Raw genomic sequence first — 58630 nt, 5'->3', positions numbered from 1 at the left:
CTAAACTTTATTACTACCACCTTAGTAATGGCCCCTGGCTTACTGACAGCATCCATTACCAAGGCGGGGCTTAGCATTAGCCGATGCAGAAGCTAACACTAACCCCCATCATTACCCCGGTACCCAGGGTGGCTGGCAAAGGCCAGAAACAGTGACCCTTCACCACCCTGATAATGCTAGCCTACTGCTGCTATGTTGTATCTGGCCAGTTATGAAAAATGGGGGGGGGGGGCATGTTTGTTTTTTTTCCAATTTACTTTAAAAAAAAAAAAATGGTACGGGGTCCTCCACAATTTTCATAACCGGCCAGATACAACACGGCAGTCGCGGCCAAGTATTACCGGGATAAGAGCCACTATTTTTGGCCTTTCCCAGCCTAATAACATCAGCCTGCGGCCACCCCAGGGCCTGACCCTCGCTACAGATGGTCGCGTACTGGATTGTACCCAGCTCTGCCCAGTACCCCTGGTGGCGGTGGGTACTGGGGGTAATAGTGGGGGTAAGTGTTAGCCATCTAGCGTCGTGATGTCATGATGCGAGAAGACGTCAGGACTTCTGCTGCGCCTGGGAAGGAAGATGGGTAAGTATGTTTCGTCACTATAGTAACAGAGGCTCGTGTATTTGATTACATAGGCCACAGTTACCAAAGTAGCTTTTACAGATGCGGAAAGCCGCGACCCAAATGTGGCAGTTGCCGGGGATCTGGGCCAAAGATCCGGGGCTTGGGCCCCAAAGGCCCGGTGTTAGCAACGCCCCTGGTTCCACTTCTGTGACTCCCAAACGATCAACTACACTTTGTGAGGGACCATGAGTATTACACAGTGCCCATAGAAATCAATGGGCTGTCTTCGTAATGCCTGGACATCAAATAGAAGTGAGTCCCCTATTCAGTACTTTATTTTCTTAGTATTCCATAATTGGTTTAGAAAAGCAATGTTTAAAAACCCAGGCAACCCCTTTAAACGCACTATGCAGCTGTACCCAGGACCTTAATTAAAAGCGACATTATGGGCTTTCATATACAGGAAGTGCAAAACATCATATGGGAATACCAGCAGTATACAGTGTAGTACTAGGATCACCAGCAGGACATATGCCCTAGACCTCTTTATTTCATAACCATGTAATAGAACACTGCCAGTAGTGATTGACAATAATAATAATCAATGTCTGAACGCTTGTTTAATAGTCCAAGACAAAACAGGTCATTTCCAATTCAAGTATTTAGACATTATAGAAGGTGAATTACAAGCAAACAAAATACTTGCAACTGGAATCAATAGTGAAAACATTTGAATAGCAATAGAGTTGCTTCACTGCTTTATGACTCCATGATCCATTCAGTCTATCAAGTTTCCCAAAAATATAGTGGCTTCATTTTGTACTATATTTCTGACATATTTTGGAGCTGCACCACATCTCAGATTCTAACAAGAGTGTATGGCAACGATTGCAACCCAAGATCTCCAAAGTGCAGGGCAGAATTCATCCAATGATTACGGTTTCATTGTGGTCTTCTTTGTCACACCAGCAGAAAGGAAATGTCCCACAGCAGGGCTGTAACCAGGGTTTCCACAAATTATTGAGGAAAGAAAACTGCAGTGGCACCACGCTGATTGTTTCCTGATGTTCTGCCACCGCCGTCTTTATTCGGTTTAGTATGATCTTAAATTGTGGGTATACATGAGGGTCAAGGGGGCTGGATTCTGAAGGATCAGATGATAATTCAAATAGTAATGGAGGATCATGGTGAACAACATGGTCTCCTACACAAGCACAGATTAAAATATCATAACATCCCACTGCGCCTTCTGGGAAAAAGACTGGAGTCACATAGTGAGCTTTCCAAATAGCGCCACCTAGGAAAATAAAATTTAAATACAGCATTTCATTTTCCATTCATTTTGTACATAAAATTCGAAAGTGTGGCAAATAAGTGATATACAAAGCGTGATGTGAAATTGCATGTATTTTAGGGCATACTGAAGACTTTCAGATTTCCTGGGCAGATGAAGTGTTTTTAAAATCCAAATAATATTTATCGTAATGTACTTTGTTGCGGATTTCCACACAGAATATCCACAACAAATCTGCACTCCCAGGTAGCTGCATCCATACCACTTTAGTATGTAAAGTTGCCATGACTGTGGCCCGGGGGTGTGGAGCAGGCAGGTCAATTTACATAGAAGGTAGCGTTTACTCACGTTTTTGCACTTTTTTCTTTTGCCCAAAACCACTGCAGCCAGATGTTACTTTTAAAGTTTATATTAAATTGAGAGCTTTTTGGTTTGCAGCTTTTTTGGGGGTTTAGTGACATTTGTTTAAAACGCAGGTGTTTATATGGCACATGAGAAGCACATGTACAAGACTTCACAGAATTAAAAACTCCACCAAAATCGGTTGTAAAAAAAACAAAAAAAAAAAAAACCGCCATTAAATACGCATGGTGTTTTTTTTTACATGCATTCAAAAACGTTAAAATAAAAGAAAAAATTGTGAAAGCCTAATGCACATGATGCATGTTACTTGCAGATTTACTGAATGGATTTTCTTGTGGCAAATCTGCAGTGTGAGGCTGGGTTCACATGTGGCGGAATTTCACTTGAATTCCGCTGCGGACACTCCGCAGCGTTAATCCGCAGCACAGCCGTTTGTCCATTGACTTCCACTTTTATTTAGCAGTGTTCGTTTAGACGATGCGTAAAATTCCGCTGCGGAGCATAGGCTGCGGAGCGGAATTTGGTGTCCGCAGCATGCTCTGTCTGTTGCGAAGCAGTGGCGGACTGGTTGCGGACTCATGGTGGAATTTCTCCATTGACTTCAATGGAGATTCTAAATTCCGCAATGAAGTCCGCAGCTGTCATGCACATGTTATGTGTGCTGCGGATGCGTCTTGCTTTTTTGACATGACATTTCTTCATTATGGCTGGACCTATGTATTTCTAGGTCTACAGCCAGACTGAGGAAGTCAATGGAGCTCCCGGAATTACGGGAGCGTTGCTAGGAGACGTCAGTAAATAGTCACTGTCCAGGGTGCTGAAAGAGTTAAGCGATCGGCAGTAACTGTTTCAGCACCCTGGACAGTGACTACCAATCAATATACAGCAACCTGTAAAAAAAAAATAGAAGTTCATACTTACCGAGAACTCCCTGCTTCTGTCTCCAGTCCGGCTTCCCAGGATGACGTTTCAGTCTAAGTGACAGCTGCAGCCAATCACAGGCTGCAGCGGTCACATGGACTGCCGCGTCATCCAGGGAGGTTGGGCTGGATGCCGAAAGAGGGACGCGTCACCAAGACAACGGCCGGTAAGTATGAAATTCTTTTACTTTCACTAGGGAAAGTGCTGTCCCTTCTCTCTATCCTGCACTGATAGAGAGAAGGGAAGCACTTTTACCGCAGTAGCTAGTCCGCATCAATTTACTGCACATTTTGGGCAGATCCGCCGCAGAATCTGCAACGCAGATTCTGTGCGGCATTGATGCGGACAGTTGCGGAGGCAATCCGCCACATGTGGCCATGCCCTAACAGTGTCAAGTTAATGTTTACATGGAATCTCATCTATGCTTTGCTGAATTTTTCCATGCGTAAATTGACTTGCGGTAAAATCCGCAGCACGTCAATCTACCTTGCAGAATTGTATCTGACACATTTATAAAAAAATAAATAAAAATGCACCAAAATTTGCATCAAATGTAAAAATGCAAATAAAAGATGCATCAAAAAACGCACCATTCGTTGTGGATTTTACCCGCGTCTTTGTGGTCTTAGTGTTTTTTTCTGCACCAAATTACGCAACGTCTGCATATAGCCCAATAGTGAATGTTCAGGGAGGGGGTAACAAGTCTGGCTTGTTTTTCTAAGGGCATCTGTTAGATGCTGTAAGTTGAGGGTCATATTGTCCAACTATCTTTAATTTATACTGAATTACACTAGATACTGATGCACATAATCACTACTATTGCTAATTACACAACGCCAACATATTCAAAAATGCTGTTCAGAGAACGCCCTCATGTAACTCTGTCCTCAGTGGCGTTCAAACGATTAACTCTCAAGCGGACGTCACTAGCTTCATGGCACTTTTGTGGCATAAAGAAGTCAAATTATGGCACATGCTATATTTGCACAATAATGTGCGACCTTTTGCAGTTTTACATCTCAACACAAAAAGGGGCGAAGTTTAGAAAAGGGTGCGTGGCATGACACATTTGCGCTATAATGTACGCCAATTTTTGGCTTCAATTATAGTAAATCTACTCCTGTTAATAGTAGGCGCCCGCCTCTTAAAAAGTGTGGCGCACTTTATTCCAGCACAGTTCCGTTTGGCGCATGAAACATCAGCCCTAATAAATTTCCTCCAACGCGCATGGGCAGAACATACAATCTATACCGAGGTTAACCAGAACACTACTATAAAATTCTGTTTGGACCATGTTATGGCAGACATAGAACAAAGCACTTACTCTCTTTTTGATGCCAGCGGACTGCATGTAGAAGAGTGCCACAGTAATGGAATAGAAACTCATGTTCTGAGTGTGCTGTTTTTTTGGTAACTAGAGGCATCAGGTTCCTTCCATCAATTATTCTAATGTAACAGAAGAATTTAAAATAAGTAGCTATATAGTTTCTTGCATGCTTTACTCCTGAATAAGTTATCGAATCCACAAATTTCCACTTCCCTTCACAGTATTAAAGGCCATGTAAACGTTTGAAGGTGTTTTTTTTTAAAAATAAGTGTATTAGTGTGTGTTAGTAAACTTTGTAAATACATTTTATTCAAAATTATTTTTACTTTAAGATACAGCAGCTCTGTATTCTCTATACGGAGCAGCTGTATCTAGCGCTATTCACTGAATCAGTCAGTTCCGTGGACCTCACTGGTTCAGTTACAGCGGGTCCTACGTATGACAAAAAAAAAAAACAAAAAAAAAACACCCTCATACATTTACATAGCCTTTAAAGTGTAGCTAAACATTTGAAAGAATTCGGACATGTCATGTGACGTCAGAAATTGATTGGTGGGGGTCCGAGCACCCCACCAATCGCTAGAATGAAGCAGCTGAAGCGTTCGTGTGAGCACTCAGCCGCTTCGTGTGTGTTCTGCCTTTTTCCGGAAAGCCGATGTATCGGAGTACGAGCTCATAGACTTTCTATTGAGTCCATACACCGATACATTTATTTCCGGAAAGAACCGAACAGACACGAAGTGGCTGAGCACTCACACGAGCGCTTCAGCTGCTTCGTTCTAGCAATTGGTGGGGGTCTCAGTGCTCGAACCCCCACCAATCCAAACTTCTGACATGTCACTATGACATGTCAGAAGTTTGTCAAACGTTTAGCTACACTTTAAATCTGGCTGCCTCAAGCCACCACTAGGTGTCGCTTATTGCTTTCGAATTTATTCAGCTTCCATTAAATTCAATAATTAGTCTTCAGTATACTTCTAAACGCACTCCATCATGTAACTGGCAGAAAGCAGGAGATTTGGAGCTTTGCATCAGAAAACCAAGCTTGGGCCTCATTTGCAGATGGCCATTATGTGGCCAGAGTTTAGTTTCCGTATTATGAGACTAGAGAAAGTGATGGCATATTGCTAGGACATGCCATCACTTATTGATTAGAGGGGGTCCAGCTTTTTTTTTTTTTTTTTTTTTTTTTTTACTTCTTGCAACCTACTCTTACATTCTTATTACCATTAGAGTTATAACAGCAGTAAGAAAACAGGGAAAAGAACAAGACCTAACACAAACCTGTCTTTAGGCAATTCTCCACCACCTAAGTAGACCACGGTTGGATAGATATCCATTAAACTTGTGGGCTCACTAATTTCTATATCAGGAGGAATCACGCCGGGCCACCGGAATATGCCAGGCACTCGAATACCACCTTCCCAGCCAGCCATACCTTTCCCTCCTAGAATTTTACATAACAAAAACATATTGTAAATGCCCACGTTAAAAGGGGTTTTCCCATGAACAGTTATTACCTATCCACAGAATAGGTAAGGGTCTGATCGCTGGGGGTCCTGTGTCCACCGTTTGAATGTAGCGGCGGTCGGGCATGCACGCTGTGCTCCAATAAAAACTCTATGGGCATGACAAAGGTAGTCAAGTTCAATCTTAGTCAGTCCCATAGGGCTAAAAGGAGTGGCAGCATGCATGCCTGGCCACTGCTCCATTCAAACGGGGGACACTGGTGCCCAATTCCCGTGATTGGTGGGGCCCCCAGCGATCAGACACTATCCTGTGGATAGGCGATACGTGTTCATGAGAAAATCTCTTTAAAGGTATGAAGATTTGTATACAGTCATTATGAGTGATACTAAAGGGGGTTAGACAGGATTAGGAAAACCTGGCTGCTATCCCGTAAACAGCACCCTACTGGACCACAGGTTGTGGTTGGTATCGCAGCCCAGTCCCATTTACTTCAATGAAGCCGAGCATAGGATTAATCAAATTGTGTTCTGCGCCCCTTCGGCTCTGATTGTCTTTTTCCCAAGAAAATTACCTCCCATGAGAGGTGGGGTTTGTCGTGTACGGGCTAGAGACGTTCAATTAGCCCATACACTGATCTACTAAGCTCTTTGGGGAGAGCCGGTCAGAAGTGAAGGGGCACAATTAAGTGTTTCTGGCCCATTCACTTCAACCAGTGGGGGACTTAGCACCCAGACCACCACAAATTAAAACTTCTGAAATGTCATGGTGAGTTTTTCCATACAAATATTGCTTGCATTATACCACACTGAGAACTCACCTCGATAAATTCCATTCCATCCCCCAATTTGGAATTTGTCATCTCTAACCTCTAAATGTCCTCCATGGTCAGAGGCAAAATAGATCATTGTGTTGTTCTTTAATCCTGCATTATCAATAGCGTTTACTACTGATCCTGAAAATAAAATCAAAGGCAACAAATGACATAAATCTGCAACAGTATATAAAACCGTGTTCTACCCAACTCACTCATACTGCCACCTGGACAGCTAGAAATGAAAGCGAGGGTAAAAAAAAAAATTAAAAAAAAAAAATAAATTTTATTATTATTATAATAAATATTCGCGTTGCATTCACCACTGAGCAAAAATCTGTTCTATTCAAAATTTCATACAAGCAGAATATGGCAAGCCAGAGAACTCCACCAAGCAGGTCAGACTTCTCTTCTCTCACTTGCTAAATTCCATGAAAGAAAGACTTACAGTGGTGAGTGCCATGTTTTTTTCTGCTGTATATTTCACTGGAAATCAACAAAAAGATTTGTATGCAAATTTCACCCTATTGCAGAGTAAAATCCGCCGGAAAAATGTACAAATTTGACATGCTGCGGATTTGAAAATCTGCAGCATGCCCTGAGTTCTGCATGAACTTTTCCACTACATGTGGATGATGGTTTAGCCCCACATGCATTGTAATGTCAATTTCTGCTGTAAATCCCCAGCGTGTGAATTTAGCCACAGTGACTTGTGAAGATCTGTAAACAATGCACATAGCCTGCTATGGGCCGATACTGTACCTTCGATTTGCTACAGAGGAACACATTAAATTTGAGAAATCAGTAATACAGACCTGTAGGTTACGGTTAAGGCAGGGGCGGACATACCGCATGTGCAGCCGGTGCAGCTGCACAAGGGCCCCGCGTGGGAAGGGGGCCCGTTCCTCTGCTGGCCGACTCAGTTCTCAGCTGCGCGATGCTGAGGACTGAGACAGAGGCCCGTGGACCACTGGCGTAGCTATAGGGGTCGCAGCGGTCGCAATTGCGACCGGGCCCCGAAGCCAGGGGGGCCCACGGCCCCCCGCACCACATCAATAAAAAGTTACTATAGTAACTCGGGCCGCGGGCCCCTGTTACTATAGTAACATACTTTACTTACCTTCCTGGTTCCGGATCGCAGCGGAGGTCCTGACGTCAGGCGCTGTGCGCAGCACATGACGTCACAGCGCTATGCGCCGCGCACAGCATCGAGACGACAGAACTCCCGCCGCGGCCGAAGAGGAAGGTAAGATAGCCCTGACTGGCGGGGTCCGACTCCTGGGACCCGCCAATCAGCTGTTTTGAAGGGGCCGCAGCACTCGTACGAGAGCTGCTCCCCTTCATTCCTGTCACTTCATTCCGGTCACACTGTGAATCGGTTTCGGCGATTCACAGTGTGGGCGAGTAGTGAAATGAAGGGGAAGCAGCTCTCGTACGAGTGCTGCGGCCCCTTCAAAACAGCTGATTTGCGGGTCCCGGGCGACACATCAGCTATTGATGGCCTATCCTGAGGATAGGCCATCAATGTTTAGGGACTGCACAACCCCTAAGCCTACGATGTAGCAGGCTTAGGGGGCCCATGAGACAGGATCACAGATTGTGTGATGCTGTCTGCTGGGCCCTGTATCTAAGCCAATCACATGGTAGGCTTAGATACATGGCCCATGCGTGATCCTGTCTGCTGGGCCCTGTATCTAAGCCTACCACACTGTAGGTTTAGATACAGGGCCCCAGCACACAGTAATCTTATACTGTATAAGATTACTGTCTGCTGGACCCTGTATCTAAGCCTACCTTGTGGTAGGCTTAGATACAGGGTCCCACAGACAGTATCACACATGGGCCCTGTATCTAAGCCTTAGGGTATGTGCACAGACACTAATTACGTCCGTAAGTGACGGATGTATTTCGGCCGCAAGTACCGGACCGAACACACTGCAGGGAGCCGGGCTCCTAGCGTCGTACTTATGTACGACGCTAGGAGTCCCTGCCTCGCTGTGGGACAACTGTCCTGTACTGTAATCATGTTTTCAGTACCGGACAGTTGTCCGGCAGCGAGGCAGGGACTCCTAGCGTCGTACATAACTATGATGCTAGGAGCCCGGCTCCCTGCAGTGTGTTCGGTCCGGTACTTGCGGCCGAAATACGTCCGTCAATTCCGGACGTAATTAGTGTGTGTGCACATACCCTAACACATGTGTTACTAATCATTTTTTGTGTGTTTTCTTACAGGTTCGGTCGTTGGACTACGGCGGATTCCAGGACTACTTCGATGACAGCTTTTTTTTTTATTAATAAAATGGTTAATGAGGGTTGTGTTTTTTTTTTTTATTTCAATAAAATATTTTTTCTATGTCTTTGTGGTTTTTTTTAAACTATATTACTACCGCCTTAGTAATGGCCGCCGGCTGATTGACAGCATCCATTGCTAAGGCAGGGCTTAGTGTTAGCCGGTGCAGAGGCTAACACTAACCCCCTTTATTACCCCGGTACCCACCGCCACCAGGGGTGCTGGGAAGAGCCGGGTACGATCCAGTACCTGACCATCTGTAGTGATGGTCGGCCACTGGGGTGGCCGCAGGCTGGTATTATCAGGAGGGGAAAGGCCAGATACAGTGGCCCTTCCTACCCTGGTGATGCTAGGCTGCTGCTGCTTTATTGTATCTGGCTGGTTATGAAAATGGGGGGGACGCCACGTCATTTAAAAAATAATTGGAAAGAACGATGTCGGGTCCCCCCCAATTTTCATAACCAGCCAGATACAACACAGCAGCAGCAGGCAGCATTACAAGGGTGGGAAGGGCCACTGTTTTTGGCCTTCCCCAGCCTAATACTACCAGCCTGCGGCCACCCCGGTGCCTGCCCGTCACTACAGCTGGTCGGGTACTGGTTTGTACCCGGCTCTTCCCAGTACCCCTGGTGGCGGTGGGTACCGGGGTAATAATGGGGGTTAGTGTAGACTCTGCACCGGCTAACATTAAGCCTCGCCTTAGTAATGGAGGTTGTCAATCAGCCAGCGGCCATTACTAAGGCGGTGATAATAAAGTTTAAAAAGATACAAGCACATAGAAATTTTTTTTATTGAAATAAAAACACAACCCTCATTAACCATTTTATTGAGAATAAAAAAAACGCCGTCATTGAAGTCCTCGTATCCGAAGTCCAACAACCGAACCTGTAAAAAAAACACAAACACACAAAAATAATCAGTAACACATAAAGAAGCAAAATTATTATTCTTACCTTTCCTGGGTCCAGCGCTGGAGCCGCAATGTCAGCGAGCTGGGCCCTGTATCTAATCCTATCATGTGTGATACAGTCTGCTGAGCTGTGTATCTAATCCAATCATGTATGATACTGTGCTGGGCCCTATATCTAATCCGATCATGTGTGATACTGTCTGCTGAGCCACTGTATCTAATCCTATCATGTGTGATACTGTCTGCTGAGCCACTGTATCTAATCCTATAATGTGTGGTACTGTCTGCTGAGCCACTGTATCTAATCCTATCATGTGTGATACTGTCTGCTGAGCCACTGTATCTAATCCTATCATGTGTGGTACTGTCTGCTGAGCCACTGTATCTAATCCTATCATGTGTGGTACTGTCTGCTGAGCCACTGTATCTAATCCTATCATGTGTGATACTGTCTGCTGGGCCACTGTATCTAATCCTATCATGTGTGATACTGTCTGCTGAGCTGTGTATCTAATCCTATCATGTGTGATACTGCCTTCTGAGCCACTGTATCTAATCCTATCATGTGTGATACTGTCTGCTCAGCCACTGTATCTAATCCTATCCATAGTTTATAGGGTCGTAGTGCTATAGATATGCTATGCTGTCTCCTATACACACACTTTTTTTTGGGGCGGACACATATGTATTGGGGCTATTTCCCGGACATTTTAAGCCCTGAGGGTATGTTCACACGGCAGCGTCTGTTACGGCTGAAATTACTGTGCTGTTTTCAGGAGAAAACAGCACCGTAATTTCAGCCGTAATGGCATGTGCAGGCGTCTTTTGCTGCGTCCACTACGGAAGTAATTGAAGCTGGTTTTCCATGGAGTCCATGGAAAACGGCTCCATTTACATCTGAAGAAGTGACAGGCAGTTTTTTACGCGCCGCCTTTCGACAGCGGCGCGTAAAAAAAAATGACCATCGGCACAGAACATCGTAAGACCCATTCAAATGAATGGGCAGATGTTTTCCGACGCTTTTGAGCCGCATTTTCGGATGTAATTCAATGCTAAAACGCCCAAATTACGTCCGTAAATAGTGTGTGTGTGAACCCAGCCTTAGTGACGCCCCGGCTGCTAGTGCTGCATTGTTGGGTCACTTAGGAGACCCAGCGATGCAGCTGAAAGCGGACCGTCGGCCATGAGAAGTTTGCGGGGTGGGGGGGGGGGGGGCCCTGGCACATTATCTGCACAGGGGCCTTTTGCAGTCTGTGTCCGCCACTGGGTTAAGGCTCGGTGCACGTGGATTTTCCACGTGAATGAGCTCTTAATCTGCAAAGATCATAAGTCAACAAATTATACATTAACATAGTTATTAAAAACACATAAGGGTATGTGCACACACACTAATTACGACCGTAATTGACGGACGTATTTCGGCCGCAAGTCCCGGACCGAACACCGTGCAGGGAGCCGGGCTCCTAGCGTCATAGTTATGTACGACGCTAGGAGCCCCTGCCTCTCCGTGGAACTACTGTCCCGTACTGTAATCATGTTTTCAGTACGGGACAGTTGTCCTGCAGCGAGGCAGGGACTCCTAGTATCGTACATAAGTATGATGCTAGGAGCCCGGCTCCCTGCACTGTGTTCGGTCCGGTACTTGCGGCCGAAATACGTCCGTCAATTACGGACGTAATTAGTGTGTGTGCGCACGTACCCTGAGAGTAAGGGGGCCTGCACACGATGCAGCCAGGGCCCCAGTAATTGCTGCAAAGTTTCGTTGAGAGTTGAGGAGTGGCACAAGCAAACCACGTGCTTCCCAAATGCTTGTAGAGAAACTGAGGCAATTCCTGGTAAACCATATGCCGTTACCGCAGCGTGTATGGGCATCCTAAGAAGAACCTATCATTTCAAGTTAAAACACAATAATTATCCAATTTGGTTGGATTAGACTACAGCATTACTAACATGTGAAAAGAAACATTGTATCTATGACTTACCAACCATAAAGTCCATTTCTTCAACATTATCCCCATAGAGCCCATGCTTGCTTTTTCCACTAAATGCTTTTGTGGTTACCAATGGTGTGTGAACATGGAGGAATGAAACGATGAGCAGAAAAGGGGCATTCTTATTTCTAAAAAAAAAAAAATAAAAGGAAAATGCATTACATAACTACAACAATAATTAAAATGAAAGCATTAATCTTGATTTGTATGTGTGATGCGGACACTGCATCTATCATTAGCACTGTAAGGTTTTGTTTATGGGCAGTAGAGTTTGCGGATTCATTCCAGTCCTGCACTATCTCAGGACAACACCAAGTATCAAGGTAAGTAGATTCCTGTTCATATAGAAATCCAGCCAAAACTGATTTGCTGACGTGTCATACGTAAACGTCAGAGGATCACATTGTGGGAATTTGTGAGAAAAGACCAAAAGTGATTTCTGGAAGGAAGGGGGTTGCAACTTTCTAAAGAGTGCCCTTGATCCATTTCTTAGGCCCTGTTCATACAGAGTTTTTTTTTGCAGGTGGAAAAATGCCTCAAAATTCATGCTGGAATTTTGAGTCAGATTTTGACCTGCCTGCACTAATTGGGTATGTGCACACACACTAATTACGTCCGTAATTGACGGACGTATTTCGGCCGCAAGTAGTGGACCGAACTCAGTGCAGGGAGCCGGGCTCCTAGCATCATAGTTATGTACGATGCTAGGAGTCCCTGCCTCGCTGCAGGACAACTGTCACGTACTGTAATCATGTTTTCAGTACGAGACAGTAGTTCCACGGAGAGGCAGGGACTCCTAGCATCGTACATAAGTATGATGCTAGGAGCCCGGCTCCCTGCACGGTGTTCGGTCCGGTACTTGCGGCCGAAATACGTCCGTCAATTACGGACGTAATTAGTGTGTGTGCACATACCCTTTGCAGAGTTTTTCACTGTTTTTCGGCTGCGGCCATTGAGCGCCACGGGCAAAAAATGCAGCGGAAACCATGTTTTCTGCCTCTCATTGATGTCAATGGGAGGTCAGAGTCAAACCCCGAAGGGCATGTTTTTTTTTCCACGAGCGTGAAAAAAAAAAAAAAAAAAAAGCCTCCACCTCCCATTGAAATTAATGGGAGGTGTTTCTGCCTTTTTATGGCACGGTTTCCATGCCACAAAACTGTGTGAACAGGGACTTAGGTTCTAGTTACTTGAAATCTGACAACATTCTAAGGAAATTCCATTGACGTACATTGACATGCATGTAGAGATTTGAGTGCTGAAAAGGTTTCAGCAGGACTGAATGGGTTTGGTATGCTTTTTGTTTTGTGAGGTCGGTGTTCTGACATATCTACAAGTCAGAAGATCGCATTTGGATGGATTTCCCCTTCCTAGTGCTCAAACGATATTACTCTATAGAGCGCACACACTAGTGTTTGTTTTTTTAACTAGAAAATCTTGACACTATGTGATTATATATTATATCGGATAAATTTTGTTTGGAATAATATCAAGATGTCTGAGAACCAGGGATCTGCACATTAGGGAAAAGGAACTAAACACACTGGTCACAACCAATGTTGTCTTCTATCACAACATTCATGCGTGGCAACTATTTTATTACAGAATAAAAGTCAAGCTTGCATACCTATCAATAAACTGATGTGCCTCTCTAAGTATCTGAGATGCCGTTCTTTCCACCTTCATTGGTTGCTCAATGATTTCATGATTTCTCATAATTATGCAGCTCCAATATTGTATAAAACCATACTTCAAGTACCATGTGATAAAAAATAAGATGCCAAAAAGTGCACTGTAGAAAATGACATTCCTGTTAATGGCGAGCATGTTACTGTATCTAACAATCACTAACGTCATCACAGCAAGAGCTATAAGCTGAGTAATAAGTGTCAGTTGTGCTCGAAAAGCGTCATCGATTTCCAGCAATCCTTCGGATTGGCACTCGTGGAAGAGGGTAAACGGCATACCATAAAAATAATCAAAGCCATGGCTAAGAGGATGATGACAAAAATCATTAAGAGATTCACAATTCACCCCAAGGTGCCATTTGCCTGAATAAAGAAAAAGTACACTTTAGTAAAAGCAGGAACACAATAGACAAGGATAACCCGAGACTTGTTTCAAAGCCTTATGGGAATGTTTAGGGAGTCTATTGAGATGGAGGGGCTACTGTTCTATGCCAAAATACACAGCATTGCAAAGTTTCTTAAAAGGGTTATCCGGTGGAAAAAAAATAAAATAAATTGGTCTATCCTGCACAATTCCAAAACACATTCGAAGTGGCGGTGCACAGTTTTACAGCTTCCTCTCATTCGGGTAAGAAGTGAATGGGAGGACACTAATACTGTGCACCGCCACTACAAATGTGTCAGTGTTCATAAGTGCTGAGCTATGTAAGAAATGAAGGGGAAGAAGTACTCGCTGGAGCGGCGTGACCCCTTCAAACAGATGATCAGCAGGGGATGTCGAGTGTCGGACACCCACCGATCAGATATGGATGGCCTATTTTGAGGATAGGTCATCAATTTTATTCCACTGGATAACCTCTATTAGTGGAATATTTTATTTATATACATATTTAGAGGTTTCAGCTTCATTAATTAGAAAACCTAATGGCGGAATTGCGTTTTTCTTCAATTTCACCCTACAAAATTTGTTTGTAAAATTTCTCAATACATTACGTGGTACAATAAATGGTACCACTCAAAAATACAACTCGTCACGCAAAAACAAGCCCCCATATGGCTATGTTGATAGAAGTAAAAAAAAAAAAAAAAGTATGGCTTTTGAAGGGAGACTGGAAAAATTTAAAAAGAAAAAAAGTTACATTTAAAAATTAAATATGGCAGGGGGTTAAAAACTTTCCGGAGGTGGCCATAGAATAGACACATGCTTCTGTCCTATATGGTCAGTGAAGGGAGTACAGCAGAATATGAGTGCTTTATGGTAGTGGCAATGAATGTAAGACAATTGTCAAAGAAATATCAGTCTCCAGGAAAAGATAGAGAACAGCACCTTCCCACAGAGAGCAGGGAGTGGCAGAAGAGATGCATACAATGCCATGTGTGGCTAGTGTTGCTACCCTGCCTTACCTAGGCCTCCAGCAGTACAGTAGAACGGTCATTAACTTGCCCACCTTCAATTCAGTCTATATAGTAAAGCTGACAAGTGAGCTCCAGAAAACTGGAAATGTCATATTGTGTGGTTAGAGTCATGTCTTGGCAATAAATTTACAATATATAAGGATTATAATTTTTGGACCTCAAGCAGGATCCCAGGCTGTAATTCTTGGTGCCAAGACATCATAAAGAACTCGTTCACAAAATAAGCATACATTTGTGTTGACAGTCTCCAGTTTCATCATGGCTATTCAGAGAACATGCAGGTCTTCTAGTACTGTATATTCCTTTAGATGGCAGAGAAATGTGGACAAACAGAATGAGGGTTGAAACTGTATGGAAAAAGTAGGACAAACATAGTACCTAGAATTCCAGTAGAATAGCCTTGTTTCTGCAGTATGGAGGCAAATGTAGTCTCATTAGTTGGGAGTCCACCAGATGCTCCAAGCCACTTTATAGTACGAGCTCCACCACACGAATCCATACCTAACATAACATTATAACAATTCATATCTCATCACAACATAGCACTCTTCTGATATACAATGCACATAACTTACAGAAATGTGAAGTACAGGTGTTTTTTTTTTTAAAGCAGATATGCAAAAATAGAAAATAATAAAATAAAATATAGCTCAGTGCCTTAATAAAAGGTCAAGGATTTAGTGGACAAAAATGTAATGATTTTTTGGGGATACTTTACATAATTAAATATAAAGTTTGCCAAAGCCTCGGCTTTCTTTTAAGTTTGCCTTAAACATAGTGGACACCTGACTATCACACCCATATGATCTTGCTGGGCATCCGATTCTAAAACCATAGAAATTAATATAGAGTTGGGCCCCCTTTTTGTGTAGTCAGGCACTGATGTTGGATGAGAAGGTCTGGCTCGCAACCTGCATCCCCCTTATACCCAAAGGTATTTGATGGGGTTCAGGTCAGGGCTCTGTGCAGGCCACTAGAGTTCCTCCACCCCAAACTCGTCAAACCATGTCTTTATGGACCTTGCTTTGTGCACTGGGGCAGTCATGCTGGAACAGGCAAGGATCTTCCCCCAAACTGTTGCCACAAGGTAGAAAGCATACAATTGTCTAAAGTGTCTTAACGTAGCATTAAAGGAACAGTGTCACCAAAATTTTTTTTTTAATATCAGTTTTATGTTAGGGTTTTATTAAAAACGTTTGGATTCATTTGTGTGTTTGTGTGTTACTTTTTTCTATTTTTACACTTTCTTCCCTATGGGGGCTGCCATTTTTTTTCCATTTCTGTATGTGTCGATTAACGACACATACAGACATGGAATACGGCAGCTCCAGTCCCATAGGGACTGCGAACGGGGCCTGTTCCATCCACTTTGGTGTACGCCGTGTGTGTGGGAACGGCGCATGCGCCGCTCCCACACAGTCTGATTTGAAATGCGCGCCGTCCGGCGCCATTTTCCTGTGGACCGGAAGTCGCGGCCGGGCAGTAAGATTACTACTTCCGGTCGCGGCTTCCGGACTTGTGCACATGGAGCAGCGGCAGCAGACGGAGTGGACGGACCGGAGGGAGCGGCGGCGACTGGAGCAGGTAAGTGATTTCTATGTATGTGCATGTTTCAGTGTGTTTTACTAGTGTATGTAAACCTTCTACACTGTGTGTTAGCTCAAAAAATGGCGACACACAGTGTAGGAGGTTAGACCGTTCAAACCCCTCGTTTCTCCCGGCACTAGCCAGGATAAAGGAGGGGGGGATTCTGAGAGCTCACTAGAGCGAGGGATTTTTTCCCAATTTTGCAGCATAAAGCAATGTGGTTGCTTTACCACATGCAATGCTGCAATTTTGGGAATTGCTCCATCTAGTGACCAGTGCTGGGAAATATTATAAATTGAATCCAATTTATAATATTTCCTGACTCGTGGAAAAGATAAATAAAATTAGAACAATGTTTAATCACCTACACACTAATTGTTTAACTAAAAAAAAAAAAAACATGTTTTGCTGGCAACACATTCCCTTTAAAGTGACCCTTCACTAGAAATAAGGGGCAAAACACTGAAAGACAGCCCAGACTATTATCAGTTCTCCACTAAATGTTGCAGTAGGCAGTATGTATTCTGGTAGGCAGCGTTCTCCTAGCATCCACCAAACCCAGATTTGTTCATCAGACTACCAGATAGTGAAGTAGGATCCATCACCCCCAATCACAGGTTTCCATTGCTCCAGAGTCCAGCTGTGGCAAGCTTTAGGCTGGGTTCACACAAGCATGTTCCGTCCGTAACGGACGGAACGTATTTCGGCCGCAAGTCCCGGACCGAACACACTGCAGGGAGCCGGACTCCTAGCATCATAGTTATGTACGATGCTAGGAGTCCCTGCCTCTCTGTGGAACTACTGTCCCGTACTGAAAACATGATTACAGTACGGGACAGTTGTTCTGCAGCGAGGCAAGGGTTCTTAAAGGGAATGTGTTGCCAGAAAAACATGTTTGTTTTTTTTTAATTAAACATTTAGTGTGTAGGTGATTAAACATTGTTCAAATTTTTTTTATTTTTTTCACGAGTCAGGAAATATTATAAATTAATTCTAATTTATAATATTTCCCATTGCTGGTCACTAGATGGAGCTATTCCCAAAATTGCAGCATTGCATGTGGTAAAGCAACCACATTGCTTTATGCTGCAAAATTGGGTAAAAAGCCCTCGCTCTAGTGAGCTCTCAGCATCCCCCCCTCCTTTATCCTGGCTAGTGCCGGGATAAACGAGGGGTTTGAACGGTCTAACCTCCTACACTGTGTGTCGCCATTTTTTGAGCTAACACACAGTGTAGAAGGTTAACATACAATAGTAAACGTACACAAACACGAACATACATTGAAATCTCTTACCTGCTCCTGCCGCCGCGGCTCCCTCTGGCCCGTCCACTCCGTCTGCTGCCGCTGGTCCAAGTGAACAAGTCCGGAAGCCGCGACCGGAAGTAGTAATCTTACTGTCCGGCCGCGACTTCCGGTCCACAGGAAAATGGCGCCGGACGGCGCCAATTTCAAATTGGACTGTGTGGGAGCGGCGCATGCGCAGTTCCCACACAGACGGCGTACACAGAAGTGGATGGGACGGGAGCCGTTCGCAGTCCCTATGGGACTGTGGCTGCCGTATTCCATGTCTGTATGTGTCGTTAATCGACACATACAGAAATGGAACAAAAAATGGCAGCCCCCATAGGGAAGAAAAAGTGTAAAAATAAGAAAAAGTAAAACACAAAACACACAAATAAATATAAACGTTTTTAATAAAGCACTAACATCTTTAACATATGAAAAATAAATTTGTGATGACACTGTTCCTTTAAGTCAGCGGAGGGCGGCCATCAATGGCGGATTATAATGTGGGCGTTTCGGGCGGTCGCCCGGGGCCCGAGGCTGCCAGGGGGCCCATCGCGGCCCGAACCGCACACAAACTTAGAAAACTATGCAGCGCTGCCTGCTTCCGACTGAATCTGCATCCGCAGGACGCAGATTCAGTTGGGTTGAATGCTGGAGCCTCGCTCCAGCATTCACTCTGCCGTGAGCGGCTCGGTGCGGGCAGGCGCGATGTAGTGACGTCATCGCGCCTGTCTGCACGGAGTCACTCACAGCACAGTGCAGAGGAGGAGAAGCATCGCATCCCCCACGTGGGAACCGGGATAGGTAAGCAATTATGTTTTCTTTTTTTATTAGGTACGTACATATGGGGCATTATGCTGTGTCAGCTATGGGGCATTATGCTGTGTCAGCTATGGGGCATTATACTATGTCCTCTATGGGGCATTATACTGTGTCAGCTATGGGGCATTATACTGTGTCACATCTATGGGGCATTATACTGTGGGGGCAGCTATGGGTGGCAATATACTGTGGGGGCAGCTATGGGGGACATTATACTGAGCAATTACAAGAGCTGCAGGTCCAAGGGGGGAGACGCTGTGTAGCACAATATACAAGGGGGGATTGCTGTGTAGCACTATATACAAGAGGGGGAGGGCTATGTGACGCTATTTACAGAGGGGGGAGGACTGTGTAGCGCTATTTACAGGGGGCTGTGTGTGGTGCTATCTACAGTGTTTGGCACAATTATATTCAGGGGCGCAGGCTATGGTGCTATAATATTTAGGGGCACAGTGTTTGTACTATTTTATTCAGGGGCGCAGTGTTTGGTGCTATTATATTTAGGGGCACAGTATGTGGCACCATGATAATATTATCTTTGTTTATAGGTGTGGAAATGTTGGAAAAGTGAGGAGCCAAAGACATCTGAGTGGCAAATTCTGCAGAAATGGGTCATGGCCGGGAAAAGTCGTCATGAAGTCTGGACTGGATGGAGAAGAGGAAAAAAACTACGTCGTCACCTGTGAGTCACTAGATTTATAGAGAATCTGTCACCTCTCCTGACATGTTTATTATAGGAAATCCTTGTATTTCACAAAAAGTCTTTCTGCAGTCCAGGACTGATAGACAATTCCCCTTGTCAGGAGGATGTGTCCTAGCACAGTGTGATACTGTCAGTATGTAGGGACACAGCCCTGTGACAAGGGAAATCGTAACACTGTTAATGCTTGCCCCAAAAAGTAGTGTTAAAAATAGTTACGGTGCGGCAGGGCGGCGGTGAGGAAGGAGGGCCCAAGTTTGGGTAACAGCCCAGGGCCCATGGTCTTCTTAATCCGCCACTGGCGGCCATCTTCCTCTTCTGGCCGTTTGCTTGTCCACGGTGGTGAGTAAACTTACCTCGGGAACACGAACCGGCAAGAGTTAGAGGAACTTATCCGCTTTCGCCTGAATAGTGAGGGTTCGGTATGGCTGCAGTCTCTGTTAGACGAGACTGTGGCACCCGAACTTCCTGGAAGCAGTCAGCTCCCCGTGAGGCGTTCTGGGCGTCGCTCTAGGCCGCCAGTGCGGTTGTCCCCCTCCGGTACCCAGCGAGTTCGGGCAGAGGCCCCTAGTCGGGTGGCGCAGGCACAGTTAGGTCCCGCGCAGCAGCTATCGAAAGACCGGCAGGAGGACGTGATCCCCCCGTCTCCAGGCCCGGCTACTTCCACTGGACTGGGAAGGGCTCGGCCTAGGGCAGCAGCACGGCCGCCACTGGTGTGTACACAGGCTAATCCGGCAGCGACTCCTTCCAACAGGTCGTGGGATGGGAACTAGAAGCAGCACCAGAGGGTCAGTCCCGCAGCACATCCCACCTAGCGCTGCTACGGGAGGGTGGCATGAAAAGTCACCCCCCCCATTGGATGTGGCGGACAGCGATTCAGTAGGTGACAGTGAGGAGGACTTCTTTCACTGCGGGCAGGATCCGCCAGGAGTGACGCAACCGGCACCACTACCGCCGCCTCTTCCCACGATTACTGTGGATGCACTGGTCGTTCCTACTGCCGGGGGTCCTAGTCTTGCGGCTACGGACGTTATTGAGCGGGCGTCGTCAGTCAGCTCAAGGGGCACCAACAGGACTTGGCGATCCCGCTCACGGCGGTCTTCCAGACGCCGCTCCTCCAGGCGCAGCAGGCGGCGATCGAGACCTAGACGGACTCCTTCATCCTCAAGTTCTGGATCGTCGAGCTCTTGCACTGGGTCGTCCCATCAAGGCAGGCGCCGCAGCCATGACGGGCGTCGCCATAGCACACGGGCATCCGGTCGCCGAAGGTCCGCGAGCGCAAGGATGGGAGAGGTGCCAGTAGCATCCTCTGCACCTGCCCCTCCCCCGCCTTCAACGGCTCTGGTCCCAGCGCCAGCTTCTGGACGCAGTGAGTATGATTGCCTTCGGGCTTGGGTTCGGGGGCCACATCGGATGTTGAAATTGTGAATGTGTTGCGATCCCTGTTGGCGGGTGGGGCGAACGCCCTCCCCACCCCGGCACCGCTGGAGGTACCAAAAACGCTAGTGGAAGCGTCTACGTCTATGACCGGCCCTTCCTTACCCGCCTTCAGGGATACATATTTTTGCGAGATTCCCCCCCTTGGAGCCCATTTATCTGATGATACCCGGGGAAAAAATAGCGCGTAATGAGTACGTGGATATTTGGTCCCTGGTGTCTGTGGACTCGGCTACCGTCGACAGGGAACGTCGTTTTGAAAGAGGGGTCCCGACCAAGCCCAAAGTAGCGAGAACTTTTAATTGGGTACAGGCGTTTGCGGTGTTAGGATGCGTAGCTTCCCAGAATAACCCGGAAAAATCATTCCAGCTTTTCGTGTATTTAGATACGGTTTTTAGTGCGTATAAGTCTCATGGGGGTACGGCCTGGTGGCGTTATGATGAGGAGTTTCGCAGGCGCATGTCACAAAAACCGGAAGTGGGTTGGGACACTAAGGCAACGGATGTGTGGCTCAGACTTATGATGTCACAACGCCCCTTTCAGCCCGGGGCCCCTTCCCCACCAGCATTTGCAGCCGCGGGGGCTGGGACCCTCAACAGTAAGCGCAACGGGTCCTGCTGGCTTTTCAATGAGGGACACTGTAAATTTTACGCTTCCTGCAAATTTAAGCACGAATGCTCATCCTGCGGCGCCGCCCACCCAGCCGTGCAATCGGCGGAGCGCTCAAGGCCCACGTCCCAATAGTACGGGTAGGATCGAGGATCCCAATCCGCGTGTTAGAGATGTTGCCATGGCTAGACTGGTACCCCAAGATGGGGGAAGCCGCCCTGCTTAGGACGGGTTTTTCATTTGGTTTCTTTATTCCTTTCGTTTTCAACCCGGCGCCCCTTTTTTCGGGAAATTTAAAAATCGGCGTCCGAGTTCCCGGAGGTCGTCAGGGCCAAGGTGGACAAAGAGGTGGAGTTGGGCCGGATGGCTGGCCCCTTCTCGGTCTTACCATTCCCTAACTTACGGGTTTCCCCTTTAGGCGTAGTTCCCAAGAAGGATCCCGGCAAATTCCGTCTAATACACCACTTGTCATACCCCAAGGGGCGTTCGGTTAACGACGGTATAGATAAGGACCTAGCGGCTGTCTCCTATGTATCTTTTGATAGGGCAGTTGAATTCGTATGCCAGGCGGGCCAGGGTGCTCTCATGGCAAAATCCGACGTGGAATCCGCGTTCAGATTGCTGCCTGTCCACCCTGATTGTTATCACTTACTCGGCTGCCAGTTGCAAGGACAAGTGTTTTATGATATGTGCCTACCTATGGGATGCTCCATTTTCTGTTATTATTTCGAGGTTTTTAGTTCTTTCCTAGAGTGGGTTTTGAGAGACGTTACGGGTTGTAAGTACACTACACACTACTTAGACGATTTTCTTTTCGTATGCCCCGCCAGTTCGACACGTTGCCAATCGTTGCTTGATTCGTTTCGCAGTATATCGGGGCGATTCGGCGTTCCCCTTTCGGAGGAAAAGACTGGAGGGACCTACTACGGTTTTGTCTTTCCTGGGAATCGAGATTGATTCGGTGCAGATGGTGTTCCGTTTGCCAGCGGACAAGGGCTCAAAATTGAGGTCTCACCTGTCCGCGGCCATAGCGGCCAAAAAGTTGCAGCTATGGCAGGTTCAGTCATTATTGGGTTTGTTGGTGTTTGCAAGTAGGATCATGCCCATGGGCCGTATTTTCTCGCGTTGTTTGTCGTTAGCCACGGTTGGGGCTCGGTCCCCTACACACCATGTGCGCATTACTGCAGGGCTGAGGAGTGATTTACAGGTGTGGGTCAATTTCATAGCTCATTATAACGGGCGAACGTGCTGGCGTAGCCCCCCGGTATCCAGCCACGAGATTCAGTTGTTCACTGACGCCGCTGGTTGTGCTGGTTTTGGCGCCATTCTCGGTTCATCTGGGTGTGCTTCTCCCTGGCCTCCAGTGTGGCGTGATCGGGGCTGGTGCAGAAATTTGACGCTCCGCGAAATATTTCCTATCATAGTTGCGGTTGAGCTGTGGGGTGAGAGAATGGCTAATTCATCAGTGGTATTCTGGTCAGATAACGCTAGTGTTGTTCATGCTGTGAATCACTTAACCTCTTCTTCCCCCCCGGTGGTTGTGTTGCTCAGGCGTCTAGTTTTAAGATGCCTCCAACACAACATCAATTTCAGGTCCAGGCATATTCCCGGTATTTGTAATAAAGTTGCTGATGCTTTGTCGCGTTTTAATTGGCAGGCGTTCCGTTCACTTTGCCCACAGGCGGACTTGGCAGGGGCCAGCTGCCCGGACTCGTTGTGGAAGATGATGGACTTCAGTTGACCCCCCTTGTGAGAGCATCGCTCGCACCATCCACTTGGGCGGCATATGGTAAGGCGTGGAACGAGTGGCTGGAGGTGGTGGGTGAGCGCCCCTTGGGGCCGGACGCGGCTAATCTTAGCTCTTACGTGTTGTCATACTTTTCTAAATTATTACAGCAAGGGGTTTCGGGTGCGATAGCGCAGCGGCGACTCTCAGGTTTGGCCTTCTTTTTTTAAATTGCGCGCGTGGCCGGATGTTACCAAGTCCTTTTTCATAACACAGGCGTTAAAGGGATGGAAGAAGTCCGCGGTCAGGCGCGAGTCGAGGCGCCCGGTCTCTTACCCAATTCTAATAAAACTGTTACAGGAGTTGCCCGTCGTCTGTTCTTCTCCCTTTGAAGTTAAGTTGCTCACTGCGGCGTTTGCATTGGCCTTTTTCGGTGCCCTACGCATTTCCGAATTGGTAGCCATGGCGGCCACCCGCCCGGGGGGCCTGCTGGCTGACGACGTGGTGTTTGCTAGTGCCGGCGTCCGTTTCCGCATACGGAGGTCCAAGACAGATACGTTTGGGAAGGGTTGTTGGATTTCTCTGCGGCCGGTACCTGGGCCGGCTTGCCCAGTACAAGCCATTACACAATACGCGCGGGCCAGGTTGCCCGGGGCCCAGTTCCTAGCCCATGCAGATGGCAAACCTCTTACCAGGTTCCAGTTCACGGCGGTGTTCAGGTCCGCCTTATCCAGGGCTGGGTTTCCCCCCAAGGAGTTTGGTACTCACTCATTCCGGATAGGTGCTGCTACTACGGCCAGCGAATTGGGTTTGCCCGATGGGGAGGTTCGGTGCATAGGGCGCTGGCGTTCTGAGTGTTTTGCTGGTTATATTCGCCCGGATTTGATTTTACATTAATATTATGTTTATTGCAGGTCCTCGTCTGGTTATTTGGATTATCGGCCATTCCTGTCTTTTGGGCTGAACGGCGGGCTTCTATACGGCCAGGAGGTCTTTCGTTGGGGATCCTGGGATCTGATGTGCACTGGAGAGGAGTTCGTGGACTAAGATGGCTGGATGTCTTACCTGAAGTGGTAGCGATTAGTAGGCAGCGGGCGGCTCCTACTGTGTTGGTGATACATGTTGGAGGGAACGACCTGTGTTCGGTGCGGTTGGGCGAGCTGATAGCGTTGATTCAGTCCGATTTGGAAAGGTTTACGTCGTTCTTCTCCCAGTTGGTTTTAGTATGGTCTGAGGTGATTCCGCGGGCGGAATGGGCGGGAGCGCGTGATCTTAACGCTATTGAAAGGGGGAGGCGCCTGTTGAACACCAGGGTCTCGAGGTATGTCAGAGCTGGTGGGGGGGTGGTTATTCGGCATAGGCAGTTGGAAGGGGATAATAGGTGTTTACTGTTGCCGGATGGGGTGCACCTCACGGATATTGGGCTGGACATCTTTTTGTCCGGTCTCCAGGATGGCATGGAGGAGGCTTTGTTCAGGTTGACCGGGGGTCGTGGGGGAGGAGGGGTGTGCAGTTGAGAATGCGCATCCTCCTCGTGGCGGTATTTTGTTATAAAAGAAGTGACCTACATGCCCTGCCCTAGGCAGGCTGGCATACGGGTATGAAACGGATAATAAGTTATGTGGTAATTGGATAATAAATAAATAAAGCTGTGGCCGACCCTCGAGTCAACCCACGTTAAAAGGAAATTGGTGTCGGTCTAATTATTTAAGGGTTATAGGTAAACCCCCCCCCCCTGGCCTTTGCAGGATGGTGGCATGCGCACAGTCTGGAAGGCTGTAGCGAGTGATGCAACAGAGGATAGAAGACTTATGTGCAACGCACTTTGGCATTCAATGTCATTGCTCTGTGAGTTGTGAGGTCTACTGCTTCTTAGCTGATTGGTTATTCCTAGATACTCCCACTTCACAATAATAGCATTTACAGTTGACCGAGGCAGTGTACAATCCGTACTACTTGCACATCTGTGTGCTTCATTTTAAGGACCTGTTTGCAATGGGTGTGGCTGAAACGCCTGAACACGTGAGCAGCTCTGTCCAATCCGAGAACAGTGGGAGTGTCTGACTCAGTCTAAGAAGCACTGCAGCCATTTTGGGACAGCAGAGGGGACCCTAAAACTGCAGAGGGGCACAACTGGAGGGCACCAGGTAATTTTACTTCATATAACCAGTAAAATGTTGTCCTGGGACTGGAGGGTTGATTTAAGTTTATTTTAGTAGATGTACCTCATGTATAAAGTTAACCAGTACACTGAGTTTAAGGTGTTAGCTGTGACCAGAGGGTCTGTCGGCTCCTGGTTAGGACCCCTGTTGCCCAATATGTTACCAGTTGGAGTTCTGTTCCTATACAAACTGACAACGTCCAATCAGTTTTGACAGAGTGAGATTGGGTGGGGACGCACCCCTTAGACCAGGGGAATGGTTAACACCCAATTGTCAATTTATTCATACATTTCCAGAAGGAATAACAGAGGAATGGCACAACAGTTCTTAGAAAATGGGGAAAATAAATATTTGCTAAAGCAGACCTGTCAGAAGAGGTCATCTTTAACTGACAAATTCGGTTTCCCTACATCTGTACAATATTGGATATTGCAATGAAGGTTGCATCACTATTTGCTATTGAATTTGACCACATTTTAAACCCATGTATTTGAGATGAGATAATATTTACTTACCAGACCTAAGTGGATACCGTCCGGTCATAAAGGCAGCTCTGCTTGGTGAACATAATGGTGCCGCTGCAAGGTGTTGGGTTAATTTCACTCCATCATTTGCAAGTCTGTCAATATTCGGTGTCCTTATATATATTAGAAAAAAAAATAAAAATTATATTTTATCTAAATAAAAGAAATATATTTTCAGTTTTAATTTTTTGCTTTTGATAGGAGTGGTTTTACATGCAAAATAAATAAATCACCCCCACTGTAGCAATTGTTCCTGGTGTAAAACAAAAATATGAAATACATTTTGTTCTTCCTCTAATGTACGCAACCATAACCATCGTAAAACACGACTGTAAACAAGCCTAGAAAATAAATCATTGCAAAACTTTTACCATCATGTAATTTTTGGACCCAGAATTCTGTATGGATTAATTTTTTGTATATTTTTATACAAGTCACAGCTCCATTATACTTCTACAGTGCACAAAACCCCTGCATAGAGTTAAGAGAAAATTCTTGCTAACTGCAGCTGCCACTTTGTGGGGATCTTAGTAAAAGACAGTGGGGGCAGATTTACTATTCTTGTAGTGCCACAATTCTGGCCTAAGAGGAGTCTTTTTTTTTTAGCGCAAATCAGACAAATTATTAATTTGCACTAAAGAGGTTTGCATCTCACTAGACACTTTTCAAAAGTGTATAGAAAAGGGGGCATGGCTTAAAGTGTGCTGACTTGTGCCAAACTTTGTAAACTAAGCCAACCAAGAGGTATAAGGAAGAGAAAAGTGTCTAACATGTTGAGCAAGATGCGCCAAATTTATCATACAGTGTGCACCAGTGATGAATTTAGCGCATCATTTGACTGCCTGGTTTAAGTTTACGCTGTCCAAATAATAAATCTGCCCCAGTATGTTGTAAGCTCCCTCTAGTGGCAGCTGCAGGCAGACAGAATTTAGTCTCTTAATTCTATATCTGTACAGGAGATTTGAATGATGAAAACACTGTTACGAAGAACCAAAAATTTAATTTTGGACCTATTCAGAAAAAAACAAACAAACACGATGGTGTGTATTCATTACAAGTGACGTGAAGCCACTAGAATTATATCTACAAGACTTTCGCCTCAGTGGTATATGTCTCCAGATCAGGAAGCTTCATTATAAAGTATAACATTATTTTTTTTTACCATCTCTTTGAAAAAGGTCACAAAAATCACAATAGTGCTCAAATATTTTTAAAATGTTAGCATACCTTATTGTGACATTTCCATAGCATCCAATATCTCCAATGCCAAGATCATCAGCAAGCATTAGCACAAAGTTGGGTTTAGGATTTGATGCCATTATAAGTATGTCACCGGCTAAATGCAACAAAACCAGAAAAACCCTAAAGCAGATAAAATAGAATTAAAATAAAAGTATTGTGCATGGTACAATTCATAAAACGGCATAAAAAAATAGTTTAACAAACACCGAAAATCGGTCCTAGTACAATAAATGGTATTTACTATCTCAATATATGTCAATTGACAAAACCACAAAAAATATGGCACCATAATAAAACTCAGACCAAAGTCATATAAAAAAAAAAAAAATAATAATATCCAAGAATGGTTTGGACTGGGGAGCGGGGTATATAATATATTGCAACTGGACTCTTGAATAATGGCAAAACCGGAAAATACACTATACTACATACATCCTATTGTTTATGCGGCACTTGCTCCTGCAACAGATTTGTTGGTGTTTTGAGCATTAAAATACTTTTGAATCCCAATTTCTCCGGTTGCCATTATTGAAAAAAGCCCAGTTGCAATATATTATATAACCTGCTCCCCAGTCCAACCCATTCTTGGCTTCTAATTTCCATTGGAACTTTGGATCTATATGTTGCTGGTCCCACACAGTATTACTGTACTTACCAGAATCATGCTTCTAACCATCTATACATTATGCATATCATGACTTAGTTTATTACATTTTCATATTTGTAATTATTACTTGTTCTAGTTAATTTGTAGGACTAGCCTCTGGTAGGTCTATGAAGCATGTGCATAGTACTTATGATTTTTATGGTAAATTTTAGTATATATTAATAAATAATTATTCTTATATATATTGGTCTTAGTGCTGGTTATAGTCCCATATTTTTGTGGTGTTGTCACGTTACTACATTACCATTTTCACCTGCATAGTCTATAGGAATTGTACTGGTTAAACGATTTGTGCACCCACTAATAATTTTGGAATACACATAACAGATGTATTCCCAAAATCCGTTTCTGACACAATAGGTCCTAAAACATAGGTCATTGTAGGGCCTCTGTGGTCAACAGTTTCCAATGATTATTTTTTTTTTACCATGCACACAAGCTAAATCAATGTCTGGGGAGGGTCTTGGGCAAAATTAAAAGTCAATACATTATGTGTACTCCAAAAAGATACCAATAAAACTACAAGCCTTCCACGGCTACATCAAGGGAAAATTAAAAAAAATTAAATATGACTCTCGGAATGCAGAAACGCAAAAATGACTTTTCTATAAAACATGTTTTTATTGTACAAAAACATAAAAATAACCTATAGTTATTTGGTATCACCATATTAGTAAGAACCTGTAGAATAAAGTTTTTTAATTGCAGTTTTTATTTTTTGCATTCTCCCCAAAAATTATAAAAGCTAATAAATAAAATTGTTTATATCCCAAAATTGTGCCCTCGTACAGCTACAGAAAAATAAATAAAGTTATGGCTCGCAATGGGATGACAAAAAATAAAAAATAATTAGTTGGTCCTTAAGGTCCAAAATAGGCCAGTCCTTAAGAGCTCATTTAGACAAGCATGTTCCTTGTCCGTGGGTGTTGAAATAACTCGCAGCACACAGACACGCGTGAGTTTAAGCAGCGAGTGTGTTGCGTGAAACTCACTGCATGTCCTATATTGGTGAGTTTTTTTATGCACCTAGTTGGCCATTGAACTCTATGCGTGCCTGAAAACTCATGGGCGACATCTGTGTGCTGTCTGAATGCTCCTCTGAATGTAGACTAAGGCTCCATGCCCACGACTGTAGAATTCATCTGTAACTATGGAACACAATTACGGACCCATTCACTTCTATTGCCCACGGACACCTTCCTGTATATTTACAGGAAGGCGTCCGTGCCGTAGAAAGGCTCTGCAAAAGATAGAAAATGTCCTATTTTTTGCTTTTTACAGAACGTGCTCTCATACTTTGTAGTGGGAGCACGTCCCACAAATGCGGGTGGCAGACAGTGCACATAATCACGGACAGTGATTACAGGCATGGTCGTGTGCAGGGGGCCTAAGAAGTTAATGAGTAGTGAGAACCTATACATGGATGCGGTCTCCCAGGTAGTGCAATGTTAACAATAAGTGAAAAAGGAATGGGGTCCCCAGGACCTCATCTTGTGGGTGGTCAAGTGTGTGATGCCATTAAGCAGCACATCTAGGAACCTACATTTTATATTTGTTATGGGGCATCTCATACTTTATAACCACTCCTGCCATATCTTTACTTATTGCAAAGAGTGGTTCTAGAGTACCTTAAAAGCAATACATGATGTACATATGATGGCTTAAAGATAGTTACCTGTGCCTTCTTGTCAATCCCATTCTTCACCCTGAAATGAAGGCAGATTTGATAAGGTGCATCACAATTTATGTTAAACATTATTGCATTGTTATAAAAGGGGTCAAACTCAACAGTGCTGACACACAGGGATGGACATTCCATTAGTGCAACCTGTGCAGCTGCACAGGGGCCCAGTAGGTAAGAGCGCCCACTATCACCTTTCTGTAATAGTGCATGTAAATCCCTTTGATGATGAATTTAATGGCTTTATGATGAAATATTGAAGAACAAGGGGCCCATATACTGTTCTTACACAGGGGCCCTCAGCTGTCTTTGTCTACCACTGCTGATACCTTTACTATGTTACTTCGTGTGGTGTCTGTATGCAAGTTAAAGAGTATTATTTTAAAACGCCTAAAAATAAATGGCTCCATTTCGAAGAGTATAAAAAAAAAAAAAAAAAACAACAACATCAGTTTGTGTGTTTATACAATGGGGTTGCTTTATCAAAACTCTGCAGAAAATGTTAACGCTTAATGCATAAAATTATTATTATTGTGTAGTGTGTGCTATCATTTTTACCAACACAAAGACCACCTTTGTTTGTGGTTTACAGTGGTAAGGTTAGCATTAAGGCTAGAACTGCCGGTAGTCACGAGCCCGTGCTTCTATATCTTTGCTCATATACAGGGGTGGACTAATACCACTTCCACACGGCAGTACATTGGTCAGTATATGTAAGCCAAAACCAGGAGCGGAACCTACACTGAGAAAAGTGTAATGGAAAGATTTTCACCTCTTGCTGTGTTTAAGATCCACTCCTGGTTTTTGCTTACAAACGCTGATGCAAAATAATTCCCTAATACTGCTGTGTGAACGTGGCCTAAGCCTGAACATGCATTTGGATTGCTGTTTGCTGAAGTCTTTCTTGTCCTAAATGTCAATCTACCCCGACTCCCACATAAACACGCACGATTGGATTGGGCAAACATGCGTGTTTTATGCCCTAAGCTAGAGAGATCAGCAGCTGTAATGTAATAGTTTTACAAGGAACTAAAGATCAGACACCTAAAATGACAGATCCTTGTTTCCCTAACAGAAGTCAGGGTAAAGTCAGTGTGCCCTATACAGGGCCGGCCTTAGGATAGATGGCACCCCGTGCAAAATTCTTTCAGCACCCCACCCTCATCATATAAAAAAAAAAGTATAATGCCCCACAGTATAGTGTCCCCACAAAGTATAATGCCCCTTTAGTGCCCCCCATACAGTATAATAGGAATATAATATATTATAACTCCTTCAGGGACAATATTTTGTCCTCTAATTGTGCCCACACAGCATTTTGCCCCCTAAGTGATACACAGTATATTACGCTTAGTGACCCCCACAGTATAATGCCCCCCTCCCCTGGTTGCCACACACTCCCCCCCCCCCCCTTGTAGATATTGCCCCCCTGTAGATTGTGCCATAAGGCCTCCCTGTAGGCAGTGCCATAATCCCCCACCTCCTCCTTGTAGGCAGTGCCCTCCCCAAAAATAAATAAATATTGTACTCACCTAGGCCCCGTTCCCACGACGAACTGAGCTGCTCCGTGGGATCCTTGCATAGCCCAGTGTGATCCTGTAGCCTAGTACAGAGTTTTCCCAACCTTTTCAGACTCTATGCACCACTGGAAAAATAACATTTCCTCAGGGCACCTCTACCAAAAATTGTTTTGAGAAAGACAGAAAACGGCAAAAAACAAGCACTACACTCGTAGGGTATGTTCAAACAGCGTTTTTTGTAAGGCAAAAGAAAAATAATCTGCCACAAAATTCCTTCAGGAATTTTGAATTGACAGTTTGACCTTTTGCGTTTATTTTTTATTTATTTTTTTAAGGCCGTTGAAGCTAGTGCAAAAGACGCAGGCAAAAAAGCACTCCAAACAAGCGCCGCAGGTATTTCCCGCCTCCTATTAATTTCAATTGGAGCTCAGAGGTGGAATCCACTTGAAGACCATCAGCCCGCCATTCACAGATTCCCCCTGTAGGTAGCGCCACACAGCCACCTGGTAGGTAGCGCCACTGTAGCTCCCTGGTAGGTAGCGCCACTGTAGCTCCCTGAAGGAGCGGAATCCCCGTGGCCAGGGGATTCCGCTCCTAGAGCGCTCTGCTGGATGTCTTTGTCCATATATGGACAGTGACATCAGGGGCAACTCCTGAAGTGGAATCCCTGTCCACAGCGCTGCCGATGCTGTGACCGGGGTTTCCGCTCCAGGAGAAGCCCCTGTAGCCTGTGTCCATTTATGGACAGTGACGTCTAGGGCTTCTCCTAGAGTGGAATCCCCATTCACAGAGTCGGCAACGCTGTGGACGATTGTGACCGTGTATTCTGCTTAAGGAGTTGCCCCTTATTTCACTGTCCATATATGGATAGACACGTCAAGCGGAAGGCTCCAAGAGAGCAATCCCCGGCCACACGGGAACTCTGCTCCTTGAGGGAGCTACAGTGGCGCTAGTGGATAGCAGAGCAGGGAAATACCTCCTGCTCTGCTATAGTGGCACGGGTGCCCTCATGCCCGCTGTCACCGCTAGTAGCCGCTTTGGCTGCTACAGCGGAAGCAACGCCACTGAGTGAAGAAGCGCTGGGGCGGAAAGGCGGCTGCTGTGTCGCCGGGGCTTTTGAAACAAGCAGGGGGAAGGGAGCCAGCACAGAGCCCTCTTCCACCTGCTAAAGGGATGCACCCTGTGCAATGGCACAGGTCGCATACCTCTAAGAACGGCCCTGGCCCTATACGCATGAGAGGTCAGTGGTGCTTGTCAAAATTGACTAGGATTTGCCAATATTTTTCAAAATTGCATTTCAAGCCTAAGGTGCCCATACACAGAAGATGGCGAAACTCGCCGATTTTGGCACGATCGGCCAACAATTTAATTCGTAGGGGAGGGGCAACAGGACTCTCCCTTCACGCCAGAAAGAATTTCAACATGCCCAATCCTATGTTTTCACAGGAGGTGAGCCACTTCCAGATGTATCTGGTAGGGGCCCATTTCCCTCTCCCCATCGGAATAAACAGACGTACTCAGCCGAGCATGTATGTTTTTAGTGGAGTTGGGAGAAACAGGAGTGAGCTTGTAAGGTGAGAGAGGGTGGAACCCCCACATGAATGTCAAGGAAAGAGATGAAACGAAGAAGGAAGTTTAATGGCCAACTTTAACTTTGCAATTAAAAAACACATACAATTATTTTACTAGTGCTGATGCTACTCACTTCCACAATTATTATGTATATTTCTGTCTGGAAGGCACAAAAATTGGTTGCAAAAAAATACATACAATCTTCTCACTACACAGAGGCACAGTCTTGGTTACGATTCAGGCAGGATGGATGTCTTTTTTTTAGAACATTGTTTTTTTATTGATTTATCAAAGAAATCCACAGGTTCCAAATAGTACAAAATCTTTCTTACAAAAAGGTATTACAAATACAATCAAAAGATGAGGCAATCAATTGAGGAGTGACCTGGCTTGTTTTTTTTTTAGGTGACCAGCAGACAGTTATTTAATGTAGCCCAGGTGGCTGCATCTGTATACTACTGGCGTACTGCCCTTTTTGCTGGCTGCTTTGTATACAAGCCTCTATAGGCCTCCACATGGATCAACTCTCCCTTTAGATATGCACTACTGCTGGACACTGCGCTATTGATTTAGTAAAAAAAAAAGACAGGACCCTTACAGAACGGTGACAAACAGAATATATTAGCAGAGTATCCATCACTATTGAGATCAATGGTGATGTAAACGGAACCGATGGAACCCCTCAATAGAAACACAACGCTAATGTGAGCAGGCCCTAAGACAGTCCTCCAAGGCTCCCAAGATCCAGCTCCAAGTAGTTGGTCTAACTCACTCCTACCTCCAAAGCAGCTTCTTATGACTTCCCCTCCAGCAGAAACAATCCTCACAGACCACGGCTCAGGTCATGCCAACTTCCTCCCAACACTGAACTCAGACTGGTGGGCTAACCACTCTTTTATAGGGTTAGCACCCCCCCAGGCATGATGAAGCACGCACACTAGAGCATGCGTCTATTCTCACCCTACTACAGAGCAAGCCCAATGCAGCATCACAAATGTGTGTGTGAACAAGTCAAGCACCTGCCTTACATCAGACGATAATAAACTATGTACACAGCATTTTTGTTAGAAGATAGACACCCTTCTTTTCCAATGCGGCATTTCTCCTGCCTTCATTGTCAGACCACGGCTAGTTCACTATGGTACAAAACCCACCTCTAGGAGGAAATAAAATACAGTCACAGCAACAACAATACGAGACAGAGGGACCATAACGCTTAAGGGCGCAGTATACCATAAATAAAGCACATAAGGTTATGAGGCCAAGGTGATAACCAAGGACATTAGGCCATACTAAAGCCCTGTTTTACTTGGGGATTCAGTTCCCATATCTTACATGCCAAACATGTGTTTGGACGATAGTTATTTCAGGTGTATGGTCAGCTTAAACGTGAGTCCCGTGGCATTGGACCAATTCCATATCCAATGTATATGCAGTAAGGACCTGCAAGGAGTTTCTGCACTAATCCATAATGTTTAGGAGCACTAACTAAACGAAAATATTCCATATCTTCAATCCTGGACAGTGGCACATAGAGCCCCCAACGATCCACATTATGAAGCCAAAACACATTCAGTATTCTCTAATCTTGCCACCAATACGATCGAACCTGCCACCTTCCTCTAAATAGATCTGTATGGACTACGAGGCACATGGAAGTACAGAATGTGGACATAGAATTGTTCTTGTCAAAACGGATCCATACCACATGGATATTCGATACGGCCATGTGCACAAGCCCTTCCATTCCGTAAGATAGTGTCTTGGGGAAATAGAGCTTTCCTACGGGACTCATCCAGCTACAGTCTCACAATATTGATAAGTGGCTACTAACATGAGTTGTCTTCTGCTAGTTACAGAATAAACTTTACCCCAGAGCATTATAATAAACATCGTATCACTCTGTCACACTGTCCTACATATTACATTTACAAAAACAGAACAAAGACAATACATACACATAGTAAATCACATAGACAATGGTATAATGATCTCCTAGGTGAACATGCATCAGGTTCACTCACATAAGACTATAGGGACACCACTTTTACAGCGTTTTAGGATATTCATATGTAGGGGACTTACGCTTTTGCTGGATTCTATGCTGCTTCCTGGATTGACTTTCTTGCAGTTTTATTGGTTTATACACCAGCAGCTGACTGAAGTCTCCTCTTAATTTCCTTGTTCTTTCATTCAGCCTCCAGGTTTTGTTCTTGTTAACTCCGAGACTGCCAGCACTTTTCCCAATGCCAGTTTCTCACATAGATTAACGTATATAGTAAAATCCAACACAAAGATATGAGGGATAGATATTGTTCCAGTCAAAAATCAATGCATAATGTACTCAAACTTCCCTCTACACTGTCCGACTATGTGAATGCAAGGGAATACATTTTCATTTTCTTCATATAACATAACACGACACACAATATTGCATAATGCCTGGTAGAAAACGTTAATAAGCGAGTCACATAGATGGTAAGTTGAAAAAAATATATATACAGCAAAAAAAAGAAAGTTTGAAAACTTGAAAAGAACAAAATAAAAATATAATTCCCTAACTAAAAGCAATAGGATGCTACCCAAAACGTTATTTTTTTAGTTTATTTTGTTTTTATAGAACGAGTGGACTTCCCTACACTGAAGCTAACTAGGGCGCATATACTTTGCTACAAACAATGTTTAACTCTTAGGGTATGTTCACACAGCAGCGTCCATTACGGCTGAAATTACGGGGCTGTTTTCAGGAGAAAACAGCTCCGTAATTTCAGCCGTCATGGCATGTTGAGGCGCTTTTCGCTGCTTCAATTACGGACGTAAATGGAGATGTTTTTCTATGGAGTCAATGGAAAATGGCTCCATTTAACGTCTGAAGAAGTGACAGGCACTTCTTTGACGCGGGCGTCTATTACTCCCCGCCTTTTGACAGCGGGGCGTAAAAAAAATGACCGTCGGAACAGAACATCGTAAGACCCATTCAAATGAACGGGCAGATGTTTGGCGACGCTATCGAGCCGCATTTTCGGACGTAAATCGAGGTGGAAAATGCCCGAATTACGTCCGTAAATAAGCCGTGTAAACATACCCTTTAGGGTATGTTCACACGATTAACAAAATACGTCTGAAAATACGGAGCTCCTGATTTTCAGACGTTTTTTTGAGTTAGGGTATGTTCACACGAGGGCGTCCGTAACGGCTGAATTTACGGGGATGTTTCAGCCTGAAAACATCCCCGTAATTTCAGCCGTAACGGCATGTGCAGGCGCTTGAACGCCGCGTCCATTACGGACGTAATTGGCGCTGCTATTCATTGGAGTCAATTAATAACGGCTCCAATTACGGCCAAAGAAGTGACAGGTCACTTCTTTGACGCGGGCGTCTATTTACGCGCCGTCATTTGACAGCGGCGCGTAAATTACGCCTCGTGTGAACAGACAAACGTCTGCCCATTGCTTTCAATGGGCAGATGTTTGTCAGCGCTATTGAGGCGCTATTTTCGGACGTAATTCGGGGCAAAAACGCCCGAATTACGTCTGTAATTAGTGCGTGTGAACATAACCTTACTCGCGTTTTTCGCTGCGTTTTTCACGGCGTTTTTGCTGCATTTTTTTACGCCCGTTTTTGGAGCTGTTTTCAATAGAGTCTAGAGAATATGAGAAAACGGCTCCAAAAACCTCCCAAGAAGTGTCCTGCACTTCTTTTGACCAGCCGTCATTTTACGTGCCGTATTTTGATAGCGACGGGTAAAATGACAGCTCGTCTGCACAGAACATCGTAAGACCCATTGCAATCAATGGGCAGATGTTTGCTGATGTATTGTAGCCGTCTTTACAGGCGTAATTCGAGGCGTAAAACGCCTCCATTACATCTGAAAAGAGGTTGTGTGCACATACCCTAAATCTGCAGGTAAAACCGCATGTAAACCACCAGGAGTGCTAAGGGTATGTGCACACGGTAGCAGGCTTTTACGTCTGAAAAGACAGACTGTTTTCAGGAGAAAACAGCAGCCTCGTTTCAGACGTAAAAGCTCCTCCTCACATTTTGCGAGGCTTCTCTGACAGCCGTAAATTTTGAGCTGCTCTTCATTGAGGAATGAAGAACGGCTCAAATTACGTCTGAAAGAAGTGCCCTGCACTTCTTTTGACGAGGCTGTATTTTTACGCGTCGTCGTTTGACAGCTGTCAAACAACGACGCGTAAATGACAGGTTGTCTGCACAGTACGTCGGCAAACCCATTTAAATGAATGGGCAGATGTTTGCCAACAGATTGTAGCCTTATTTTCAGACGTAAAACGAGGCATAATACGCCTCGTTTACGTCTGAAAATAGGTCGTGTGAACCCAGCCTAACAGAGTATCAGAGCTGGATCGCCGGGGGCAAGGATAGGTAAGTATTTATTTTTTGGTTCATTTATTAAATTTTCAGCCCCTACTAAAAATTTTCACATCCCGGATCACCCCTTTAAACCTAGAGGGAAAAAAAAAATCTAATTGTTAGGCCTTATTCACACGAAGGTGTCCGTTTTGCGCGTGTAAAAAATGCAGCATTTTTCTTGCATTGCAGTTCCGTGTGGCATCAGTGTACGGTGCGTGTCTGCGTTGTTTACGCGCATATGTCATGGTAACACAAACCCCAACATATAAACATACAAATAAATGACAACCACAACTTTATAATTGGAAATATAGGCCGTGATGTTTATTAAGGGTTACCCAAGAATAAATAATTCAATCCAACATAACCATAAAATTATTGAAAATTCAGTAATCAATCATCATCAAATTATTGAACCAAGTCCCCCCAGCATTAGCTGGGAGACTAAACCCCACAAGCCATGAATCATCGATACATGGCCCCCCCCCAAAGATCGCAGCCATTTTTCAATAACATTTTGCAGACGTAAATTAAAAATATCAATCCCCACTTCAGAAAGATGAATATCATCTGACCTATAAAGGCCTGATGTAAAACCCTCCAGATCAATATGTCTGTATGAAAAAAAACCCTAAAGAGGGTAAATACTTCTCCATTGCTCGATTGACTCTCTTTCTTATTTTCTCTAAATATGAAATATACCTTACCTGTCCATAATAATCGAGGAACAATTTCCGAAAAAATTAAAACAGAACTGGGAAACATACATTGTATTACAGCTAAATCTCTTCTCATTTCCCAAATTAGCTCTAATGTCCTAACTTTTCCAATGTCATTACCACCGATATGAATTATTAAAACGTCCGGACATGGCCAAGACGAATTCAGTTTCTTCAATTCAGCCATAACTCTCTTCCACTGTAATCCTCTTATACCCCACCAAAAAATATTAAAAACATTCGGATCAAAAGATAAATTCTCTGAAAAGCTCCGCTTGCTTGCTCTCTTCTGAGCCCAATAGATAAAAGAGTGGCCAACTATCCAGACCACTAATTTTTTACCTAAAGGAAATAATAATTAATTCATAATCAACAAGTCAGGTCTAATATATAGTCTAAATCTGTTTGATTCCCATCAACCTATACGCTTAATTATTGATTCATCCAAACCTAATCTGGCTGCTTCCGTAGCAGCCCCAATTCTAAAAGAATGGGATGAAAATTTAAAAGCACCCAAGTCTAACGAAACGAAACATTTCTTAAAAATTGAAGTAAATTGGAACCTAGTTAATGGAGACATATCCTGGTGTAACAAAAAGGGGCCTGTAACTGCAGGTCTAATTTTAAACTATTCCTGAATATTTAGTACCGGACAAATTTCAGAGCCTTCGAACTTATTTAGACGAATCCAGAAACCATGACCAGACTGATCCGTTTTTGATTTTCTCAAGAAAATAGATGCAAACGAACTTCCCAACTGAACATCTTTACAATCTAAGCCAGAACTAACTTTTTTATTAATCGATACTAATTCACCTATTCTTAATGCTGCAAAGAAGGCGACTACAAACGCTGTGCGAAATAAACAAACTTCAAAACTGTCAAAACAAATCCGCTCCAAAGCAGACCACAATTTACTCAAAAGATCAACAGAAATAGGTCTCCTACCATCGGAGCAAGAAAAATTCCTCCGATAACCCTTCAGTAATTGCCTGACTGGAAAATAATTGATTGGTTGTGAACCCAATAATTTCCTAAAAAATGAGATTCCTGCCAGGATTTTTGAAATGTAAGATGCAGAAAATTCATTCTGAATTAAATCACAGATAAATAATAAAAATAGACCAACATCATCATGTAAATAATCGACCTCTAAATTTGCACAAAAGGAAAGCCAATCATTCCATGCAGCTGAATACTCAGCCCATGTTCTAGGTGCTAATGAATTTCTAATATTAGAAGAAATCAATCCCAGATCAAGTCCCACAAATGAATTGGGCATGGGATCCCTTCTTCCTCTGCCTCCGGAGCCAGCTCTCGAAACTTCTGCCACTGACAACGAGACAGAGAATCTGCTAAATTATTACTTCTTCCTTCAATATAACTCGCTTTCAACCATATATTAAAAGATAGACAACACAGTACCAAATGTCTTAACAGCTTAGTGGTAAGATCACATTTTGATGACAACGTATTTATAGCAAATACAACTCCTTTGTTGTCTGTAAACAAACAAATTCTTCTATCTTTAAATTCAAAACCCCAAATTACAATAGCAACTAGCACAGGAAAAAGTTTGAGTAACACTATATTCTTGTTAACTTTATTCAATATCCAAGAATCCGGCCAAGTCTCTGCCGACCATCTACCACACCAGTATGCTCCATAGCCACTACTATCTGCTGCATCCGTGAATAAACAAAGCGAGTCTGAATCTTCAAAATCTTGCTGCCAGCAACTGTGACCATTGAATTTGCTCAAAAATTCAAGCCAAATTCCCAGATCGTCTTTCAAGTATCTCGATAATCTGATATGAGCCCTAGGCGACTTCAAACCCCGCGTAGCAAAATAAAGTCTCTTAGAAAAAACGCGTCCCATTGGAATAACTCTGGTAGCAAAATTTAATAAACCAAGTAAAGATTGTAGTTCCTGTAGCGTAGTTTTCTTTTTTGCTAACAGCTCAACCAACAAAACTCTGATTTTTAACAACTTATCTACTGGTAATCTAAATTCCATATTAACCGAATCTATAACAATACCTAAAAACTCGAAACAATAACAGGGCAAAACCGTTTTTTCTTTAGCAAGTGGAACTCCAAAATAACAAGCAACTTCAATAAATTTATCTGATAACTCTAAACATGAAAACGAATCAGCGTAACCAACAAACAAGAAATCATCCAAATAATGTAATATACCTCCATTATGCATCTGTTCCTGAACTACCCAATGCAAAAAAGTAAAAAAAGCTTCAAAATAATGACAGGATACTGAGAATCCCATCGGGAGGCATTTGTCAAAATAAAATGCATCATCAAACTGGAAACCTAAAGAGTTAAAGCCACTAGGCTTAACTGGTAATAATCTAAAAGCTGATTTTATGTCAGCCTTGGCTAATAGAGCTTTGTGGCCAAACTGTCTTAATAAAGCCACTGCCTGATCAAATGAAGCGTATGTAACTGACGCTCTTCCTTTATCTATCTCGTCATTTAAAGACGTCTTCTCCGGGTAAGAAAGGTGATGAATTAGTCTAAAAGACCCAGCCTCCTTTTTACGAACTACGCCTAAAGGTGATAACCTGAAATTATTAAATGGAGGAGTACTAAATGGGCCAGCGATCCTGCTTGACTCTAATTCTTTACACAACTTTTCCCTAACAATAGCTTTATGCATATCTACTGATTTCAAATTTTCAACCCAGCAGCAGCCATGACCAATAAACATTGGAATTTCAAAACCTTCATTGAAACCCTTAAAAATGAGCTCCACTTTCTCCCTGTCTGGGTAACGCTCGAGCCATGGGCGCATTCTTATTAGCATCACTGGCGTCCATGCTTTTTGATAACAACTCCTTGGTACTTGGCTGTTGCTGCGCTGACTGACTCGCTTTCTTGAAACATCTACACATGGGGTGAGCGCCCCCACAAAAGGAACACTTGTGTTTATATCTACAACTACTAAACCATTTGCAAGTTGTTTCATTAAAAGCGAAACATACACCTTTCCTAAGGTTACCTTGAGCAGCATTTTACTGTTTAACCGGCGCAGATCTTTGTGGTAACATTAGATTGAGCCAAAGACCCACATCTTTAACCCCCCAATTAATGGACGGGTAAACTGCCAACTTCTGTCTAAACATTTCGTCATAGTTATACCATGCCATACCGCCAAAATTGCGATAAGCCTCAAGAATAATGTCAATATGTTGAAATAAACCACAACACTTATCCGGATATTTCTCACCTAAAACTGCAGAATAAATACAAAACGCCTGTAACCAATTATTAAAAGATCTTGGCATACTACGCTTCCTATCATCCTCGTACTTTTCATCTTTCTTCTCACTACGAACAATATGTTCCTTAGCTGAGGGCAATAGTGTTAAGACTTCAATAAATTCATTACGCCAAATGCGCTCCTTAATATTCTTCAACAAATGAAAACCTAAAGGTGACACTTTACACGAAATTGCCTCCTTAACACAAGTCTCTACAACTCCTGCACCTCTGTCTAATAAAGGAACAACATTAACAGACTCAGCAACCTGTGGCAAAATGACAGAAGTATTACCATTACTCTCTGTCACTTTATCATTTGAGCTGTTCTGTTCACTCCATACTCCAGCTGCTGTACTAGGAGCTGCAGCTTTAGTAATAAAATCTGATAAAACCTTCATAAAATTAAAAAGATAGACATTTTGGTTAGCATTCATCTCACCACTCGCTGGGTCCATTGCAGGCTGATTTTCTCCCGACCTTGAACCGGCAGGTGGAGCTAAGCCCTGCTGGTCCTGACGAAATCCCTCTCTAGGCTGTGCAGCTCGTCCTGGGGAAGCTGCACTGCGCTGCTGCTGTGAGGCGCTTTCCCGCCCTTCTGACTCTGCAGGACCCTGGAAACTCTGCCTCGTCACTGTCCCACGTCGTTCTGACGACACCGACCGCTGACGCTGTCTCCCTTCTGCTGACAGGCAAAACTCCGCCCTTTGGCCGACTGAACGACCACTGCTTCTGCTCCTGCTGCCATGAGGAGGCGGTGAGTAAATTACCCGGCTCCTCCTTGTCCTCTTGGTCGGCCTCCTGTCAGTCTCTGTAAGGCCCGGCTCCTCTTCTGTAAGTACCGCCTCACTCCGCTCCGTTACATCCTGTGGTAGTCTTCCTCCTTGTTCCGGTGGCAGCTCTGCTACATTAAGGCATTTTCTTAGCCATTCCTCACCTCCCGCTGACTCCGCTCTCTGTAATAGCTGTTGCATAAGGTCCTCCATGACTTGTCTTGAATCTTCTTCAAACGGCCCGGAACACTGCCGGACACTCATTATCCAATCAGTAAAAAGCGCGGGCTTCACGAGCGCAAGGCGGAAAATTCCAGAACCTGCTCGTACATTCCTGTACAGCTGACCTATACCTGACCCATGCAGGTAAATACCAACTGTAATAATAAAAGAGGAGTGGGGAGCAAGAAACCAAACCAGAAACCACCAACCTTTAAATCATAAAAATTATGTGGGGCTGCGATTGCTATGGGGGGCCCTGGCATGCGTTTTTTACGTCAGCAAAAAAACCTGAAGGAGGTGTTTTCTTTTTTTCCTCATCATCTCTTTAGCAACTGGTGCGTGATAAAAAAGGGACAGCACACAGATGATGTCCGTGTGCTATCCGTTGTTTTCACGCACCCATTGACTTTAATGGGCTGCGTGGTGCGCAAAAATGCACAAAAACAGGACCTGAGGTAAGTTTCACGTAGCGTACACACGCTGCATGAAAAACAACACATGTCTGAATAGCCCCATTCAATTACATAGATCCGTGTGACGGCCGTTCTTTTAATGTCCGTAACACGGACGTAAAATACGCTCGTGTGAATCAGGCCTTAAGGAGGGAATCAACCCTTTAAGGTACCCCTCCCCAGCATTCTGGGCCTGAGCAATTAAGTTTTGCTACTGATTGTTGTTCTTTGCTACAGTTTGGATATGTTCACAGAGGCAGATGCGCTATGTAAAAGTAAACAGCGGATCCGTCCTAGAACCCACAGGGAATTGCGGCCAAAAAAACACACCAAATTGTGGTGCAGATTTTCGGCAGAATCTCTGCTGCAGAAAACAAAAAGCCAATACTTATCCCCCGGGCATTGTCACATTGTCATAGCGTCTCGGCCCTCTGTTATCCTTGCAGCCCGGCCTCCTGTGATGACGCTGCAGCCCATGTGACTGCTATAACCTGTGATTTGCTACAGCAGTCACATGGGATAAAATATCATCCCAGGAGACCGGTCTGTACGGAGAACAGATGGAAGCGATTCTATGAAAACGCCCGTGAGGGCAGTATTGGCTTTTTTAAAATTAGTTTTAGGCAAAAAAAAAAGGATTTTTGTTTTTTTTCCAGATTTACGATTTTTGCAGTGGAATTGCAGCATTTTCCGTTGCAAAAATCGCAACATTTGCTATTTATTACAGGTTTTACCTCCCCATTAAATTTAATGGGGAAAACCTGTCGATTACACAGCATGAATTGACAGGCTACGGAATAAAAGGTAAATTTGTGCATATTTTCATATTTTCATATTGGAATATTATTATTTCCGCATTGTGTGGATGTGATTTGTTAAAATCTCATCCAGTCTGCTGCTACTTTAATACGCTGCAGATTTTTCACAATGAAATCTGTTGCGGAAAATCCGCAGCTGATCCGCCAAGTGTGAACATACCCTTGAACTGATACCTTGAACACATCTTTGTAGCTTAAGAGTATGTTCACACGCAGTGTTTTCAGGCGTATTTTGGGGTGTTTACGCCTCGAAAAAGGCCTGAAAAAACAGAAGCTGAACGTCTACAAACATCTGCCCATTGAAATCAATGGGAAAAACAGCATTTAGTTCATACGTGGTGTCTTTTTACTCTGGCGTCTGTTTAAAAAAACGGAGCGTAAAAATACGCTCCGTAAAAAGAAGTAGCATGTCACTTCTTGAGGCGCCTGAAAAGAAGCCTCAGAAGAAGCTCCAAATTTCATTTTCAGCTTCAAAAACGCCTGAAAATCAGGAGCTGTTTTCTCTGAAATCAGCTCCGTATTTTCAGACGTTTTTCGTTAAGGGTATGTTCACACGATAGCAGGCATTAACGGCTGAAATCACAGACTGTTTTCAGAAGAAAACAGCTGCCTCGTTTCAGCCGTAAATGCTCCTCCCCGTAATATACGAGGCGTCTGTGACGCTCGTATATCTTGAGCTGCTCTTCATTGAGTTCAATGAAGAACGGCTCAAATTACGTAGCAAAGAAGTGCCCTGCACTTCTTTGCCAAGGCAGTCAATTTACGCGTCGTCGTTTGACAGCTGTCAAACGACGACGCGTAAATGACAGTGTAAAGGATCTGCCAGGTACTACGTCTGTGTATACTCCCGGGATTAATCAGTCGACACCTGAGGCCAGACCTCTTAGACTGACACCGGCTCCCACCAACCAGGGTGGCAGGCTCAGGAGTGGGAGAGCCTATCGCGGCCTGGTCAGTCGGAGTTAGCTCCGCCCCCTGTCCATTTATACCTGCCGTGTTCTCTTCCTCAGTGCTTGTTATTCTTCTTGGATTCCTGGCCCCACTGCTGCCTTGCTCCAGCCTGCTTCTGCCGTGCTTCTGCCTTGCTTCAGTTCCGCTTATCCTGCTTCGCTTTGCCCCTGGCTTGCTTCCTGCTCCGTGCTCTCGTTGGTATACTCCACTACATCCTGATCCTGACTGACTCATTCACCGCTCCGTTTCCTCGCGGCGTTCCGTGGGCTACTGCCCCTTCCCTTGCGTGTTCCCTGTTTGTTCTCCCTTGCACTTAGACAGCGTAGGGACCGCCGCCAAGTTGTACCCCGTCGCCTAGGGCGGGTCGTTGCAAGTAGGCAGGGACAGGGCGGTGGGTAGATTAGGGCTCACTTGTTCCCTTTACCTCCTTCCTGCCATTACAGACAGGTCGTCTGCACAATACGTCGGCAAACCCATTCAAATGTTTGCCGACGTATTGTAGCCCTATTTTCAGGCGTAAATCGAGGCATAATACGCCTCGTTTACGCCTGAAAATAGGTCGTGTGAACCCAGCCTAAGGGTATGTGCACACGCTAGCTGTCATTTACGTCTGAAAACACAGACTGTTTTCAGGAGAAAACAGCTGCCTCGTTTAAACGGCGCGAAAAACGCAGCGAAAAACGCAGCGAAAAACGCGAGTTGCTCAAAAAATGTCTGAAAATCAGGCGCTGTTTTCCTTTGAAAACAGCTCTGTATTTTCAGACGTTTTTGGTCACTACGTGTGCACCTACCCTTAGGGTATGTTCACACGCACTGTTTTCAGACAATTCGGGCGTTTTACGCTTTGAATTACGCCTGAAAAAACGGCTCCATTATGCCTACAAACATCTGCCCATTGCTTTCAATGGGTTTTACGATGTTCTCTTCCCATGATGTGTTATTTTACGCGTTGCTGTCAAAATACGGCACGTAAAAAGCATCATACACTTCTCTCCTTTCATATACACTGCAGATAGCGATATATCTATATCGCTATGTGCAGTCACATAAACACACTATAACGCTACTTATGTGTCATGACAATGAATATACATTACCTGCAGCCGGAACGTGATGTGTTTTCATTCTCCTGACCACTTCTGTAGCGTCTGTGTGATTTACAGCACAGCGAGATCTCGCTGTGAATGACAGTTTACAGCGTAATCTCGCGAGATTACGCCTGCTGTGCTGTAAATCACACAGACGCTACAGAAGTGGTCAGGAGAATGAATACACGTCATGTCCTGGCTGGAGGTAATGTATATTCATTGTCAGGACACTGCAGTAACGTTATAGTGTGTTTATGTGACTGCAAATAGCGATATAGATATATCGCTATCTGCAGTGTAAATGAATGGAGAGAAGTGTATGACGCTGATTGGTCACTGATTGGTCACTGATTGGTCAGCGTCATACACTTCTCTCCACAACGCCCACTTGGTCATATAGTAAAACACGCCCAGTTGTCCATTGAGAAAATCATTAGCATAAAGCTAATATAGGTCATAACTCCATAAAAAATGATTGTTTTTCTAAATAAAAAATACTGCTGTAATCTACATTACAGCGCCGATCATATTATGTACAAAATAGGACACTTATAATGTGGGGACAGAGCCTTTTTAAAGTATTTTATAAGGGAAAAACTGGCAGAACGTGGCTGTGGAATTCCGCTGCGGACAGTCTATCCATTTGTTTCCACACTTTTCTAGTTATCTTCGTGCAGACATTGCGGACAACTCCGCTGCGGACCATAGGCTGCGCTGCGGAATTTGGTGTCCGTAGCATACACTGGCTGTTGCGGACTTGATGCGTACTTGTGGCGGAATTTCTCCATTGACTTCAATGGAGTTGCAAAATTACGCAATGAAATCAGCACATGTTATGCTTTCACGAACAGGATATTTCATCATTCTGGCTGGACCTATGTGTTTCGAGGTCTATAGCCAGACTGAGATGGAATGTTTTAAAAGAGAGCAGGATGTACTCTTTACCTGAATCCGCAACAACTAATCTGCAGCAATTTACCTCACATTTTAGGCAAGGGCGCAACGCAATCTGCAGCGCAGATTATGTGCGGCATTGATGCGGACAGTGTCTGCAGAAATCCGCCAAGTCTGAAAATGTCCTTAGGGTATGTTCATACGGCTTATTTTCGCCCATTTTTGGGCCATAAACGGCCAGAAAACGGCTGAGAAATCGGAAGCAGAATGCCTCTAAACATCTCCCCATTCAATAGGAAAAATGACGTTCTGTTCCAACGGGGCGTTTTTTTAAGCGGGCGTTTTTGATTGACTCTATAGAAAAGCATCACCAAAAATGTCCATAAAAAACGCTGCGAAAAAAGTGAGTTGCTAAAAAAAAACGGCTGAAAATCAGGAGCTGTTTTCCCTTGAAAACAGCTGTGAATTCTCACACATTTTTTTAGTAAGCGTGTGAACATACCCTAAAACTGACAGGCACCTGCTAGGTCATGCCTCAGGCATGGCCTAGCAGGCATCCACTAAGGGCAGACCTGGGGGCCATAGAAGCCATCGGCACCCTGCGATTGCCATTGCAGGGTGCTGATGGGGTGAGAGAGGGAGCTCCCTCTCTCCAAAACCACTTGGATGCAACGCTCGCTATTGAGCGACGCATCTAAGGGGTTAAACGGGTGAGTTCAATGTTTAAATCGATCCCGCCCATTAGAGCAGGTACCCGGCTGTCTTTAGACCGCCCGACACCCGCTTTAGCCGTCACTGTACGTCCGTGCCGTGCTTATGACACAGCACCGTGAAAAGACAGTGCTCTGGCATAGGCACCCTTAATGGCCGCCGTGAAAAGGCGTATTGACAGTCTTTAAGAGGTTAAGTAACACAATCCTACAAAGTGGCCCTTGAATCGAAAAAGGTTTGGCAGTCCTGGTCTAAATGCTGTGAAGGAAAACGAATAGGTATAGACATTCATCAGAAGCATAATTTGCATAATCAGCCACTAGATGGTGCTATAGCAAAGCAATAGCAAGAACATAACTTTAAAGTATATATTATTATTTCTGTAAGGCATCATTTACACGAGCGTAATATACGCGCGTGCTTTTCACGCGTGTCGTACGCACCTATATTAGGCTATGGGGCAGTGCAGACAGTGCGTGAATTTTGCACAGCGCGAGTGTGTTGCGTAAAACTCACGACATGTCCTTTCTTTGTGCGCTGTTCGCGCATTACGCACCCATTGAAGTCAATGGGTGCGTGAAAACCACGCAGGTCGCACGGAAGCACTTCCGTGCGAACTGCATGATTCGCGCAACAGCTGTCAAACTCTGAATGTAAACAGAAAAGCACCACGTGCTTTTCTGTTTACAAACATCCAAACGGAGTGTCAAAATGATGGCGGCTGCGAGAAAATCACGCAGCCGCGCATCATACACTGATGACACACGCAGCTGTTAAGTGCCTTTTGCGTACACAAAACGCCGTGTTTTTTGCGTGCGCAAAACGCACACGCTCGTGTAAATCAGGCCTTACTTATACAGCACCAACATATTCCGCAGCGCTGTACAGAGGTCCTTATTTACTCTCCCTATTGGGGCTAACAATCTAAATTCCCTATTGGTACGTTTTTGGAATATGGCAGGAAACCGTATTATTTATTAAATATTATTAAATATTTTTATATTTAAACAAGATACATTTTTTATTTGATATTTCAACAAAATATTTATTTAATGACACAGCAAAATTATGAGCCAGAGGTGTAACATGAAGCTATTGGGCCCCAAAGCTAAATGTATAACAGGGTCCCCCTCCCACAATTTGGCATTTATAATACTGATGTCTTCTCATATGTCAGAGAGGCCTCTGGGACCCCTCAAGCACCAGCGCTGTGGAATATGTTGGTGCTATACAAGCAACAGGAAAAAACAATAACTGTATTGTAGATTATTTTATAAAGTGCCATTTAGGCCACAGAATGAGTATTACAATGTATTACAAAGAAGAGAATACCTATACAGATGATCTCTAGCCAAATCGTGCTGACGGTAAACAGGCCGCTTCTAAGATCTATGATCGGTGCTGTGGTGCATTGCAAAAATATGACATCATCGTGTGGCAGATACTGCTGTATAGCCCTTATTAGTCCAATATTGGAAAATATGCATTGTGAAGATAAAAATAATGCAATAGGTTCACTTTCATTCCTATGTGGAACAACACGAAACATTCTTGACTTAGGTAACAAAGTCACAATCTCAGCTCTGCTGCATCTGGTACGCCAACATATTGAAATGGAGCTGGAGAGAAGCCAAAAGGTCTCACTGCTGCAAATAGTGGATGCCACCAGCATTTGTCGTCCATGGGTGGGAATTTTGTCACTAGGCCATTTGTCTGTAATACGGTGATTTGGTTTCTCAGATCAAGTAATGTCTCTATTACTATTCCGGGGAAAAGAGTAGGTACATAAAAAGTGATAGTTATAGACACAACAGTGCCTTATATATACAGGGCCTTGCAAAATTATTCATCCCCTTGGTCTTTTTCCTGTTTTGTTGCATTACAGCCTTGAATTAAAATGGATTTTTGAGGTGTTTGTATCATTTGACTTGAAGAACATGTAACCACTTTGATGGTGCAAAATTTTTTGACGGTGACACAAAAAACAGAGAACTTTAACCACTTAATGACCGGGCCTGAAAAGACCTTAGGGTATGTTCTCACGGCCTATTTACGGACGTAATTCGGGCGTTTTTGCCCCGAATTACGTCTGAAAATAGCGCCTCAATAGCGCTGACAAACATCTGCCCATTGAAAGCATTGGGCAGACGTTTGTCTGTTCACACGAGGCGTAATTTACGCGCCGCTGTCAAATGACGGCGCGTAAATAGACGCCCGCGTCAAAGAAGTGACCTGTCACTTCTTTGGCCGTAATTGGAGCCGTTATTCATTGACTTCAATGAATAGCAGCGCCAATTACGTCCGTATTTGACGCGGCGTTCAAGCGCCTGCACATGCCGTTACGGCTGAAATTACGGGGATGTTTTCAGGCTGAAACATCCCCGTAATTTCAGCCGTTACGGACGCCCTCGTGTGAACATACCCTTAATGACCAAGCCAGATTTGTTAAATCTGGTATGTCTGACTTTATCAGAGAATAACTCTGCGAAAGTTTTGAATATCCAAGTAATTCTGACATTGTTTTTTCGTCACATGTTGTACTTTATTTTAGTGGTAAAAGTAGACTGATAAGATTTGCGGAAATTAATGAAAAAATAGAAAACTTGAAGACATTTTGTAAAAATTATGATTTTTCCCTATTTTTAACTGCAATATGTCACATATGTACATACATACTGTACAATTTTTTTTATGAAATATATATTTCCATCGCTTTACTCTATTTTGGCAGCACTTTTGAAAAAAAAAATTTTTTTTGAGCAATTTAGAAGACTTACAAGTTTAGTAATGATTTTATACATTTTGAAGTACATTTTGTTTTCTTGCACCAAGCCAGGTTTTCAGAGGCTCATAGGTGTCAGAATGGTGGAAACCCCCAAAAGTGACACCATTTTGAAAACTACACCCCTTAAGGTATTTATTAAGGGGTGTTGTAAGTATTTTGACCCCACAGTTTTTTTGTAAGAATTCATGCAAAGCAGGCGTAAAAAAATATAATTTCACTTTTTTCATAAAGGTATCACTTTGAAGACCGATTTCTTTGTAAGGGTATGTGCACACACACTAATTACGTCCGTAATTGACGGACGTATTTCGGCCGCAAGTACCGGACCGAACACAGTGCAGGGGAGCCGGGCTCCTAGCATCATACTTATGTACGATGCTAGGAGTCCCTGCCTCGCTGCAGGACAATTGTCCCGTACTGTAATCATGTTTTCAGTACGGGACAGTTGTCCTGCAGCGAGGCAGGGACTCCTAGCGTCGTACATAAGTATGACGCTAGGAGCCCGGCTCCCTGCACTGTGTTCGGTCCGGTACTTGCGGCCGAAATACGTCCGTCAATTACGGACGTAATTAGTGTGTGTGCACATACCCTAAAGCGACCATGAGAATGAAGAAATGCACCCCAAAATCTATCACCCTGTTTCTCCTGTTTTCAAAAATGCCCACATTGACCCTAATGCGTTGCCTGGACACACGGCAGGGCCCGAAAGGAAGGGAGCAACCGGAGGCATTCAGGTCTCATTTTTGCTTGAAAATGTTTTAGGCCCCACTGTACATTTGGAGAGGTTTTGAACTGCCAGAACGATAGAAACTCCCCATAAACGACCCCATTTAGAAAACTAGACACCTTAAGGTATTTATCTAGGAGTGTAGTGAGTATTTTGACCCCACAGTTTTTTGCTAAATTTAATGCATAGCAGGTGAAATAAAAAAACAAAACACTTTTTATATAAAAGTATCACTTTGAAGACCGATTTCTTTGTAAAGCGACCATCAGAATGAAGAAACACACCCCAAAATCTATCACCCTGTTTCTCCTGTTTTCAAAAATGCCCACATTGTGACCCTAATGCGTTGCCTGGACACACGGCAGGGCCCGAAAGGAAGGGAGCAACCGGAGGCATTCAGGTCTCATATTTTGCTTGAAAATGTTTTAGGCCCCACTTTACATTTGGAGAGGTTTTGAACTACCAGAAAGATAGAAACTCCCCATAAACGACCCCATTTAGAAAACTAGACCCCTTAAGGTATTTATCTAGGGCTGTAGTGAGTATTTTGACCACACCGTTTTTTGCTAAATTGAATGCATAGCAGGTGAAATAAAAAAAAAACAACACTTTTTATATAAAAGTATCACTTTGAAGACCGATTTCTTTGTAAAGCGACCATCAGATTGAAGAAACCCCAAAATCTATCACCCTGTTTCTCCTGTTTTCGAAAATGCCCCCATTGTGACCCTAATGCGTTGCCTGGACACACGGCAGGGCCCGAAAGGGAGGTAGCACACGAAGACTTTCAGGACACACATTTTGCTTGAAAATGTTTCAGGTCCCATTACACATTTATAGAGGCACTGAGCTGCCAAAAAGATAGAAACTCCCCATAAATGACCCCATTTTGAAAACTAAACCGCTTAAGGTATTCATCTAGGTGTGTACTAAGTATTTTGACCCCACAGTTTTCGCAGGAATTAATGCAAAGCAGGTGGAAAGAAAATTTGATTTCACTTTTTTTCACAAATGTGTCATTTTAAGGTCAGATTTCTTGTACAGAGGACATGAGAATAAGGAAATGCACCAGAAAATGTATCACCCTCTTTCTCCTGTGTTCAAAAATATCCCCATTGTGGCCCTAATGTGTTTCCTGGACACACGGCAGGACCCAAAAGGAAGGGAGCACCCGGAGGCTTTCAGGACACACATTTTGATTTGAAAATGGGAGGATTCTACTTTTCTAGATTGAGAAATAGATGTCCCTAACAGTTTCTACACCCTATGACTATGTCGTGCTAAGAAAGCAGCTGTCCTGAAATCATGTTAGTCCATAGACATTATGTATATCAACCCGCTCTGATATATAGTAAGTTAGAGTGGGAAAATGTATTAAACTGTTGGCGAAAAAAGGCAATATATCCAAAAAAAAGGAGGAAGAATGTATCCAGCTATGTGGAAAACTAGAGCATGTTCACAGGATGAAAGAAAATTTGTAGGGCTGTAATGACTTTATTATTCAAAGTGACTGGTCATACAACGTCTCTTTAGCTCTATCAATCCCTATATAAGGGACGAATGTGCCAAGTGACGCGGTACACCATAACAAACCCCTGCCCGGCAAGGTAGGAACCGCAATGTGCACAAAACAACCAATCACCTGTAGAATATATTAAGGGGCAGTGTCCCACACCGTATGTATAGATACAGTAAAGGACCACTACTCCCCAAATTAATGTCGCTATTTCTAGAAGTATTGTCGGGTGTAAGAGGTCCACCAAAAACCCGAACAAAACTGTAATAAAGCACATAGTGTATTGATAAGGACAAAACAGGGACTTATGCATAGACCAGGGTTGGAAGGACAAGCGGAACAATAATATCGTGACTCACTTCGCTGTCCTCGTTTGCTGCAGACCCGACACCGTTTTTTGGAGCATTTTTGGTTAGATGTTGAAGGGATGGGGTGTAAAAAATGTTTTTCAACAAGTCGGTGTACATCCTCTGACTCATGGACTACTCTCTGGTCTGCAGATTGAAATAGGAGATCTTCAATCACTTTCTCCTGAAATTCAAAGAATGTCGCCCTGCCCGCTGATTTTTTTGTACAGGACAAATGCGTTCTGCATCGCAACCTGAATTTGTTATAGCCGATGACACACACAGGCTTTTGTCTATCTGCAGAGGCCCCACGTTCTCTAACAGTTGCTGTTGCACTTGTATGGATAGTGCTGATCATGTAGACGTCCTTGCGGTCACGAAATTTTAAAGCCAGCATCTTCTCAATTTGAAAAGTGCATGACTCCCCCTTTCGTAGTTTTTTATCCACAAGTTGACGTGGGAAACCTTTGCGATTCCTGCGTATTGTGCCACAGGCTCCGGTGTTGGCACAATGAAGGGTGCTAAACAATGACACACTGGTATAAAAACTGTCCGTGTATACATGATACCCCTTGTGTAGGAAAGGGCCAATTAAATTCCACACAATTTTACCAGTGGTACCAATATTTGGAGGGCACCCTGGTGGATTAAATTCACTGTCTTTACCCTCGTAGATCTTAAATGCATATGTGTAGCCAGTAGTGCTTTCACATAACTTGTAGATCTTTACCCCGTATTTTGCACTTTTTGAGGGTATGAATTGACGGAATGAGAAACGCCCTTTGAAATTTGTGGGATTCCACAACCTGGCATTAGGTGACGAAGGCTTATTGGCAATGTACTGCCTGGCATACAAATTTGTTTCCTGCACAAAATGTTCCAAAACTTGGTCCGTAATAAAAATATTAAAATAATTTAGTGGTGAAAAATTACTGACATTGGGACTTATGCCAGGAGTAGCAATAAAGTAATTTATGGTGGGAGAAAATAAACTCGTGGGTTCCCACACTAAATCGGTTTGGTAGGGTTGTGCAATTTCAGGGGCTGCACTTTGAACGGACGTTGTGGCAACTGCGCCGTCTCCCATATCATTGGTGCTGGGTCTCATATCCATAGAATTCCTTGAAGCGACACTTTCGCTGTCGTTTTTAAGTAAGGCTGGGTTCACACGACCTATTTTCAGACGTAAACGAGGCGTATTATGCCTCGTTTTACGTCTGAAAATAAGGCTACAATACGTCGGCAAACATCTGCCCATTCATTTGAATGCGTTTGCCGACGTACTGTGCAGACAACCTGTCATTTACGCGTCGTCGTTTGACAGCTGTCAAACGACGACGCGTAAAAATACTGCCTCGTCAAAAGAAGTGCAGGACACTTCTTTGGACGTTTTTGGAGCCGTTTTCTCATAGACTCCAATGAAAACAGCTCCAAAAACAGACGTAAAAAACGCAGCGAAAACGCAGCGAAAACCGTGAGTTGCTCAAAAAACGTCTGAAAATCAGGGTCTGTTTTCCCTTGAAAACAGCTCCGTATTTTCAGACGTTTTTGGTCACTACGTGTGCACATACCCTAAAAGCTCAACTTCAGATGCAGAATCCGTATCTGAGCATAGCATCTGATAGGCTTCCTCAACGCTGTATCTTCTGGCAGCCATAATGATAATACAGTCTAAACCGCAAATAATAAATGGAACTAGCGGTTTCAATTTTTTTTTTTTATCAACTAAGGCCTCATGCACACGACCGTAAAAACACCCGTTATTGCGGGTCGTAATTACGACCCGCAATAACGGGTTCATAGACTTCTGTTACCCACGGGTACCTTCCCGTTTTCTCACGGGAAGGTGCCCGTGCCGTTAAAAAAATAGAACATGTTCTATTTTTCTATTTTACGGGCCGTGCTGCTATACTTTATAATGACAGCACGGCTCGCAAAAGCGGCCGGCTGCCCGCAGCCGGCCGTGCCCGGCCGTGCTCGTAATTACGAGCACGGTCATGTGCATGAAGCCCAATCAACTAAGAACACTAAAAGAATGAAACTTTTTTTTTTTTATTGTTTTTTTAAAGTTTTTTTTTTTTCAAACCTAAACCTAAACCCTACGCCTAACACAAACCGTAAACCCAAGCCCAGAACAGCACCCTACGCCGTCTAAGGCCCCATGCACACTAACGTGTTTTTGCGGCCGCAATTCCCCCGAAAATCCACGGGAGAATTGCGGCCCCATTCTTTTCTATGGGGCCATGCACACGACCGTAGTTTTTGCGGTCCTTGCGCGGCCCGGGAGCCCGGACCGCAGAAAGAACGGGCATGTCTTATTACGGCCCTGTTCTGCGGTCCGGGCTCATTGAAAACAATGGTGGCGGCCATGTGCATGTCCCGCGATTTGCGGGCGGCCTGCGGCTGACAGTCCGCAGCCGGCCGACCCGAAAATCACGGCCGTGCACACGGCTACGGTCGTGTGCATGAGGCCTAACAGCGTACCCTAAAAAGAAAGTAGTTTATAGTACGATTCTTAGTATATACAGTAAATATATTTATATTTATATATATATGTATATACTATATACTATAACCCCTTCCCCCTGCTTGCATTCTGGGCCCTAATGTCCAAGCCATTTTTTACATTTTTACATTGTCACATTCAAAGAACTGTAACTTTTTTATTTTTGCGTCGGCATAGCTGTATAAGGTCTTGTTTTTTGTGGTACGACTTGCAGTTTTTATTGGTACCATTTGAGAGTAGATGCGACTTTTTGATCACTTTTTATCACATTTTTTTAAAGTCAGGATTAAGAGAAAACAGCAATTTTTCCATTGTTTTTTATTTTATTTTTTACGGCGTTCACAGTGCGGGTTAAATAATGTAACAGCTTTATAGTCGGGGTCGTTACGGACGCGGCGATACCAAATATGTGTAACTTTTTTGCTTTATTGTAGTTTTTTTTAATAGTAAAGCATTTTGTAAGGGGAAAAAGTGGGTTTTTCATTTTTTTTGTTTCACTTTTTTTTTTTAATTAACTTTATTAAACTTTTTTACTTTTTTACTAGTCCCATTAGGGGACTTCCCTATCCTCCGATCGCTATTATAATACACTGCAATACTTTTGTATTGCAGTGTATTACTGCCTGTCCGTTTAAAACGGACAGGCATCTGCTAGGTCATGCCTGCGGCATGATCTAGCAGGCATTCGCTCCAGGCAGACCTGGGGGTCTTTATTAGACCCCCGGCTGCCATAGAAGACACAGACACTCGGCGATTTTATCGCCGGGTGTCAGTGAGATGAGAGGGAGCTCCCTCCCTCTCTCCAAAACCATTCAGATGCGGTGCTCGCTATTGTGCACCGCATCTGAAGGGTTAAACGGGTGAGATCGATACTAATATCGATCTCACCCGGCAGAGCAGGGACGCCCCCAGCCCTCAGCTGCCTCTGGCAGCTGAGAGCAGGGAGATTTCACTGCTCCCTGCTCTGTTTACTTTATTCTACAGCAGCGACGTAGAATAACGGCGCTCTAGAATAAAGCCCACTAATGACCGCCGTAAAAAGACGTATCGGCGGTCATTAAGGGGTTAAAATACTGAAAAAATGTTGTTTTTTTTTTTAAACTATGTGAGGAACAAGTGATTTTGTGTGGGGACACTGACACACTTGTATCTGTTTCTCTCCACAGCTAGAACAGAGTGAGGAGAAACAGATACATGTTTTACTTTTATTTGACAGTAGTGATCACTATGATTGCATCTCATAGTGATCACAAAAGATCAGGAACCAATACTATTGGCTCCTGATCACTGCTCTAAGAACAGAGCTGCTAGCAACAGCTCGTTCTTAGAGCAGGAGCTGTCATTCTGACACTCCCGGCGGCTCTGTACGCAGTAACAGCATGTGACCGCTGTGATTGGCTGTCACAGCGGTCACATGCTGTTACGACGAAATCGGCAGGTCCTGATGGCTGCACTAAGAACCGGACCTATTACTTACAGCCGGTTTTTAGTGCAGATGTCACCAGGGTGCCGTTAAACCCCCTCTACTACAGCGACGCCAAAAGGCTGTAGACTGAGTACCTGCACCGCCTGACGTCAAAAGACGGTGGGTGGTCGTTAAGGGGTTAATGTGCTTAATATTTCCGACCTGAAATTAAATACTTTGTGGAGCCGCCTTTTGCTGCAATTACAGATGTAAGTCTCTTTGTGTTTGTCGCTATTAGTTTAGCACACGTAGACACTGGTATTTTTGCCCATTCTTCAGACCAAATTGCTGCAACTCCTTCAAGTTAGATCATGGGTTGTGTTGGTGTACAGAATTCTTTTAAGAATTGCGCTGTATTTACTGCCCTCCATCTTTACTTCTTACTTTACAGTTCTGTCCAGTTTTCCAGTCCCTGTGGATGAAAAGCATCCGCACAACATGACGCTGCCACCACCATGCTTCACTGTGGGTATTTTTAGGGTATGTGCAGACACAGAATAAAAAACGACTCAAAATACGGAGCTGTTTTCAAGGGAAAACAGCTCCTGATTTTCAGACGTTTTTTTAAGGCACTCAAGATTTTCGCTGCGTTTTTTACGGCTGTTTTTGGAGATGTTTTTCTATAGAGTCAATGAAAAATGGCTCCAAAAACGTCCCAAGAAGTGACATGATCTTTTTCGCGTGTGTCTTTTTACATGCCGTTTTTTGAATACGAGGCGTAAAAAAACGCCCCGTCGGAACAGAGCGCCGTATTTCCCATTGAAATCAATGGGCAGATGTTTGGAGGGGTTCTGCTTCCCATTTTCAGACTTTTTCGGGACGTTTACGGGCCGAAAAACGGCTGAAAAATTCTGTGTGAACATACACTTAGGTTCAGACGTGGCGGAATTGCTGTGGAATTCCGCTGCGGACGGTCCGCAGTGGAATTATCCAGTGGCCTTTTTTTACATTTGTTTCTATACATTTTTAGGAAAGTTAGTTCAGACGTTGCAGAAAACTTCGCTGCGGACCATAGGCTGCGGTGCGGAATTTTCAGTCCGCAGCATGCACTGTCTGTTGCGGAGAAGAAGCGGAATTTCACTGCGGATTTCAGCCTTTGCAATGCAAAGCCTGAAATCTGTGGCAAATCCACTGTCTTTTCTGCAACATCTGAATTACCTGTCAAATATGCAAATGTTGGTGCAGATTTGTTGCGTAATTGCCCCAAATCTGCACCAACATTTGCAGCTGAAAAATTCCGCCACGTCTGAACATGCCCTTAGAGTGATGGGAAGTGTTAGGTTTGCTACACACAGCGTTTCCCATGAATTTTGTATTTTTTTTTATTCCACTGTAGCAATTTGGACTATTTGATCTGGTCCTTTACTATGCTATGTTCACACGGAGTTTTTTGCAGGCAGAAAATTCTGCCTGGAAAAATCAGCTCCGGTTGTTTTTAAGTGGTTTTGCACCACAGGCGTGTTTTGTCGTGATTTTTGCAGCTTTTTTTTTTTACCTATTTCTTCAACAGGCAAATGGAAAAACCGAGAGCGGTTTTTTACATAAAACGCGTAAAGAATGCGTCAAAAAATGCGTCAGCTGTTTGCAGCGTTTTTTTCATCTCCCAATGGGGTTTTTGAGGTGGAAAACGCCTCAAGATAGGGCATGTCGCTTCTTTTTCGTGCGAGCATTTTTTTCTGCTAACGGGAAAAAAATGCCTCCACCTCCCATTGAAAACAATGGAAGGCAATTTCGACCGTTTTTTGCAGCGTTTTTTGCTGCGGATTCCGCGGAAAAAAACTTGTAAAAAAACTCTGTGCGAACAGGGCCTTACATAAAATCAAATTGAAAAGCTATATAAATTTCAGGTTGTAATGCAACAAAACAGGAAAAAAACACCAAAGGGGTGAGGGTAAATACTTTCGCAAGGCACGATAAGTAATTGATCCTGATTTCAGTGCCAATCTGCTATTTACACATGAACACATGGCTGAATGCAGTGTGCATGGTCAGCGTTACCCATGCATTATAAGTTGCTGGGCAGGCAGCTCCTAATCAGATTTTTTAACCCCTACCCGCACGAGTAAGTAACTGTACGTCGTTGCGGGAGGTTACTTCCCGCATGAGGACGTACAGTTACTACGTTTTTTCCGGTGCACACTGTTGGCGACAGTGTGCACCGGGACCGGGAGGTCAGTTGTCGCCGACAGCTGACACTCCACTCTTGCCGGCCAGCGGTCCTTTGCCACTGATTTTGGCAAATTAACCCCTTAAATTCGGCAATCGGTTGCAATCGCCGAATTTTAAGGGTTTCTAGCATATCTGCAGACCCCGGTCGCGGGGTTTGCCGATAGCATGGCAAACGGAAGCCAAACAATCGCTTCCGTGTCTGCCATGGACGGAATCCCATCAGGACCATCCTTCGGCTGGTCCTGATAGGCTCCCTGTCAG

At 44.2% G+C, this 58630-nt stretch overlaps 1 protein-coding gene across 1 annotated transcript; it reads right to left on the bottom strand.

Moving 5' to 3' along the window:
- Positions 1-1163: 1163 nt before the first annotated feature.
- LOC142743326 (arylsulfatase H-like) lies at positions 1164-34727 on the bottom strand. Its single transcript, XM_075853986.1, has 11 exons — positions 34663-34727; positions 29480-29510; positions 27123-27257; positions 25887-26008; positions 15419-15541; positions 13564-13987; positions 11931-12067; positions 6755-6889; positions 5752-5914; positions 4465-4586; positions 1164-1859 (listed from the first exon to the last, which is right to left on the bottom strand). The coding sequence occupies exons 2-11, from the start codon at positions 29500-29502 to the stop codon at positions 1486-1488; spliced, it is 1758 nt and encodes a 585-aa protein (XP_075710101.1). The 5' UTR covers positions 29503-29510; positions 34663-34727; the 3' UTR covers positions 1164-1485.
- Between the last annotated feature and the right edge of the window lie 23903 nt (positions 34728-58630).

Source organism: Rhinoderma darwinii, chromosome 2, assembly GCF_050947455.1.
Source record: "Rhinoderma darwinii isolate aRhiDar2 chromosome 2, aRhiDar2.hap1, whole genome shotgun sequence".
NCBI classification, from domain to species: Eukaryota; Metazoa; Chordata; class Amphibia; order Anura; family Rhinodermatidae; genus Rhinoderma; species Rhinoderma darwinii.
The sequence above is the reverse complement of the archived record's forward strand: the minus strand, read 5'-3'. Positions and strand labels throughout refer to the sequence as shown.

Bases quoted from the DNA above. Each gene is read 5' to 3' on its own strand.
- LOC142743326 (XM_075853986.1), bottom strand. From the start codon at position 29,502: ATGGGATTGACAAGAAGGCACAG. The intron at 15,542-25,886 runs GTAAGTAAATAT...ATGTTATGTTAG, and splicing joins ACGGTATCCACTTAGGTCTG to GTATGGATTCGTGTGGTGGA. The intron at 1,860-4,464 runs GTAAGTGCTTTG...TTATTTTCCTAG, and splicing joins CCGCTGGCATCAAAAAGAGA to GTGGCGCTATTTGGAAAGCT.